Here is a 72,089-nt window from a genome sequence, read left to right as displayed (position 1 = left end):
GTTGATTAATTTTTTTAAAACAGACCTATAACAACGGTTGGGCTAAAAGACTGATGTTTATAACTACAAAAGACATTGGTTGCCCAAAACCGATGTAAAAAACACCTTTTACATCGGTCAAAAAAACAACCGATGTCTAAGAGGCGATGTCTATTCTACTTTTTCTAGTAGTGTAACTTTTGAAATTCATTTTAAAGACTTGAAAACACTTTAAAGAGTGTTTGGAATAATGCTGATTTAATAAAGTAAATCAGTCTCAATATAAAGAAATATCTGAATATTATTATTTAAATAATATTCCAATAAAGAGTAATTGAGGTAGAAGTTGGAAAACTTATACTTGAAATGAATAGTAAATAATCAAATATATACTTATACGAAAGTAATATCTTTATTTGAATATCAAAAGTAAGTTTGATTATTGAACATTATTCTTTAATAAATAAAGAATATTAATAAATAATAAGCGGAGTCATAATACCTCGAATGATTATTATAAATAATATTCATTAAATAAAATAAAGGAGTCATACATCCTCAAATGAATATCCAAGTAATATTCAATATATAATATAAAGGAGTCATAAGTCCTCGAATGAATATTCAAGATAATATTCATTAATAAAATAAAGTTATCGAATAAACCTTATTCGATTAATAGCTTTGAAAACTATAACCATATATATATATAAAATATATATATATATATATATATAAAATCTACTCGGGATCCTCGACTCCCGGTTTTAGAAAATGTTTTCACCTTTGGGTCCCTATACTAAGGGTATATGCAAATTACCGCTATTCTCTAGCATATGTATTATCAACTGAACCAACAGATATATATGGCAAGAATACGAAACAGGCATGCATATGTACCATGTCACATGCTAAAATATATCGCAAGAATTTGCTAATATAACCATCATGCATCTATTACAAGATAATGCATATACATATATACATCATAACAACAGTATAACGGGTAGAAAACTTGCCTGAGCGACTGAGGGTTACGAATGGCTCGGGACGAGTCTGGTAACCTATAAACAACAAGTAAGTTGGAATTAAACCAAAGTCACTTGTAAATCTATACTCTAACCAACTCAGACTCTAACGCTCATTTTGCGCTTACTGATTCTCTTAAGTCACTCGAGTACCCTCGGCTCCACCATTTTTAATAATTTAAGCATTACGAGTTTTAAGGCGATTCCTTCGCGAGTGCCTTACCAACTGCCTAACATACTTAACATAATTGTTTCATACATTAATTAACCCTTTAAGGTCTTTAACCTATGTTTCAAAGTAAGGCGAGGGGAAATGTTTTGTTCGCAAAACGCCGTTACTTAAAACGGTCGTTTCTCCTAAACCGTACATCAGAATCAAACGAACTACATATCAAAACGAAGCTCGTAACATGAACTATCTAAAAATGGCAATGGTAAAAATCTAGCAGGGAGTTCTCGGGTCCTAATGTTATGAACAAAAGCAGTCTAAAGTAAATTGGACATTATGACGGCTATGTTTACGCGATTTCCCAAATTTAAACCATTCCAAATCCACCACAATTCAACCCCAATTCACAACCCAATCAAAACTCCATCCAAACTACATTACAACAGCCCCAAATCAACTCATTATAATCAATTTACTTAGTCTTAAAACTTGAATTTAAACTATACTACATTCTTTAACCAAATCATAAGATTTCAACAATCCATTCACCACCATTCCAACCCAACTCTAAACCAACAATCACTAAGCTACTCTAATACCATATCAACCAAAATCATCCTAATATACAAAGTAAAGCTAGGGTTTGGAGATGATATACCTTCCTTGAAGTGGTGTGAGTAGCTAGGAAGCCTTAGGAAGCCTTGAGGAGTCTTAGGAATGCTTGGATCTTAAAGGAAAAGCAAGAAAATAAAGTTAAAAACCTTGAAATCACTATTCATTGTCTTCTTCATTGATTTATTGGAGAAGATAGAGAATGAATGGGATGCTTAAACTCATAATATAGCCATAACTATGCATAAGGAACACTGGGGAATTATCTTACCAAATTAGGAAGCTTGGATCTTGGATTTTGAAAATTTTCCCTTTAAAAACTAGGAAAAGCCGAGAGCAATGTTCTTGGTGATGAAAATAAAATTTTGTTTTGATGAAAAATGATTTGCTTGGCTTGGTGGATGTAGTTTTGGTTTTTTTTTGTTTTAGTTAATTACCTTTTTAGCCTTAAACTTTGTGTGGTTCTAATTCAACCACATTTCCTTCCTTCCTTTGTCATGCTTATGTCATCATGTGGTGTCATCCTTCCCTCTTTGTCCTCTTCTCATTGGTTGGATGACATCATCCCCTCTAATCTCTTTGATTAAATTCCTAATTGTTTGCCTAATGACCGCTGATCTGTTATACGGTTCGCTTAACTTTCGTTTTCGTTTATCGTTTGAGGGATCATACCCGGGATCTTATTACTTAGGTTCCCTTAACCTTTCTCAATACATTATATTCCTTTTTATGATCCTCTCTTATAATCCTTTAATTTAAATCCTTTTTATCCTGTTACCTTATACTCAATTCTTTCCGTATCTAGTGGATTTTCCGGGAAAAATCAAAGTATTCGGAATTGGATTCTGACGATCTTTACATACACTTATATACCATATAGAGTACTAATAAAATCTCAGAATATCCATAACAGAATCCCTACATAGTGGGGCATGAAAAGTTTTCTCATTCAGCAAAAACACTATTCATAAGGGTTTCAAAAATTTCCAAAAATTGGGGTTATTACACTTTTAATCTCATAGTTATTGCATGTTAGTTAATATCTTAGTTATAAACAATCTCAACTTGTTATCATCTTAGCATTAAATAATAACAATACCATTATTGCATAAGTACATTAATTGAAATTAACCTAAACCAGTCTCTGTGGGAACAAACTAGAATTAATTCTATATTACTTGCGATCGCGTATATTTGCATGTATATTAGTGCTTGTTTTCGTCCTAATACTTGAATGATGATGAGCAGAAGAAAGATGAACATAAATCTTCTGGCTCAAATCCAATTCAATCAAGCAAAGGCAGTGGTAGTCATGTGGATGACAAGAAGAAAAGGGAAGGATGAAGAGAAAGGAAAAGATGACAACAAGAATGGAAGAAAGATGGAGGAGATTTGAGAGATACAAAAAAGACACCATTAACCGAAACAACCAAAAACTTGCCAATCCAAACACAAACACCTAGCTAAACATTATCTCAAAATATACAAACCTCTAAGCCCAAATACATGTATAAACCAACTACAAATTATCACTCAAAATACATATCAAAGCAAACCAAACCTTCTTGAAGAAACTCTCCAAACCACCTTCATTCAAACCTCCAACCAAAATTCACTTTAAGTTAGCAGGAAGAAATCTTAAAGTGATTTAAGTTGAAGCTGGTGCACTTTGGGATTGCTTTAATTAAAATGACTTTCTACCAAATTTCAGAGAATATATCATATGATGACTACCATAAATATCTAGATGAAGAAATATTCAAAGTTTGTGTTGTTTCTTTAGGAGAAGTCGGGATCTACTTCAAGGATGGCACCTTCAATTTGTTGAATGGAGAAGTTACCGAGAACTACTCAACTGCAAAACTTGAGAGGGTGATAAGTTTGATGAATGCAAGGGATTCTTTTACAAGGATGAGGAAGACTGAGTTGGCTGAGAGGGTGAGAGAGATATGTAAGACATGCAAGGGAAAGAGCTGAAAAGGAAGAAAATTAAAGAAAATATGCTCAAAAAATGAGATGTTTGAGGAAAGGTAAATGATTTAAAAGCCAAGGGATTGAGCAGGGTGTCTCCAAATGGTGTGTTTCTGCATATAAAGACTCACAAGTTATCAAGGTACAAAATCAAATATCTTGACAGTTACTTATTGGATGAATGGCTCAAGCTGGTAGAAACTCTAAGAGGAACAGAAATCATTGAAGAACTTGAGGTCCTAGTCAGACTCAAAGATCTAATTAGAAAATAGCCAGTTTATGAGAAGTTCAGATGGTCATGTAATTCAATTCTGAATGTAACTATAAGAATGTATAAAAGTTGTACTTTTTAAATTTTCTAGTCTCATTTTATTTAATTTTAGCTTGGGGTTAGTCTTGTTATCATGCATAAATTTGTGGCAAGTAATCTTCTCACAAATTAGGGGAGATTGTTGTGCAAGACATTCCTGTACATAACAAGACTAAGTCATCTTGACAACCCTAATGATTAGTTATTTGATAATCTAATTGTATTTTGTAATTGTATTTCTTGAGTCTGTAAGAATGTTAAGTAGATTAGACTAGAGAATTTTTCTATGAACAACCATCAAGCTAATGAATAAACTCTGGAAGAAGATCAATCCTGATCATGCCTCAGAGAGAATTATAGAAGTTTGGAGTTGAATAATGTTGTTCTAGGAAAAATGTTCTAAGTCAGATATCGACAAGTCCTAGAAGTATGTCGAGAAGTCTAAAATAACTTGTAGAGAAGTCCCAAGATATATCGACAAGTCAATTCTTCATGTAGAGAATAAGAGATATCAAAAAATCAATTCTTCATGTAGAGAACTAGAGATATCGACAAGTCAATTCTTCATGTAGAGAACTAGAGATATCGACAAGTCAATACTTCTTGTAGAGAACTAGAGATATCGACAAGTCAATTATTCATGTAGAGAACTAGAGATATCGACAAGTAAAAAACTTATGTAGAGAACTTGAGATATCGACAAGTCATTCTACTTGTAGAGAACTGGAGACCTCGACAAATCAAAAACACATTTAGAGAACTCAAAATATCGATAAGTCATTTTACTTATCGATATGTGACATCTCTACAGAATAAAAGAGATCTTGATAAGCAACTCCATAATTCAGAATATAGACAACTTGAAGATTCAAGATTATCAGTCAACAAATAATTTTATCACTGAAATGGAAAGCCTACAAATGCAGCTTATATGAAAAAATTCTTTCACTAAACAATTTACATAACTACTAATAGAAACATACAGTTTCCATAAATGTAAATAAGAGTTTGTTATAATTTGGTTTCTTCAATTGCCTAAGCAGTAGATTGTGTATAACCTCAATCTGAATCATGAAACTAAGCACTTTCAAAAAATGCCCAAAGAAATTATCTCAATAGCAAATATCGAATATCACTCACGCATTAATCTCAATAATAAAAAAGATTATAAAAAGAAAAGGGCAATTCAAACATGCAACCTATTAGACAAATAAATCTTAAAATCACCTCATTAAAGTAAATAAACAATATACATAAGCAACTAATAATAAAATCTGAGGTTCATATATGAACTTATATGGGTGTAAGTATTCAATAATTCTATAAATTAACTTAATAATGATTACTAAGATTCCAAGACATACCTCTAAAATTTGTAATGGATACAAAAAATTGATGCCACGAGATCGAAAAGATGATGATTCACTAATGTGAGAGAGAGTATTTGAAGAGAGAGAGAGATGGAACTATTTTGAGTAATGAAAACTATACTACCATCACCGTAAATTTCAATTTTTTTTAAAAAAAAAGAAACATGAAAGTGCAAGAATTTTAAGAAAGGGTTATTTTTGTAATTAAATGTTAAAAAGTGTTATATTTGCCAAATTCCCTTTAAAGAATTATACTCCCTGGATTAAGGAGGAATAACTTTTTACAATACAAACATGTGACTGGAAAAGAATTATAATTATATCTTATACTTAATACTATGAAACAAACATGACCCTATTATATGGATTAATTTAAAACCAGCATGTCACCCAGACAAATTGAAGCGGTTTACGATGAGAGTTGTTTTATTAGACCATGTCTGTTTTATTAGAGCATGTCAATGGTGTGCTAAATGATGTTTTAAATCTGTAATATGACACAAAAATGAAAATGTGTTATTTTAACTCTATGCTAAATGATGTAGCATGATAAGATAATTTATGCTATTTGTACTTTTATATTGAAGACGAAACATTAAAAGTTTTGTTTGTATTCGTCGTCTGGTCACGATATTATATTTTGTATAGAAAATAATTATATATATTTTATTATAAAAAAAATAAAAATTTTATAAGACGAAGAGATGGGCAGATAAAAACACTGAGATTGACACATAACATTCAAGACTAACAATATTTTACTTAAACTTCACAATCCTTACCGTCAAAGTATCCTACATATAATATATTTCAACTCGATTGCTTTCACGAACTTTTAAATGGACCCGACCAATCCTGCAATTGTGTAACTATTTTGTTTAAAAGTATATCTTAAAAAGTTTGATTAATAAAATAGTAAAATAAAATAATAAAATAATTATTGTTTAAAAAATCTTGCATCGCACGTGTTATAGGCTATTATATATAAAACGCATGTCAAAACATGTTTTCATGGCTTTAAAAATTGCTTGGACAACTTTGACCATCTACATTAAAACATTATTCCACGCGATAGGCACTTTTTGAAGAGAATTTTATTACAAGACACACATGTTTCATTGAGGTTTCTACTTAATTTTTTTACTTTTCTTTAACATTGTTACTTTGATAGTGATAAACATGTCTGAAGGGTTTTACAAAAAGGGGAAAATCTGTTAGAAACATTAGTAATGTCAAGTAAATAGTTGCTCTAAAATCTCATAAATATATTAGAAGACTGCATTTTCCAGTATCTTAAATAGATATTCCACATTCCCCTTCACTCGAAAGATAGGTCGAAAAGTTGATCACGGGCATCCATCTTTGGGGATAATTTGCATTTTACGTCTAGAATAAATTGTGAGAATGTTGGGGTGCCGGGAAGTTAAAAATGAGTATTCCGTCATAATGAGCTCTGATACCATGTTGTTATGCAAGACATGCATGTACATAACAAGACTAAGTCATCTTGACAACCCTAAGGATTAGTTGTTTGATAATCTAATTGTATTCTGTAATTATATTTCTTGAGTCTGTAAAAATGTTAAGTAGATTAGATGTAATAACCCCATTTTTTTTTGGAATTTTTGAAACCCTTATGAATAGTGTTTTGCTGATTATGCTGAATAAGAAAACTTTTTAGGCCACACTATGTAGGGGTTCTTTTATTGATCTTCCGGGATATTATTAGTACTCTATGTGGTATATAAGTGTATGTAAAGATCGTCAGAATCCAAATCCGAACACTTTGATTTTTCCCGAAAATCCACCAGATATCGAAAGAATTGAGTATAAGGTAACAGGATAAAAAGGATTTAAATTCAAGGATTTTAATAGAGGATCATAAAAGGAATATAATGTATTAAGAAAGGTTAAGGGAACCTAAGTAATAAGATCCCGGGTATGATCCCTCAAACGATAAACGAAAACGAAAGTTAAGCGAACCGTATAATAGATCAGCGGTCATTAGCCAAATAATTAAAAGCTAATCAAAGAGATTAGTGGGGATGATGTCATCAAACCAATGAGAAGAGGACAAAGGAGGGAGGGTGACATCACATAGTGACATAAGCATGACCAAGCAAGTGTGTTGTTGGTTGAATTAGAACCACACAAAAATTATCATGGTAAAAAGGTAACAAAACAAATCAAAAGGTCAACCAACCAAGCCAACACTTCATTTTCACCAAAACACAAATTTTTTCACCATTCTTCATCTTTGCTCACGGCTTTTCTTCTTTTCCAAAGAAAGAAAAATCAAAAACCTAGTTCCAAGCTTTGTTAAATTGCAAGGTATTTATCTAAGACTCCTTATGCATAGTTATGGATATCCTATAAGTTTGAGCTCCTAAATCCTTCACAATCTCTTCCTAAAAATCATGGAAGAAGATGGTGAATAGTGTTTTTCAAGAACTAAAATTTTTGTTCTTGAAGTTTTGTTTAGTTTAAGCTTGGATAAGGACTTTAAGGGTGATTCCAAGCCATTCTCTTGATTCTCCACTCTCCAAGGAAGGTATAACCCCTCCAAACCCTAACTTTATTTGAGTAATTAGGTTTAGTTTTGTTGATTTTAATTCATGGGAGGCTTGCTTGTTGTGAATGTAGAGATTAGTTAGTTTTGTGAAGTTTTGGAGTGGTAATTCTTGGATTGTTGATTAATGAACTTAAGTGTAGTTAAATTCAAGTTTAAGAATAAGTATAAATTGTTAATGTTGAGTTTTTGGGGCTGTTATGATGTAGTATGGATGGAGATTTGATTGGGTTGTGATTGTGGATTGATTGTGGGTTGAATTGGAGTGTTTTAAATTTGGGTAATCGCGTAAACATAGCCGTCGTAATGTCCGATTTACTTTAGGCTGTTTTTGTTCTTAACATTAGGACCCGTGAACTCACTGCTAGGTTTTGACCATTGCCATGATTAGATAGTTCATGTTACGAGCTTCGTTTTGATATGTAGTTCGTTTGATTCCGATGTACGGTTTAGGAGAAACGACCGTTTTAAGTAACGGCGTTTCGCGACCGAACCATTAACCCTCGCCTTACTTTGAAACCTTGGTGAAGGACCTTAAATGACTAATTGGGGTATGAAACATTTATGTAAAGTGGATTAGGCAGTTGGTAAGGTACTCGCGAAAGAATCTCCTTAAAACCCTTAATGTTTATTTATTAAAAATGGTGGAGCCGAGGGTACTCGAGCGACTTAAGTGAATCTTTAAGCGCGAAAGCGAGCGTTAGGACTCTAAATGGTTAAAGTCTAGTTTCTTAAGCGATCGGGGTTTAATTCCGACTTATGTTGTTGTTCATAGGTTATCAGACCCACTCTAAGCTTAAGTCTATCCGGGAGCACTCAGGCAAGTTTTATACCCGTTATACTGTTGTTGTGATGTATATATGTATATGCATTATCTTGTGATAGATGCATGATTGTTACTAGCAAAATCTTGCGATATATTGGAGCATGCTGATATGGTTTATATGCATGACTGTTTCATAATATTGATATCTAATTGTTGATTCATGCTTATAATTGCATAATACATATGCTAGAGATAAGCAGTAGTTGCGTATACCCTTAGTATAGGGGACCCAAAGGCGAATATTTTCTAAAACCGGGAGTCGATGTTCCCGAGTATATTATATATATATTATATATATAGATATAGTTTTCAAAACTATTAATCGAATAACGTTTATTCGATAACTTTATTTTTATTAATGAATATTACTTTGAATATTCATTCGAGGATTTATGACTCTGTTTATTCTATTTAATGAATATTACTTTGAATATTCATTCGAGGACTTATGACTCTGTTTATTCTATTTAATGAATATTATTTTGAATATTCATTCGAGGACTTATGACTCCGCTTATTTACTAAATAATATTCTTTATTTTATTAAAGAATAATGTTTCGATAATCAAACTTATTTTCGATTATTCAAATAAAGATCGTACTTTCGTATAAGTATATCTTTGGTCATTTATTATTCATTTCAAGTATGAGTTTTAAAACTTCTACTTCAATTATTTTTATAAAGATTATTCTTTATGGGAATATTATTTAAATAATAATATTCAGATATTTTCTAATATATTGGGACTGATTTATTTTATTAAATCAGTATTACTCCAAACATTCTTAAAAATGTTTTCGAGTCTTCAAAATGATTTTTAAAAGTTAGGGCGGATCCCAAAACTCATTTTTTTATATTTAAGATCCTCCTTTCGAAGGGGATTTAAATACTCGCTCAAAACCTGAGGGATCCAGCTCTGTGGTCTATTTTATATTCGCAACAAGGTTGCTGTTTTGATAAATGAATTGATTACTTACCCAACGTTCGGGAAGTAAGTCCATCAAATTGAGTCGGCATAAGCGACAGGTCGGGGTACGGTATATCAAAGTGTAAGTGGCTGGGTGGCAGCCCATCAACGCGTAAGAGGCCGGGTGGCGGTCCAGCACAAGGTCCTAATGAGGCCAGGGTGATGACTGGTGGGGGATTCATCCATCTACTAGTAGAAAAGGTTACTTATTGGTATCTTTGCCTGATCAGCAAGATATCGGGTTTATGCCAAGGTTTTCTCCTTTCCAAATTCATTGGATATTGCAACTCTGTTTATAATTTTCATAACAGAGGTTTTCAAGGAGTGTATGAAATGTATATATATAGGTGTATATATATATCGGGACTTAATAAAGTATCTCGTAACTTCATTATTTATAATGATATTCAAAGATTGAATCTATTCAAATCTTGTCTTGTAGTCTCATCTATGTGATGAACTTTTGAAACTAATTATAACTTGAACGGTGGTAGTTCAAGTAGTATTCGGAAAAGATATAAGTATATTGGAGTATCTTGTAACTTCATCTTTTCAACTTATATCTGGTTAATGATTATCTTATGCATGACAAAGATTTTCACAAAAATGTTGAGACAAGGTTAGATATATGAGATCACCTTGCAACGATATTTTTATACAATTATAAACTGGAACTCTGTGTATATTATACATGTCAGAGGATTTCAAAGATTGTGAAAAGTATATATACTTATGTACTGAATATTTTGCGACTTCGTGGCGTTAAGATATCAACTTGGTTCATTTCTTCTTGACCAAGACTTTCATTAGTACTATGAGAATGCTCATATATTGTAAATCATTATACATATTATTTTGGTGGGCTTGTTGCTCACCCTTGCTTTCTTCTTTCATCACACAACATCAGATAGACAAGATGTACAGGACCAAGCTCCCAATTCGTGAGTGGATAGGAAACGTTCCGCAGTTTCCTATAGGCGTTGATGTCGCTGTAGCTGAGGTAGGAACTACCAATAGGCTAGGCTTTCAACTTTTGATGTACCAGATTATGTATATTTATGAATTGTAATAATGGCAAAGAAATGTAAATTTATTCAGAAACCCTTTTGAGGTGTAATGGCTTATAATTGTGGAATAAAATGACTTGTGTTATTTTTTTGGGTATTCATCTCTGAGACTATAACTTGCGGTGTGTGTGTTTATTGTGGGGTCACAGTACAGAGTAGTTGATTATTTATTAAGATTGGGTGTTATTAAGGGAAATGGAACTCGTGACAACCCGGATCCCCGACCCCGGATTTGGGGGTGTTACAGAAGTGGTATCAGAGCCAAGCGTTATAAACCTCAGAGATGATGTGATGTTAAGATAATAAGTTCACAAAGATAATAAGAACTCTTGCCAAGTTCATAGTCGGGCTACCTAACATAGTACTGACAGTTAAAACCCTTATGGGAACCCTTATAAATATCGTGATAGAAGCATAGTTCGTTATCGTATATAGTAGTGGGACTCCGAACCCTGAGGGTGAGGAGCAACAGCGCGATGATGTTTTATTACTGATTGGGGATCGGATTGTGGATCCAATGGAACACCCTAATGAGGGACCAGATGATATTCATATTAAGGATGTAGCGGTTGAGGATGTTGTTCCAGAAGGGATTGTTGTTGAGAAGGATCTCGTGGAGGATCCTAACAAGACTGAAGAGATGACCGCTGAGGAATTGATAACCATGGTTAGGGCGACTACCAGAGGTAGGATTGGCCGGTCACTTCCGGAGGTTCGTTCAAGTTTGTAAAGATAGTAGCCCTTTAACGCGGCTTACTCGTAAGACTGAGAAGTTTGAATGGACAGAGAAATGCAAGAAAAGCTTTTAAGAACTGAAGTAAAGGTTGGTGACGGCCCCTATGTTGGCGTTGCCGGATGGAAAATGAGATTTTGTGAAGTGTAGTGACGCTTCGCATAAGGAATTAGGGTGCTTCTTATACAGCACAACAAGGTAATCGCGTACGCGTCAAGACAATTAAGGGAATATAAAATTCGATATCCCCACCCATGAGCTTGGGCTCGTGGAAATAGTTTTGCCCTAAAGATTGGAGGCACTACTTGTATGGAGAGAAGTGCGAGATTTACACAAGCCATAAGTGCTCTAGTACATTTTCACGCAGAAAGAGCTCAACATGCGCCAAATGAGGTGGTTAGAGCTAATTAAGGATTACGATTATGAGATTCTTTATCATCCAGGGAAAGCCAAAATGGTGGCTAATGCCCTTAGTAGAAAGGAGAAACTCAAGATGATATTGTCTCTAAGAGAGTTGATAAGAGATTTTGAGAAAATGGAAATAGAAGTGAACGTAACCGGAGCCGGTACCGAAAAGCTGTTTGAGATTGCAATACAACCCAAAATATTGGAAAAGAACATATTGTGCCAGAAAAAGTGATGAATGAAGGCAGAGAGCCAACAAATAGATAAGAGATTAATACCGAGAAAGATGATAAGGGAATAATGAGGTATTCCTACAGAATTTGGGTTCCAAATGTTTAAGAGCTTAAAGATGAGATCTTAGATGAAAGCTAGTTTGAGGAATAAGATTTAGAGCAAACCCTGAACGTGATAGTCAGGGAGGTCGCCATCAAGATAGAAGGAACCCATAACATAATGGAGTGGAAAATGAGGATTTAAAACATGTAGGATGACCCCGATTATGGGGAGAAGGAGGGAACGTTCAGACTAAGGAAACGGAAGTCGAGTAAGGAAAGGAGACCCGAGACGGTACTCCTATACGATAATTTATGGACCTTTTTAGACAGAACTTAGATTATTATCCCCAACCACCACCCTGAGGAAATAATGCGGTGAGAAATTCTTTCAGGTTCTTTAAGTCGCTAAGCTCTCAGAGTTCCAAGGAACAAGCTGACCCAGTGGAGGCAAGAGCCTGGCTAAAGGAAATATAGGAATCATTTGAGATTCTAAAGGATTGACGAATCACAAAAGACTGTTTTGTCACTTACCCTCCTAAGAGAGAGACCACCCACTGGTGAAAGACCAAGAAATGCACGGAGCAAGAGGTTATGATAAACTGATTAAAGTTCAGTCAATTGTTTTCGAGAAAGTAAATCCCAAGGTTATGGAGATAGTATAAAAGCTTTAGAGCCCGAATAAAGGCAGACGAGTATGATGAATTATGAATCTAAGTTATAAAAGTTGTCAAGATTCATTCTGAGGACACGAATCCAGAATGACGGGATGTTTGAAATCAATGTTTATGTTGTGTTGGTTCATGTAATGGTTGTAATAGAAATGAAAATAAAAGACTAAAAAGGGAAGGAGTATAAAGGGATATAAAGGCAATAGAGTTTGAGGAATGATAAGGGAGTTGGGTATGAGGAAACCCTAAAGACTCATAGTAATAGAAATAGAAAAGTATATGATCGTCAGGATGAGGGTGATTCACCATGAGTTAAAGTTGACGGTTGAAGGCATAAGAGATACATGTATTTTATCCCCTTTAAGTTGGGAGGATTCGAGGAAACCTTGAGATAGTTCGAAGGATAAATAATGAGACGCGGATAGACTGAGGAGACAAGAAAGTAAGAAATTAGGAAAATTGGATGAAGGAAGTGACCTTCAAGAATGTGAAGTGTAAGACCGGTGGCATGATACCCAGAAAGGGAGATGCCAGGTATGAGAGATATCCCAACATTGAAATGACTGTTGAGATAAACAACAAGAGTAAATAAGGAATTATTAAGAAGAAGTTCACGTTGAACACGACCAATATCTTCCAGGACATCCCTGTTGTCATTACCAAATTAGGAAAGAAAAGCGGATAACCGTTGTTATCTTTTGGAGGCCATATTGGTTGACCTCATTTTGAATACAGATGTTATTGTAAAATTAGGCATATACTATCGAGGTGGGAATGATTGAATAAGACACCCTCATTAGGGATATATGACTTGATTTATCCATGGAAGGATGCATGTACTTTTTCTAAAGGTGGAATTAAGGATAGAACATCGGTAACTTAAAATGAATCCTAGGGGAATGCATAAAGGTTGGCATTTCACCCTTAATAGGGATAGTATGAGTTTAACAGTATGAATTGGAAAGGATTAAGGTAACAACAACCTTTAAGGATCAGTGGAGAAATTTTTCAGAAGTATATAGACAATGATTCTGGTATTAGTAAATGGTATTTTGATATGCCCTGAATCTAGGGAATACAAGAGGAGCGATTCAAGAATAACCTAAGAGGTTTTACAAGGAAAAAAAAAGTAATATTCAAAGTTCTCAAGAATAGAAATTTTGATAAAGGAAATATGACATAATTATAATGATGCCAGATGGGCACGTGTTGAACCACAAGAAAGTATAGATCGACCCAATGAAGGTCGAGATTGGTGAAAACTTGTAGGACCCAAGATAAGAGACGTCCTAAGTATGATCGAGAGTCAGTTGTGATAATGTTAACCTCTAAAAGACCGAGGCAATAACTTATGGAAAAATGGTGATATATTTTTTCACCAAAGCGTAAGGAAGAGCATTTTCACGCAAGTAGTGATTGGAAATGAGGTAGAAAATTTAGTTGAAGATCATTTAAAAGACATTGATTGTAAGGAAATTTTACTATCAGGAAAGGCCAAAGAAGTGGCCGACACTTTAAGTGTAAAAGGACAATCATAGGCGCTCGTGCCAGAGGAATATAGTGATGATGGTTGAAGCCGGGAAGGTTGTATTATGGTTCGGAAGATTGACATTCCTTCTGATGACTGTGCAATACTCAACCGTAATAGTAGTTGGGTAAAGGTTTAATTCGTGTAATCGCCATTAGCGGGCTATCTATCTTAGAAGGTCCTATCTTGAGAATAAGCCAGGACCATATTTTAAAAAGGACCAAACAAACCTTTGAGTTAAGTCTTCTATTGAAGGCATATGATTAAGAATGGTATTAACCTGCTATCGTTGCTTTGATTGAAACTCTTCTGAAATTTTATCTGCTTCATGTCATGAAAGTACGTCAGAATTTGGAGTGTTCTTCATGAATTATGAATGGTGATTATGTTAACTCCTTAGAAGAATTCTATATGACATGTATGGACTCCGTATGGTTAGATATTAAGATTTCATGGAAAGTGAATGAAGACAGTAGGTCAATGGTGGACCATAGTAATGCAGGAATGATTCTACGAGTAATGAGTCGATTACTTGCAACCGTGAGAGTTGTATTGTAATGGATGTTGAGATTGGGTACCACTAATCGGGTTGTGGTGATGTATAAGTTATTATTGGTAGACCTTTTTAAGTCGATTATCTACCTATTGAATATTTATTCCTTCTTATCAATAGAGAGTCGTATTACTATACGAGGAAGGTTGCAGTGCAAGTATAGTATCCTAGTAACGATGATGTCTAGAATGAGATCCCAGATTTGATTTTCGATGTCGAGGGAGTTTCAAAGGTGATTGTGTATAAGCTCGAGGAAGAGCATGGGTCCATAGAATGATGGACGGAATAGCAAAAATATTTAGGCATCTGAAATACGATGCTATAATACATGATGTTGATATAAATACGTATATGTTTTGCTCTCCTATGACAAACCTCTATAGTTCAGAGGTAGATTCCAAGCCAGATATTTTGCGGCAGTATATTTTATATATATACAATTCTCTTCAATTCGTTCTTTTCTCTCCTTTTCATTTCATATAAGCTGAGAAGAACAACCCTTCCAGAAGGGGAGGTATTGCCGAATGACTATCTATCTGTGTGATAGAATCCTAGTAGGATACCACATGTTGTTTAATTGCTTGTCAAGTACTAAAGGCTGACCACCTTCTGTACTAACTATGCGATGTAACAAGTGTTCATGATCATAGTGATCTCTCAATAAATTCTTTTACTTCTATATGATTGATCAAACTTTGGAAAATAGAAACAGCTAAAAAAGGAGTAGTATGAATATGGTGGTATTCGGAATGAAAACACATTCGTGATACTAAGGTTGACGCGTGTATTAAAAGGTTATAGAATGCTAACGAGCAAAGGTGTAACGAGTATAATATTAGGAACGGAAGATAGTAGCGATTACGAACTGGAAAAGAATGGGTATTGAGAAGCAAAAGCTCTAATGCTAAAAGCTATAATGAGAGTCTGTGCAATAGACTTGAAAGAATTTGGAATGATCACTTAACGCGGATTGAGTTTTCTCACGATAATAGATCGTATGTCAGGTATCGAGATGTCGTCTTATGAGATCTTTGAGGGAAGACAATGTCGATCTCCCTTATGTTAGGATGAAGTTGTAGAGCGCAAGATGCTCAGACCAGCAGTGGTCCAAAGGACCAAGAATATAATAGATCTAATCAGAGGACGGCTGGGAGTAGCCCAAGATGGACATAAGAAGTATGCTGATTTGACAATGAAAGGACAAAGAGTATGAAGGAGGGAACCTTGTATTGTTAAAAGTATTTCCTTAAAAAGGAATTGATGAGGTTCGGAAAGAAAGGAAAGCTAAGTCCACAAATTGTTGGACCCTTGGATATATTAAGACGTATTGGGAAGTTAGCATATGAGCTAGCCCTACCCCCGAACATGTAGCAAGTCATAACGTGTTTCACGTATCAATGTTAAAGAAGTGTAATTCGGATGACAATAAATAGGGGCATATGAGCGCATAGACATGCAACCAGACGTAACCTATATGGAGCAACCAGAAAGGGTTATAAACTGAAAAAGGGACAAGTGCTTAGGAGAAGAGTTATCAAACTAGTCAGAATTTGATGGTAGAACCACAATGTGGGAAAATTATGTAAGAGTTAGAAAGTGCAATGCTAAGAAAGTATCCCTACTCATTTTCTATCTGATTCCGGGACGGAATCCTTTTAAGGAGGGGAGACTGTAATAACCCCAATTTTTTTTGGAATTTTTGAAACCCTTATGAATAGTGTTTTGCTGATTATGCTGAATAAGAAAACTTTTCAGGCCACACTATGTAGGGGTTCTTTTATTGATCTTCCGGGATATTATTAGTACTCTATGTGGTATATAAGTGCATGTAAAGATCGTCAGAATCCAAATCCGAACACTTTGATTTTTCCCGAAAACCCACCAGATATCGAAAGAATTGAGTATAAGGTAACAGGATAAAAAGGATTTAAATTCAAGGATTTTAATAGAGGATCATAAAAGGAATATAATGTATTGAGAAAGGTTAAGGGAACCTAAGTAATAAGATCCCGGGTATGATCCCTCAAACGATAAACGAAAACGAAAGTTAAGCGAACCGTATAACAGATCAGCGGTCATTAGCCAAATAATTAAAAGCTAATCAAAGAGATTAGTGGGGATGATGTCATCAAACCAATGAGAAGAGAACAAAGGAGGGAGGGTGACATCACATGGTGACATAAGCATGACCAAGCAAGTATGTTGTTGGTTGAATTAGAACCACACAAAAATTACCATGGTAAAAAGGTAACAAAACAAATCAAAAGGTCAACCAACCAAGCCAACACTTCATTTTCACCAAAACATAAATTTTTTCACCATTCTTCATCTTTGCTCACGGCTTTTCTTCTTTTCCAAAGAAAGAAAAATCAAAAACCTAGTTCCAAGCTTTGTTAAATTGCAAGGTATTTATCTAAGACTCCTTATGCATAGTTATGGATATCCTATAAGTTTGAGCTCCTAAATCCTTCACAATCTCTTCCTAAAAATCATGGAAGAAGATGGTGAATAGTGTTTTTCAAGAACTAAAATTTTTGTTCTTGAAGTTTTGTTTAGTTTAAGCTTGGATAAGGACTTTAAGGGTGATTCCAAGTCATTCTCTTGATTCTCCACTCTCCAAGGAAGGTATAACCCCTCCAAACCCTAACTTTATTTGATTAATTAGGTTTATTTTTGTTGATTTTAATTCATGGGAGGCTTTCTTGTTGTGAATGTAGAGATTAGTTAGTTTTGTGAAGTTTTGGAGTGGTAATTCTTGGATTGTTGATTAATGAACTTAAGTGTAGTTAAATTCAAGTTTAAGAATAAGTATAAATTTTTAATTTTGAGTTGTTGGGGCTGTTATGATGTAGTATGGATGGAGTTTTGATTGGGTTGTGATTTTGGATTGATTGTGGGTTGAATTGGAGTGTTTTAAATTTGGGTAATCGCGTAAACATAGCCGTCGTAATGTCCGATTTACTTTAGGCTGTTTTTGTTCTTAACATTAGGACCCGTGAACTCACTGCTAGGTTTTGACCATTGCCATGATTAGATATTTCATGTTATGAGATTCGTTTTGATATGTAGTTCGTTTGATTCCGATGTACGGTTTAGGAAAAACGACCGTTTTAAGTAACGGCGTTTCGCGACCGAACCATTACCCCTCGCCTTATTTTGAAACCTTGGTTAAGGACCTTAAATGACTAATTGGGGTATGAAACATTTATGTAAATTGGATTAGGCAGTTGTTAAGGTACTCGCGAAAGAATCGCCTTAAAACCCTTAATGGTTAATTTATTAAAAATGGTGGAGCCGAGGGTACTCGAGCGACTTAAGTGAATCGTTAAGCGCGAAAGCGAGCGTTAGGACTCTAAATGGTTAAAGTCTAGTTGCTTAAGAGATTGGGGTTTAATTCCGACTTATGTTGTTGTTCATAGGTTATCGGACCCACTCTAAGCTTAAGTCTATCCGGGAGCACTCAGGCAAGTTTTCTACCCGTTATACTGTTGTTGTGATGTATATATGTATATGCATTATCTTGTGATAGATGCATGATTGTTATTAGCAAAATCTTGCGATATATTGGAGCATGCTGATATGGTTTATATGCATTCCTGTTTCATAATATTGATATCTAATTGTTGATTCATGCTTATAATTGCATAATACTTATGCTAGAGATAAGCAGTAGTTGCGTATACCCTTAGTATAGGGGACCCAAAGGCGAACATTTTCTAAAACCGGGAGTCGATGTTCCCGTGTATATTATATATATATTATATATATAGATATAGTTTTCAAAACTATTAATCGAATAAGGTTTATTCGATAACTTTATTTTTATTAATGAATATTACTTTGAATATTCATTTGAGGACTTATGGCTCTGTTTATTCTATTTAATGAATATTACTTTGAATATTCATTCGAGGACTTATGACTCTGTTTATTCTATTTAATGACTATTATTTTGAATATTAATTCGAGGACTTATGACTCCGCTTATTTACTAAATAATATTCTTTATTTTATTAAAGAATAGTGTTTCGATAATCAAACTTATTTTCGATTATTCAAATAAAGATCGTACTTTCGTATAAGTATATCTTTGGTCATTTATTATTCATTTCAAGTATGAGTTTTAAAACTTCTACTTCAATTATTTTTATAAAGATTATTCTTTATGGGAATATTATTTAAATAATAATATTCAGATATTTTCTAATATATTGGGACTGGTTTATTTTATTAAATCAGTATTACTCCAAACATTCTTAAAAATGTTTTCGAGTCTTCAAAATGATTTTTAAAAGTTAGGGCGGATCCCAAAACTCATTTTTTTTATATTTAAGATCCTCCTTTCGAAGGGGATTTAAATACTCGCTCAAAACTTGAGGGATCCGGCTCTGTGGTGTATTTTATATTCGCAACAAGGTTGTTGTTTTGATAAATGAATTGATTACTTACCCAACGTTCGGGAAGTAAGTCCATCAAATTGAGTCGGCATAAGCGACAGGCCGGGGTACGGTCTATCAAAGTGTAAGTGGCTGGGTGGCAGCCCATCAACGCGTAAGAGGCCGGGTGGCGGTCCAGCACAAGTTCCTAATGAGGCCAGGGTGATGACCGGTGGGGGATTCATCCATCTACTAGTAGAAAAGATTACTTATTGGTATCTTTGCCTGTTCAGCAAGATATCAGGTTTATGCCAAGGTTTTCTCCTTTCCAAATTCATTGGATATTGCAACTCTGTTTATAATTTTCATAACAGAGGTTTTCAAGGAGTGTATGAAATGTATATATATAGGTGTATATATATATCGGGACATAATGAAGTATCTCGTAACTTCATTATTTATAATGATATTCAAAGATTGAATCTATTCAAATCTTGTCTTGTAGTCTCATCTATGTGATGAACTTTTGAAACTAATTATAGTAGTTCAAGTAGTATTCGGAAAAGATATAAGTATATCGGAGTATCTTGTAACTTCATCTTTTCAACTTATATCTGGTTAATGATTATCTTATGCATGACAAAGATTTTCACAAAAACGTTGAGACAAGGTTAGATATATGAGATCACCTTGCAACGATATTTTTATACAGTTATAAACTGGAACTCTGTGTATATTATACATGTCAGAGGATTTCAAAGATTGTGAAAAGTATATATACTTATGTACTGAATATTTTAAGTTATGTATAACATATTGTAAATCGTGTGCACATACATGAAAGGTAATCATACATCTATAAATGAAAGTACGTTATGTTGTAATAACATATAATTTTATATAACATATATATATATTTAAATTATCAAACAAAATTATAAGTTAAATCAGATTGGGTTAGGTTAGTCAAAAAAATAAAAAACTTGTGCCCAACCCATTTAATTCAGTTTGAAATTTTGCAACTCAATCAATTATCAGGGTTTTTTTACTTAGTTTGATCGACCGAAAAAAGTGGTGAGTTTGGTCGATTTGGGCGGGTTGGGAGACCCATGAACACCCCTAGTTTCGTGTCAAAATCTTTTTAGTTTAAGGAACTCATAATAATTATTCATCACACATTTTACGCTAAGGAGATTTTAGAAACTTGACATGGATGACAGATGTCACCCTAATATTTCTTAAAAATATTTTTTTTAATATACCTTTATTTTTTAATTTATCCTTAATTATTGGTGATAAATCTGATAGAGTAATAAGTTACTTAGTTTACCTGTGCAACCAATGAACACTAGAAATGTGGTAGTCAATACTAACCACTGGATACACACCAAAAATCCTAAAAATAGCCAACTGTGTCTTTTTGCAGGTCTCTACCTTTTGCTATAAAGGTTAGAGGTACTCTCACTCTATCATAAATTATAATATTTTACTCCTCTCTGGATTTGGTAGTTCCTTCATCTTAAAAAGTATTGACACTTTCATTTTTTAGCTTTGAAAAATGTCAAGAACTGTGTGTACATATAATAGCACAAACATAAGTTACTTAATGATTGTCTAGTTGGTTTTATCAAAACAGACATAACTTCTAATACTAGTAATGATGTTATAATGAAATTTAGATTAAATTTTATTTGCGTGAATATTTTTAACAACTTAAACCCCTATTTTTAAAATAATGGAATCGCCACTGATTATACGCATCACATTTGCACGTACGGTGTATCTATATATTTTAATATTAAATTAGTGTTTTGTGTATAAAAAGAATTTAAAGTAATCTAGGCTTATCCATTCTTCACTCAGTCTCTTTTCGTAAATTCAAAGCACACTTCTATCCCTTTAATTGGTAGAGTCCATATGTCATTACTAAAAAAACGACAATAAACATCAGTTCTAGACCAATGTAAAAAACTCTGAAAACCGATGTTTAGGTGAGTGTAGTTAAAAGTCTCTCTTTTTAACATCGGTTTTGGACTGATGTGAAAGACAACATAACACATCGTTTCTAATTAAATAATTGATGTCTTAGACGTACTAAGATATCAATTAGTAATGATATGTTAGACATATACTAAGACATCATTTGTTAACCGATGTAAAAAATAAGAAACGTTGTCAATTGACATATAATACAATGTTTTTCTAAATATAAATGATGTATTAGACATACTAAGAAATCAATCAATAATCGATGTTTGTGGTTACATATTTAACTATTATATTAATATGTTATTTATTATTTATATATATTATATATACGCACCAAAATTACCGAAAATAAAACAAGTAGAATCAATCACTTATAAATAACCTAAACTTTGATAATCACTATTAAAATGGTACAAAACATTCCAATATACAACACTGACGAAATCAAAAATATAATTCTAAAAATACAATATTTTTAAGTCAAAATAAAATTCTAGTACAAGTCTTTGTGCATGAAAAATTTGATATGATAAAATTTGCATATGCAACACATCAACAAGCCCCTCCAATGCTATCAGTTCTTCTTGCTCATCAGTTCATGGCCAACACTAAGTTGTATCAACTATATTGATTAAACCGGTTTCGTAGAAAAAGCATAATCCACCAACAAATTTAAGCTAAAATAGGAAAAACCACAACAATATATAGTCACTTGAGACGATTGATCAAGGCATGAAAGCTTGTGGACGGCTAGCACGTCGAATACCAAGAAATAACTGATTCTTCTCATTCCTGATGCACAAAACATAGAGTTCGATATCTATAATATGATATGAGTTACGAGTTAGAATACAGTTAAATTCTGGGGGCATTTGAAAAATAACTAGTATTATCACTTTAAGAGGAAAAAAAGTTAAATATATTCACCATTATTTAGCTCCTAATAATTAATTAATTTTGTTAAAAAAAATTATGATTGAGAGACATGTAAATGAAAAAAATGCCAACATTTCATTATAAAACCGATCTACCAGAATCAGCACCAAGTTATTCTGCTTTTATTAGGGCTCGGGTAATCTCAACATAGGTAAACTTGCATGGTAAGAATCATTGATAGAACTAGAACAAAGCAGAGTGACTTCTGAACTTGTATCTTGGCTCAACTTTTCGCTCTTCCCATTTCCAAGGCATTACAAAATCACTTGGTTTCCGCTATGCATAGCCTGCAACAAAAATTTTACAGGCATGGGCCATGAAATTAGGTGAACAATTTCCTTGCAGATCAGATATTAATAATAGCTTCCATGGAAAATGATTTCGTTGTAGATCAGATACCAATAATAGCTTTCATGGCACAATGAGTAAATGTTTAATCAGAAAATCATATTACCGAGCATCGGTCATCATATTTCCATAGAGAGATAGGAAAGCAGCTCAAGTAATAGCAAAAAGAACAACAGTCATTAGCATTCACACCTTTAACTTTAGGGAGTGAAACTAGTTTGGTCATAAATCTATTTCAGAAATATTACTAGTTAGGAATATACCGGTAGAGGCTAAAAAATAAGATTTTCCATCTGTAGAGTGGCCGAATCAAAATTACGTACCCAAGAAAAAACCTTGTATGGAAACCTCGTAGATGTGCAAAGTTGTCTACATGAGGAAGAATTCCCACAGCGGTATTGTTCCAGATGATAGAAACAAGACTAAATAATGCTCCACACTGATTAAGAAATGCAAATCACATAAATAAATGATTAAATAAAGAAAAAAATTATTAGCGGCAATAAAGGCAATTGGACAAAACGTTTCCAAGTACCTTGTTGACAAATAGGATTTATGTTATGAATTAAATATAATACTTATACTTCATTACATAATTAGCAATAAAAAAACTTATTATGCTAGTTACATAATAAAAACGGGTTATCAAAACGGGCATCAGTTCACATAAGATATAAATTACAGAAGTAGTTGCTCACATTTAGATTAGGGTAAAAGTTAAAATATTTTGATTTAGATGTATATTGTATATTTTAAAATAGTTCTTAGAAATTAAAAAATATTTATTATTTTAAATCTAGAATCTGACAAGGCTGAGTATTATAAGCTCCAGGATATCATTTTAAACCCCTTCAATAATTTGTCTGTTAAAGCCATCTTGATCTCTTAGGATGAGTAGACAGTAAATAATAAGTACTAAACCCTTTGCTCACAGAAATAAGGGAATTAGAGCTCTACTAGCAAATAAGTTTACAATGGTTTACTAAAACAGAAAGAATTCCCTGAAAAACTCACTTTTAAATTTCTAACTTGAAAAGGACAACTAGTAGAACTAAAAACTCCATCTCCTAAATTTTGCACCATGGTCCATGATTCAATTCCTATTAGAAGAAAAGAAATGATTAAGAGCAATTTTATTTGAAGTAATTATATAATACAATGTACCAATAAGTATACTCAATAAATAAAATTTTGCCATATTTCTTCTTAATTCTCCTTTTATGCTCTGAATCCAAGTAAAATACTCCATCATGAATAGGGTAAAAAACCTGACATAAACGAAAGATTAGAATCTCACTTCATTTTGATCAGTAAAAACAAATCACAACAACATTATTCATCCACCTTCAGGAAATAATGGTAAAAGGGTAAAAGAAAAGCAAGAGAAAGCTTTTTGCACCACATCTCCTGCTATATATAATTCATCTTTTCTCCTTCACAAACAGCTTTGTCCTTGCTAACAAATAATTCTGTCCTTCATAATGAATAAATATATGCTCTATGATACACAAATTTTGTATCAAAACAAGTTTAAAATTAAAACTTAACATATACAAACAAATTTACAAACTTTCATAAACTTTCACAAAAAAACACTAATAAAATTTTAGACTTACAAGAATAAAAAAATGAGCCAAGCAACCAAGAGTGATCAGAGGGATCGAAAGCAAGCGCCCAAGCAAAAATTACAAACAGGGCCCTACAAACAAGAGAATAAACAAGAATCACTTAACATATACAAACAAAAATAACATTAAAATCGAAGAATAACTTACTTTGTAGATGACTCAATATAAAGAATCAACCAAAATGCTTAAGAAAAAGTTTTTTAAAAATTAAAATTTGAATTTTGAAATGAAAATCAGAAAAATACTTACTAATTTGAGCAAATTTAGATTAAATAACAACACAATTGACCAATCTAAAGCCCAGTTAACAAAAAATTATAGTTATATCGAAAAAATTCTAGGGTTCGAGCTAACTAGGATTCGATATTGGGGTTTGAAAACCAGGGTTTCAGTTAGGAGTTTGTAAGCTACGGTTCAAATTAGAATGCAAATTAGGGGTTTCGATATAGGTTTGAATTAGAGTTCTTGAGTGAGAGTATTGAGAGGTGAGATCGAAAGAAGAGTGATTTTGTGAGGAAAAAAAGGAAAGTCAATATAAGTTTGTGAAAAAGCGGAGGAAATGAAAAAGGGCTAGAGGGAATGTTTTTAAGTCAAGGGGGAAATGTTTTTAAGTAAATGGGAATATGTATACCACGTTTTTTTTAGTTTTTTACAAGATAGTTTAGACATCAATTTTAACTATAATTAATGTCTAAATATTACTTTAACATCGTTTTCAAACATAGTGATGCAAAAAAATCCTTTAACATCGGTTTTCGATGCAACCGATGCTAGATTGGTGATATCTATTGATAATTTTCTTGTACAGTGTAAAAAAATTTGATAAAGTCTGAGTTGAAAACCAACATTTAGGTCTGAATTTGAAAGGGAAAATTCAAAATTTTAGCGTTACAGTTAAGGTACTAAACAATCGGAACAACAATTTCCGTTAACTGGTAGATTTTGCCGTCACCTTGGCAAATCTCTAGAAGCTTATTCCCGATTTCGTTCGAATTTCATTAAGGTCATCAGGGCTCATAAAATGATAGAAAAGTATTAAAAGGAGGATACAATTTTGCCGATAAAATCCCAGATTATCCAAATTTCTTGTAATCTCTCTATATAATTTGGGTAATATAAGTGTCATAGTCTATGAATCAATTCTTATAATATATCATATCATACTTTGACATGTAAACATTATGATTTTTAGTATATAATGTATATGTGTTAGACCTATCTTTATATGTAGCATGGTAGTAAATAACGAGATATAATACGCCGCTTTAATTTATTAAGTGTATATAGTTTTTAATATTTTTTTATTTTTCCTTAATATGTATATATGAAATTATAGTACATTAGAATTTTTTATTTTGTGGTGCGTTTTAAATCTTTCCTACGTGTTATACGAGAGCAGATGTGCATACGCTCGACCATTTTCCCATATTAGTTAAAAAATTGATTGTGGTGTTTATATATCAAAGTCTATATTTCACGATATTATTTATCAAATTCACTATATGGTGTCTTCATGACATAGTTTTATTCACTTTTCCAATATGGTGACTAGAAGATGCAGTATTGAGAATTTACAATACAATCTTCAGTTGTTCTCGATATATTTTTATAAAATTCTTGATAAATGCATTTTTTTGGACTTCTTTTACAGGCTTATTTATACATAAAAATTACAAAAATGATGTGAGCTACTATGTACAAAAATGATTATACATAACAATAAAGGATTCCCCGACTAAACCCCACATAAGCAAAACTTGTAATTAATACTAATTTTTCAAACCATATCAAAATAAATAAATATCAAAGAACTAAATAATAAAATAATTATTATATTTTGGTTTTGAACATTGTGTAGTTTTGTTCTTTATTTAGGTTTTGTTCACTTAACATATCACAAAAGGAAAATGCTAGACTCATGCCTTTGTCTATATTACTGCAAAACATACAACACAACATAGCTAAGGGTTGCATTTCATTGAAATAAAAAGGCCATAATACATCAATATTCTAGAAACTAGAACATCATGCTAGGTAATAATCACGTTCGAAGCTACACCATCATAGTACATAATTACAGCAATCCAAGAAGGAAATACATCATCCTTTATAACAGAGTTAAACCAAGTTTGAATATCATATAACAACAACAAAATAGATAGGCATTTTAATTTTTAAACTTCATTATACAAAAATTTTAACTTGTCTGTGTACTAATTTTGAACTGCAACCAACTCCATGATATAATCACCATCTTGCGTCCAATGCGCCTCTTCAAACCTTTAACACATGCTTCGAGTATCAAACTGGTTCAGCCCATGAAAGAAGATGCAGCCACCATTAACACAAGTATAAAACTTGCGACATGGATTGTAATCAGTCACGATGTCTTCTCCACATGCTAGTTTTTCAAAAATATTGATGGGTCATCTTTCTTGCATAATAAAAAGTGATTATCGAGTTTAATTGATAGAGAGGTTTGTGTTTTAGGTCAGATTAATTTGGGTGAGATGATAGAGTACATATAGGCAAAATAGCAACGTTGAAATATTGGATGGACAAAAATAATATGATTGTCGTTAACTCCGTCTACATCAATTTGACGGAGTTCTTTAAGTAAGAAAAGGTAATTTTAGCCACTGATTTGGTAACTTTTAAGTTTAGGCCACTAAAATGCAAAAGTAATAATTTTCGGGGTATGAATAGTGTAATATATTATATTATATTATAGTATTATATTAATTGTATTGTGCCAATATACTCCGACATGTATACATTAAGTTTTTTAGTATGCATATGTGTTAGTCCTATCTTTATACATATCCGGCTCGGTATTACTGTCGAGATATGATAAGCTGCTTTCAATTATTAATTGTACACGATTTTTAATAATTTTTTGTTGTTTTTACCTGATACATATATACGAACTTAACATTTCTTACCTTAGAAATATATTAGAAATTTATTTTTGTGGTGCGTTTCAAACATTTTTACGAGTTATATGAGTAGAATATGTATACAGTTGATCTGCTTTCCATAATAGTTCAAAAATTTGATCGTATGATGCGCATATATCAAATTGTAGATTGACTTTACGAGATAGGCATTATTGCAACTTAGTGATTTAATCTTTGATTAAACTTATTAACTAATTTTACAGACTTTTTGATACATGCATATTTGGATTTCTGATATATGCATTTTTACATATAAAAGTTATAAAACCGATTTAAACTAATAACCACGAATATACATAGAAATAAAGGATTCGTCATGATGTCATATTCATTATTTCTAAAATATATAAACCTTATTATTAAAAAATGAAATATGGAATTAAGCAAAAACTTGTAAAGGATTCGTCATGTCATGTTTATTATTTCTAAGATATATAAACCATATTAATAAAAAAGAAATCTAGAATTAAGCAAAAACTTGTACAGTAGAACTTTGATAAATAAAATATTTGATAAATAAATAATCTCGTCAAATAAATACCTTTTCGGTCCCTACATAATAGACACAATAACAATACATTTTTGACCTCGATAAATAAATGATCACGATTATTGACAATAGTTTGATCCCGATGAGATTCATTTATCGAAGTTTGACCGTAATAAATAATATTTTAAACACAACCAAAATTAATAAATATTAAACAACTAAATTGAAGAAGAAAATTATTACAAGGAAAAAGGAAAAAGGAAAAGGAAAGTAAATTGACGGAGGGACAAAGCTGAAAAGGCCTTGTAAACTCATTCCGCCCCCAAACCCCAACCATCTCCGGCAGGCTACAATTAGTTTCTCCTATCTTCTCTCCCAAGCTCTCCTATCCTATCTTGTAAGCACTCCTCTTCTTGCCTATATATATACATATACATATACATATACATATATGTGTTATTAGTGTTTTTAATGGCAGTAAATTAAATAGTAATTAAATATATATGTGTTAATAGTACTATTTATATATATCAATAGTGTTAATAGTGTTTCTAATTGCAGTTTTAATGGCCGGAGGTGGTGCTAATGGAGGCTTTAAAGCTGTTCGTATTGTTGTCGCTGGAGACAAAGGCACTGGAAAATCCAGCTTGATTCTCACTGCTGTGGCCGATACTTTTCCTTCTAATGTTCCCCCGGTGTTGCCTCCCACTAATTTGCGCCCTGATATTTATCCCGACAAAGTCCCCGTTACCATTATCGATACGGCTTCTAGGTTTTCTTTTTCTTTTCTATATTTAACTGTTCCCTTCCACTTTTGTCTTTTTAATAAAGTATCTGTATGAAAGTACGGTTCGGATAGTTTGGTTCATAATACAACAAGTGTTGATTTTAAATTAATTGAATGAAAGAATAAAATAATGTGCTGAGGAGGAACAACTTATTTTTTTTTGATTCTGTGGTGGTTGATCCAATAAACATGGCTTTGGCATATGCTAAGAGTGCATTAGTTAGCCTTTGTCGTGTAGCCATTCGTTTTTACAAAAAAATATACAACCTTTTTTAGAACAATGTGTCCGTCTTAGTTGGAGTTAGATTAGATGGGGTCTGTGGCATAGGTAGGGGTGGCCGCCACGTAAAGTACGGAAGTTATATAAATCTAGTAAAGAATATTGCTTGTATAGTAATATATGTATTTTTTGCAGTTAAAGGGTAAAATAACGTAGCTCTTAAACTTTGACTCCGCTCCCAAATTTCTATAATTCTATGTATATAAATAATTTATGACTGTCTTCATATAATTGATGGTATGTTTTTTGTGGAAAAATATACCAATTTAGATAAGAAACTAAACTCTAGTTATAGGTTTCCATGCTATATATATTATTTATGTATAACTACACTGTGATTTTTTTAATAACCTTAGCCACAAAAGGGCTCCATTTAGTAGTTGATGGCGTTGGCATGTAAACTTTAGTTATAGTGTGATTTTTTTAATAACCTTAGCCAAAAGGGCTCCATTTAGTAGTTGATGGCGTTAGCATGTAAACTTTAGTTATAGTATGATTTTTTTAATAACCTTAGCCAAAAGGGCTCCATTTAGTAGTTGATGGCGTTAGCATGTAAATAGTACAATCATTTCCATATATATATTTAATTACAGTAAATTTTGTTCTAGAGTGCAGTGTACTCATTCAAACACCATTCCATTTTTTCACCAACTATAGTGCATGTTATTTTTTTACCAACTATAGTGCATGTTTGGCGACGTCCCTGTTGAGCATAAACGGGCCCAAATGCCATTTTCAATTTGTAAAGACTGTTTGGCAACAGTAAGATGGGTCTCATTTCTTCCGTCCCGTAAATGATGAAAAATAGAAAGTTGGTTGAACGATACATTACCGTTTCCATTCAACGTTTCTCGGGCTGTTTGAGTTGTCACTCTATTCTTCAAAGGCTTCATTAAAAACACTCCACCTTTAATTTAACTTTACTTAATATGATTTCAATTCTATGGAGTCCGCTATTTTCTTGAAGTCCATATATGTTCTGCAAATAAATATTGCTTAAATTATTGCAGAACATATTATTTTTCGAATGATATTCCACAAACATTATTATTTTACTAAAAATCTTGCAAATTGCATACATTTTACAAGTAAAACATTGCAAAATATATTATTCTACAAAATATGCTTAGTTTACAGAAATAAATGTTCATGTCGTAGAACATACGTATTGTACTTGTAAATATATATGAGATTTGCATGATTTTATTGAAGGAATGATATCCGTGAAACATGTGTAGTAAGATAACACGTTTTAGAAGATGTTTTATTTGCAAAACATAGATGGACTCCGAGGAATCTAATAAAAAGGTGCACTTCATAGAACTTTACTCTACTTAATATTATTATTACGTAAATACAGTTTTATAAAATATTATTTAATGTATTATATTAGTTAATTATTAACATATATATTTATATATGATAAACTTTATAATTACTCATATTTAAATATTTAATATTTTAATTTTAACAAATTACTATATATACTCAGATAAAAAACTTATAAAGATTAATTGGATTTTGAAAATCAAATTTGTTGGGCATCTTGTAGATGATTAATCGGTTAAATTGAGAAATTTTAAAACACTGCTTAAATGTTTGCGTAAATGTTGTATTTTCTTAAATTTACCTTTTTAGTAATTTGTATTTCAATATATATATATATATATATTATATTTTGTATTTCAATATATATATATATATATATTATATTTTGTATTTTCGAATTTTCTTCATATATTTAATTATTATATTAAAATTTTGATTTCTTTCAAATAAGTATAACTTTTTTTTTGAAATCAAAAGGAGAAATTGCATTAATTCAAATCATGCGAAAGTACACCAGATAGAAAATGAGGAACCGAAGTCCACTCAACACAATCAGACACAGAACTAGCCTCTCTAGCAATAGTGTGAGCCGCTATGTTCGCTGATCGTCTAACAAAACGAATACTATAGGACCTTAAGTCCTTAATAATAGAAGAGCACTCCTCAATGATATCACCAAAGTACGAGTTAACCTTACTTTTAAGCTTCATGGCGTTAACTACTAATTGTGAATCGAGCTGAAACACAATGTTAGTAGCTCTCCTCTCCTTTACCCAGGATAAAGCTTCTCGAAAGGCCATGGCCTCTGCAACTTTCGGCTCAAAAGCACCCATCCAAACACCACCAATAGCAGCTATGAACGACCCATGTTCATCTCGAAGTAAACAACCAAAAGAGCTCAGACTGTTGTCCTTAAAAACGGCAGCGTCAACATTACAAGACAACCATCCTGCATGAGGCCTTCTCTATCTTGAAATACCAGCCGGTTTAGTACATGAAACCTTAGACTTAACCTCTTGAGCTTTCTGCCACTATTCCAACAAATCACAGGCCACTTGGATAATCCTTCCTGGGACTGAAACAAACCTTTCCAAACAACTCCATTTCGGTGAGACCACAAGTTCCAAGCCACCATACAGAATTTCTCAATCTCCTTGATACTCCTGGTGTCAAAAATTGACGCGAGTAACTGCAGAATGTTACCACTTCCATCAGCATGAAAATGTATACTAAGCTCTTCCCAGCATCTGGTAGCTACAGGACAATACCACACCACATGTTGTATAGTTTCCTCCGCCATCCGACACATCGGGCACAAAGGATTAACCATTACCTTTCGCCTTTGTAAGTTCACCAGAGTTGGCACGCAATTATGCCATAAACGCCAAATAAAATTTTTAACCTTAGGAGGTATCAACAGAAGCCACAATCGTTGCCAATTAAAGTTCTCCTGGTTAGGGACCGACACTTGGAACTCCCTCATTAATCGACGATATCCTGTTTTGACTGTGTACAAACCTTTTTCATCATCAATCCACATCCAGCTGTCATCGTTTGATCCTGAACTACGAGGAATTCTCAATATTCGTTGTATATCCCTCTCAGCAAAAATGTCTTGTAACACATCCATATCCCACCTGTTCTCCGGACATAAAAGGCTACTAACCGTGATATTTTGCAACTCAGAATGAGCAGGAGCCAATAATAATGGGCCTTCATCGTCAGGAAGCCAAGGATCCGTCCAAACCTTTATAGATTCTCCAGAGCCCACCTTATAAGTTATGATTTACCAAACAGTTTAACTTATAAGTAACTTATACATAAAATTATCCAAACGCGTAAATAACTTATAAGTTACGTTGTTCATATCACTTATATGACATTTTTCAACTTTAAGTCATAAGTTACATTTTTTAAGAAACCCCAAACGAGCCCATAGTGTAATAACATAAGAAGTAATTTAATATGCACGTGTGACTTTACAATATATGCTATATGCAATGCAGTAGTTCTTATTTGGCCATATTTTCTTAAAAATTAGGATTCATGGATATGGAGCCGAAATTGGACATGGATACGATGATTCGGAATATAACCTTTACAAATGTGATATATCCGCACTTTATATGTTTTAAATTTGTAGACTAGGGTCTTTTACTAATATAAGACATATACTAATTGTTTATTTCAAAATTAGAGCATAAATCAAAAGAATAGCATGGAAATAGTAATTTATAACATCCCTTGCTAAAAACAAGTTGCTGTGAGGCTTTGAAAATTATTTTGAACTATGTTGTTGGAAATAGAAGTGTCCAGTTTTTAATTGAAGGACCCGACTCAGATCCCATACCCACACCCATGTCATGTGATGTCCGATCGACACGGTAAGAGGGAAAAATTGAAGATTCTTGGTAACATAGATCATAATTAAGCAAACACATAAGGACACCTAAAAGGAAAGCTAATAAAACTAAATTCAGCCCAAGTCCCAAACTAGCTGTGGTTGACTTTGTGGTCTCTTGATGTCTCCGCGAAACCCTAACACAATGGAAATTTTATTGTGGTAAATTTTGGTCCAAGTCATCTTGTTTGTTTTGTTCGATGATGTAGCAATTAATACATTTGTCAATTTTGGAAACATGTCTAATTATTAAGAGCAATTCCAACAAATTAGCTATTTGTCTTTCTAAATTTTAACCTAAGGAATGAGGTTAGAAATTTTGCTCCAATAATATCATAGTGGTTCTTTGTATCACTAAGATCCTTCATTACTTATAAACATGTAACCTTTTTTTTGCTAAGTTATAAATAGGTAACCTCCCCCTTTTCTCACCATGTCCTAACTTTTATTTTATAATAAATGTTAAAGCACTATCTTTCTCTCTCTATTGCATAGTGTATCTTTAATAATGAAAAAGTACTTTTAATAATATAATATAAAATAAGTAATGGGTATAATTAACATTGTTGGAGTTCAAAATATTTACCTATATTTTAAGTCATTAAGATTTAATATTTTATATTAAAAATAAGGAATGAACGAAAAATTTCTTGGAATTTCTATAAGTTCTCTTTTTATATTATATTCATTGTTGATATTAGCTAAATGCATGAATGCCGTTCTGTAGATCCTTTTCTCTAAGGTTGCACATTCATCTTTGTTAGAAGGCGATACAAAAACTATCAATCACACGCCTGCATACTACTGTTATGTTCTTATGCTATGGATCTTGCTCCTTTGGTTAATAGTATGTGCTTATACTACGTATCTATTGAAGGAACTATATATCACTAAATGTAAATGTGTAAAAATGGAACAACTTGTGTCTGTACTTCTGGATGCGTTTAGTTATATATATATATATGGGTCATGTTCCTCTGAGAACCCTTAGCCTAAGAACTCTTAGAACTTATACCTCTTAGGTAAGTTAAGATTCTCCAGCAGAACTTGCCTTATTTTGTAGTTTTGTATTCTTCAGCTGAACTTTGTATTTTGAATTCAAATTATAAGATATTTTAACAAATGTATTCTAAGAGTCTATTCAAAATTTTGGGTTCTGCAACTGCATTCAAAATGTTGTGTTCATATATTATATTTTGAAATTATTTTTAAACACACACAACGATGCAAAAAACACGTATTTAGATTTAGATCTTGAAAGTATATTTAAAATTTAGGGTTCTGCAGCAGAATTCGCCTTATATTTTAATAGTTCTAAGGTTCTATTTTAAGGATTGGTTCTAAGTTTAGCACACCCCTATGTATATATATGTATAAATATATATATACAGACACATGCACACACACTGTTCATTATGTAAACACAATTTTATGCATATCTTTAAACGCTGCAATTACTGTATCACAGTGCAGAGACTAGAGGTAAACTCGCAGAGGAATTGAAGCGGGCTGATGCAGTGGTTCTAACCTATGCTTGTGATAAGCCTTCAACTCTTGATCGCCTGAGTACTTTTTGGCTTCCCGAGTTGCAACGGTTAGAGGTTTGTACAAAGCTAGTATATAATAGTAAAGTAGGTATGCTCCATAGATAAGAACATTTTTTAGGTGTAGCTTAGAAACATAAAATCACTAGAAACAGAATAGAGAGCATTGCGATATTTGTCAGTGGATAATATGTGAATGTAATGGTGGATATGTATACATTTGTGAGCAGGTAAAGGTGCCGGTAATAGTGGTGGGTTGTAAGCTGGATTTGCGTGATGAACATTCAGTCAGTCTAGAGCAGGTGATGTCACCTATTATGCATCAATTTCGGGAGATTGAGACTTGCATTGAGTGTTCAGCACTGAACCATATTCAGGTACATACACGAACTACTTTGCTTAATGGAGATTGAACTTATATTGGTCTTTCCTTGTACTTCCATTAGATGTTGCACCATTATGACATATCTGAAATACTATAAAATTGACGGTGTATTGTGATTGTCTCTAATGTAAATATTTGTGTGGTCAACGGAGACCTAGATTGCACCCCAGCCTATACCAGAACAATTACTTCTACCGCGGTTCACATTTTAGTGTCAAGTTAATTGTTATGATGTCTTTGCCTCATTATTTATCTATTGTTTATTTTGTAAAACAATGTCATGGTGTCATAACTGTTAACATGAATTGTAATGAAATGCAATTTCTTTTTGCAGATCCCTGAGGTTTTCTACTACTCTCAAAAAGCAGTTCTTCATCCCACAGCTCCATTGTTTGATCAGGAAGCACAAACACTCAAACCAAGATGCATTAGGGCTCTAAAAAGGATTTTCATAATATGTGACCAGGACAGAGATGGCGCCCTTAGTAACGCAGAGTTGAATGATTTTCAGGTCTATTTTCTTCAAAAATGTGCGTTATTGTAGCCTTTATAAAATGTGGTACAGTTCAAACCAGATAATTAATTTTTTTTGCTGATAATGGTAATAGGTTAAGTGTTTTAATGCCCCTTTGCAACCATCTGAAATAGTCGGTGTCAAGAGGGTTGTGCAAGAAAAATTGCCAGAAGGCGTCAATGATCGTGGTCTTACTTTAACAGGATTTCTATTTCTCCATGCACTATTCATAGAGAAGGGTCGATTGGAGACAACATGGACTGTCCTGAGGAAATTTGGTTACAATAATGATATCAGACTTGACGTGGATCAACTTCCACCTCCCATAAAAAGGACTCCTGATCAGGTAAAATTTAAGTTTATGCTTTGCACATGTTTGAATGCGACGATTAACTGATATATATCCCCTCTGAATTTGTTTATATGTGCATTTACTCTCTCTCTCTCTCTCTGTCTCTCTCTCTCTCTCCCTCTCCTATACAGGTAATGATTTGTTCAAATACTAATTCCTTTTTGTCTTTCCATAGACCGTGGAACTTACAAATGAAGCTGTTGACTTTCTGAAAGAGACCTTTTCAACATTCGACATCGATGGTGTAAGTTCTTGTTTCTCTGCTAATTGTCAGCACTTCCAATTTATGCACTGCTTATCTCTGTGAAGCGTGAACCTCATTAACCTGCTGGATCTTAAGATAATTATAGATAATTTAGACCTATATATTAGTACTGACCATAAATCCATTATGAACTCATTTTTTTCTAATGTTGAGTGTTAAATTTTATCCAAAAAGTGAAAGCATTCATGATTCTTATGGATGCTATTGTCTTGATACATTTCTCTGGATCTTGGTTTAATCGTGTTAAATTTGAGTGTGAATTTGAGTGGAAGAATTGGACAGAGGACAGGCTTCCAGTTTTTAAAACTTCCCAGCATTACTTTTTCCCCAAATTTGAGTAACATAGTTTCCTCGCAACAAGCTTGCTGGTAATACTCTACGTATCTTGATTTGATTTCTTTAAGTATGATAGAGTCAGTTACTATAATATGTGTGAATATGGATTGCATAAGCTGCGTTTAGTTTTCTCAGACCAGCAACCACAGTTTCTTGTGAAAGAACCTAGATTTTTTCAGATGATCTTGCCTCGACGTATCTTGATTTGATTTCTCAAAGTATGATAGAGTCAGTTACTATAATATGTGTGAATATGGATTGCATAAGCTGCGTTTAGTTTTCTCAGACCAGCAACCACAGTTTCTTGTGAAAGAACCTAGAATTTTTCAGATGATCTTGCCTCGTGGCCTCGTGGGGTTATTAGTTACCTTAAAAGATGTTGCTTTAAATTACTTAGTTAATTAAAGTAAAAGAATTTTTACTTGATACAAGTTAATGTCTGTTTAGATAGTGCAATTAATTGTGTGTAACTTCAAAGTTATTACAAAAAAATGACAAAATGTACTCACAAGCAGGAGGTAGTACTGATTTATCAAGTCAAACTGCAAACTAGAATAAGTGATAAATCCTCTCTCCATATTACTTGTTGAAATTTAATCTGCAAGTCTGTTTAAGTAAAAAATTATCAATCAAACAGTCCTGTTTAGTTTTTGTGACATGCAAAGAAGAAAAGGCAGACGTGACGGGTTTTATCACTTGCAAATTGTGTCCTTTAGGCAAACTAAAGTTTTCATTAGTTAATCAAGGGTTCTCTGAATTTTTCCCAGGATGGGTCCCTTCGAACAGGTGAAGTTGAAGATCTTTTTTCTACTGCTCCTGAAAGGTAATATGTCTGACCTACGTGGTAGTAGTTTCTTATCCTTATGAACACAATTTTGAATAGATTGCTTTCGTGTTTGCAAAATTTGTGTGTCTGGAAGAGAAGTTGAAGTTCCATCTCTCTAGTTTTTTAAAGATGCTGCCCCTCGAGAGCTTATAGTGAGAGAGTTTTGTGGTTTAGGAAATTTACATTGTGTTTGTGGGTATACTAGAACAAAGAACTAGGTGTTGTGATAATGGAAGAAATTTTGTTGGGCCATTTAATATGAACTAGTAGCTTTTGATATCAAATTATGGGAGTAGAACATCTCAGATGAAATTGTGCTGGGTCTGTTGACTATAAATGCTAGCCATATCTCAAAGTTGGTGGATGCCACTTCCTTGTGTAAGTTTCCTCGATTTGAAAGTTGCATATTCTGAATATGCCACTGTCAATAGCTGCCTCAGTGCTGCTAAACATTTTCATGAGCGAGAGAGAAACTGATCTTTAAGATATTGATTTCTCTACTTGTTGAGTTGTAAGATACTTGAGGCCATTTTGATCAAAAGGAAAAGCATATGCTTTCTGTCTGCTGATAGTAAATACTAGTAATATATATTGAAGTTGCATGACGTCCAGAGTTAGGTCCCGTAGCCAAAGCCATTAAATATCTGATGGATGGTTGATGTCTTGTTACTTGAGTTATGATCTATTAGCAATCACAATTTTGATTTGTAGCTACTAAACTGAAACTGTGAAGATATTCATCAAGTTCAGAATGTAAATTGTAACTTTTAAAGAGGTATTATTAGTTACACGTGTAGTTTATGTAGTTATTTACAATCCTTAACAAGGCAATAACATTTCTCAAAATATGAACATTATTGAAATTCTTTTATACAAAACCTTGGACTGACAGTCTATAATGATGTGGCAGAAAAGGCTTCTGATTATATATGTCTTGTATTTTGTTGCATCTATCATGTACATTAACAGTGCTTACTGACATAGTGTCCTCGATGACATCTTGAATTTACAGTCCCTGGAGTGAAGCTCCCTACGAAGATGCCGCAGAGAGAACTGCCCTAGGAGGGCTTTCACTTGATGGGTTTTTATCTGAGGTAGGTGGAAAAAAATGTTATTGGGTTAAATTCCTGTATCCTGAGGCTTAAATTCTCGATCCAAGTCTCGGCTAGTCAATTTCTATTTGCTCATATTTTGATGAAATGCATTTGAATAGGATTGTCAAAATTTTAAATGGACTGCAGAAAAACTATTATTACCCTTCCCACATTTAACTGCAAATGTTATTTTGGCATTTTTTTCGTTTATTTTATAATTCTAAGTTATTTTTTTATCGCTTTAGGTATTGTAACAGAAAATAACTTTTTCTTGTACTTCAAGGAAACACATAAATTCTCAGCAAACAATATGAGTTATACAAAAATGCATAAAATACAAATCTATATTTTAACGAGGGTATGTTGAAAACATGAGTTTTTTCTCAAAAACTCTAAAGTATATAATTTAGAGTATTGGACAGTAGCACAAGACAGTGGGAATATGCTTGAATCTCGACTATTCCTGCATATAAATAGAGGACTGTTTCTGTTGAGTTTCATTCCACTGGCATGCCAGCATGGCCTATCAGATGTATACAATAAAATGCAGGGGAAATTATATGCGTGTATCTACACATGCCTTTTAAGGAAAGTGAAACCATGTTGGTCAATCATGCTTTCGTCTGAAATATGTATTAATGCTTTGGGTTATTACTATTGCACGTTCTCAAAATTCACAAATATATTTTGGTGTGTAGTGGGCCCTTATGACAGCACGAGACCCAATGTATAGTATTGAGAACCTGATATATATTGGCTATTCTGGTGATCCTTCTTCTGCCATTCATATCACTCGAAGAAGACGCATAGACCGTAAAAAGAAACAAACAGATCGAAATGTCTTTCAGTGCTTTGTGTTTGGTCCAAAAGAGGCCGGAAAGTCTGCACTATTAAATTCTTTTATTGGACGGTAACTTTTGTAATCCTTATACTGTCTGTATCTATATATTGCAATGTGAAATCTTTAAATGGCAAGTAGATCCCATGTGATACTCGAGATGATAATTTCAGCGCTATTGTCACTTAACTTTACGACACCTGTTGCCAAATTTTAATTGCAGGCCATTCTCGGATAATTATTTTCCAACAAAAGAGGAAAGTTATGCAGCTAATACACTCGATCAACTAGAGGTATTTTCTATTGTTATGCTACGTTTTTATGTTAAAAGATAGACAGTTTTTATTGCTTCCTTTGAAAATGAGTTGTAGTTGTGCCTGTTAGTGCTGATTGCTTGACATTACCTGTTCAAGTTCTTGTATTTTCAAGTATTAAAATATTTTATTGGGGTACCTACACTTAATTTGTCCAGACAGGAATGGAAACATCAGTGCGATGGCTATTGAAGAATAAGTCGTGTAGTTGTTGCTAAATACTTCTTATGGTGTGCTAAAGTACTAGATTGGAGTGCGAAGAATGATATTCGTGATTTTTTATCTACACACACACACATATATATATATGTATATATAGATATACATAAACATGATAACAAAATAATTTGATGCTGATTAGGATGAAGATATAGTACTGTGTTCTTGTTGAAAAGCCCTAAACAAGCACAAACTGCAAAGGTATCGCAGGCCATCAGCTCAATGCGCTATGTATTCACACATTTAGATGCTAAAATTAACGAAAATAGTAACAATAAATTATAAAGTAACATTAAAGTTAAATAGTGAACCAGAGTTGAGATAGAACTTGGGTCGGAATAACAAAAGAGATCAACTGGTGACTGAAGCATGTTCAATTATTACGACTTTGTATTATGATCCTCAGAACCTTCAAATCTTTCCGCTTCTTGCTCATGGATTGCCTCCACATGTACGAAGCGCTGGCTTGCTTCCCTTCGTTTTTGACATTTGAGTGTGATTGTGAAGTAGACTAATATTCCATTATCACACCATTTCCTTTTAATTTCGTCTTAATCCTTTCTGTTTATTTTTCTTTTTATGGCGATAAAGTTTTGTTTGGGCTGCTCCAATTTATTTTGGGTACTAAGACTGCCATATCTTATTTGTTATTTTTATGATTTCCCCAATATTTTTTTTTGATTTTTTTTCTTTCAAAAATCTGAAAATATTCAATCTAGTGTACTGTGCGTCTTACCTAGAATTGCCCTTATGCTCTTGATGCTCTCTCACTTGAGGGAAGTCACATTTCACCACACACTTGAGGGAAGTCAGATTTAACCACCTACGCGATGTTATTAACGCCTGCTTCACATCACTTTTCGCTTACTCGCGTTTTGGATGACTATGGCCTAAAATATAGGATTATAATAAATGGAAAAAGGGGAGAAGGGGGTATTACTTCCAGCTGTGATGCAATCCGGGATATTGAAGTAGTAGTTACCTTCCAACCATACTTTTCTTTATCAATTTTTTGGGCCATGCTTCAGTTCTTTTGACTTAAATATTCAAGCGCCTTCCGCTAAAATCTAGATATCGTAAATGATTGATCAGTGCTTTCAATGTTAAAAATTAAGTTTTTCCCTATGTACCATGAACTTTGCAGGAAGGTGTGATAGAGTTCGCCCAATTTACTACATGGTGTGATGAAAATGCCTTACAAATGTTCTATCTTTCTGCAAACATATCACTATGTAATATCATCACCTAATTTCGTCGGACTCATCTAGATTATTTAGTTCATAGTAGTCCCAACAAATAGAAATATAGTGGAATCAGTCAACCTACTATCATTGAGCTCCATTTAGGATTTACAAGAAACCCCTATATTCTACAAGCTACCTTACATCTAATGCTAATACTGTGTTTTTTTTAATTTTGTAATTGTATGCTAGAGTTTCTACAAATGAATATAAATGATATTGTTTTTTTTAACAGGGAAAGAAAACTCTAATTCTGCGAGAAATTCCTGATGAGGTAGTTGGGGGATTACTTTCTAACAAAGATGCCTTGGCAGCTTGTGATGTAGCTGTCTTTGTTTACGATAGGTACCGAACGCTTTGGTCACGTCTTTTTAAATAAGATTGTAATTATCTGAACTTTTACTAGGACACTGCCTAGAGGTCTTTACTAAAGACTGAGTTATAATCTTTGGTCTGATTTATCTATATGTAGCCACAACTTCCCATTTAGTGCATTGAATGTTAGTAATTCCAAGCTGAGTAAAGACATAGATAAATTAACTTATTTTGAATTAAATGACATCACTGATATTTGAGAATAACAATGGATCTGATCGGCTGGTATCAAATTTTGATCTGATATGAAAGAATGGATTGTCGACATTCTCCAAACCGGATACTTAGTTTTACTTATTTGCCATTTCGGTTGTAAAGGTCATTGTATAGGATAATGAATATAAGTTTGTGTGGGTAATTAATATAGAGAAATATATATTCTTGATATTGTACTTGCGAAAATGGAAATATATTTTGGAATAGAAGTATTATATAATTTAGAAGTACCTAGCGAGATGTAATTTAGATGTGTCACAGTCTTAGAATCTTTAGGTTCAATATCTGCATGCTTAGTGGGAGATGGTTCTCTTTCGTATTTTGTTTTGCACTTAGACTAGTGGGATTAGCTTTAGAGGCCGCTTAAGAAATTTAAGCACAGGCACTTAGCGGCTCTGCGTTGGAATTTTTTTATATCATTAGCAATCTACAAGGGTCAGAAATTCAACAGGAATCAGTCAACTTACTGCTGTTGGCGAAAGATACAAATTCAACAAAGATGTGTCCAAAAATCCAACAAGGGTAACCCCAAAGTTTAACAGAACATATTCACACATGAACTAAATCCATGAACTGGTATTTTAGGAGCTGGTAAGTTAGGCATAAAATGATACAATACTTTCTAAATTAATATCAATCACCCGATTTTACGCTAAAGTTCAAAAATATACTATTCATATGAAATTTGGAAGCAGCATGAGATTGATAATTTTATCCTATATTAATTGGTTGTGTAACAGTAATTTTGGTGGTATAACAATAACAGTAATTTAAATATGAATGAGCCAATATCAGATGAAGTTTTGGTTTGGTTTTCTTATTGTCGTGCGTGAGATCGAGGAAAATTATATGTAGTTTGCTAACTACCTGTGATTAATTTGCAAAAGTTCTTAGTTGCCTCGATCTTATTTCCCACTCGAATAAGTTCTTTGTGCAAAAAATAGTGATTTAAAATTTGGTTTTCATTTACTATGAACCTTATGATATGTTTAAATGGTGTGTGCTACTGTTAAATTGCATGGAACCTCTCTCTACCTTTACCCACATTTTCTGAAGAATCATTATAGTCAAATAGCCTGGGATAACCTGAACAGCAGACAATCTACCATTTGACTCTCTGTAATTGTTGAGGCCCCTGCATAAAGGACGTTCATGGTGTTATAATCAAACTAAATGAACTATGTACTTGTAATTTTAAAATGCGAACTCCCAAGATACACCTTATAACAGCATCGGTAAAGGGCCTGCTGCTAACTCCTCTATTGAATAAAGTGATCTACAACTTTAAGTTTCTCACCTGCAATGATTAATAAAGTTTTTATGATAACTCGATGCCTGGAAAACTTTTTCATGAAAACTCCTATACACCAATATAACTTCCTGTAACAATCTTAAGTTGCCTCAGACTTTACATGTGATGGATGTACTGAGTTGCTTCTTATATTACCTATGTAGAATTATAGTGATTATTATGCAAACTTATTTTTTTTTACTTCTCGTTTAGTTCTTATGAGGAGTCATGGAAGAAGACAACTGAATTGCTTTTAAAAGTAGCCAGTCATGGAGAAGCTACCGGTTATGAGGTGCCTTGCCTAATCGTTGCCGCTAAAGATGATCTGAATCCTCATATGGCAGCATTACAAGATTCAACTAGGGTATTATTCTTGACCACTGTTCGATTTGTTTGGGTACCAGATGCAGTAAATTGATTATTGGCTCACATCTATCATTCTTTCCACAACCTAGGGTTTTCCATCATCTATCCCTGAATCCAATCTATAATTCCTTAACTATTGTAGTTTCATCTTCTTGCACACAAAAACCCATATACCATTTGAGACTTTGAATGTGGTCTGATGTGTTGATGTGGTATTACAACAGTAGTTTACGTGGGTATAACATAGCGTACTTTCTAAGCCAACATGTATTCCACTAGTAGTAGTAACTTGTTCTTTTTAAAAAAAAAAAAAAGGAATAAGGAGTACAAGCTATCAGTACTGTTTCAGTCAATAGAGAGTAGTTTTTAGGGCTTGTGATCGAGTACCAGACTAGTATGATGGGCAAGAAAGTGTTCTGCGACGCTGAATAATATGAGATGAAATGACAATTTTGTTGATTTTGAAAGAACAATTTAAATTTAACCTTCAGGAGCAAAATGGGTATTTAATTCTGTTAGTCAATGAGCCATTAGATCTGCCCACTGAGAGCAACTCCAACCCAATACGATAAGTCTGTAACCCTATGATAGTGCAAAGTTTTAGCATAAAACCAATCCCAATTCAACACTATAATAGTGTGAAAATAACACCAAATGAATAGTATGACACCAAATTTGATGTAATTTTTTACACCAATTTGGCTTCTTTCATAATTTCTACCATGCCCTTGTATTTGTTAACAAAATCAAATTTATTTCCTAAATACTTGCTTCTCGAAAAGTGAGAATATCATGTCTTTTTTTAGACATTTAGCTCAATATATAGTTTAAATGGGTTGGAGTTGGTTTTGTAAAAGTGTAATTTTGACACTAAAATAGTGTAAAAGTTACACTATTTTAGTGTTATGTGTTGGAGATGGTCTGACTGAGTTATAATTTTAAGTTATTTGTCTAATCTAAGTTGTAGGATGCACCTGCATCAGTGATATTATATGACCTGTTAAACATCTTTCCATTCAACTATAATAATGTGAGTTTAAAATGTGAAGTTTAATTTGTGGTCAGAATTGACATCTAGACTTTCTTCTCTTGGTTTCTGCAGGTCAGTCAGAATATGGGGATAGATGCACCGATACCAATCAGCACAAAGTTGGGTGATTTTAATAATGTATTCAGGAGAATCATTGTTGCTGCAGAGCATCCTCATCTAAGCATTCCTGAAACTGAGGCTGGAAAGAGCCGCAAGCAGTACCATCGGCTTATTAATCGCTCAGTCATGTTTGTATCAGGTATATGTTACTACTGTTATTCTGTATTTTCCCCAGAAGTTTATGTTTACTTGTTCTGGATTATTACATGGCCTTGTGTACATAGCAGCATAGCTAAGCCAGCGATCATTTTTTGTTTAGAGTCATATTGACCCATCTTAAGCGGAAATAATAAATTTTAGCCCCTATTCCTAACAAGGGGAAAAGTTGAAAAACTTTGAGGGAGGGGGATGAGCATTTTGCGAGTGAGTCAGAGATTTAGCACATTTTCATTGCGGTCCTTTCTGCTGTATTAGTTTTGTTTCATAGATGCTTTAGTTAGTCCTGTATCTTGTAGTGATTACTTAATCTGCATAATAGATTTTCATATATATATATATATATATATATATATATATATTACGGAATTGAAGAAATATATTTTCGATTTCAGTCGGAGCTGCAGTGACCCTTGCTGGGCTGGCTGCTTACCGGGTATATGCTGCAAAGAGAAGTTCCTCAGGTTAAAGAGGACGTAGTATAGTTAGTGTATACATCTCTGCAAAAAAAGAAAGAAAATTTGATGTGGTACTGCCTTCATCTACAGGTTTATTGTGCGGCTGCTCGAGTATAACACAGAGATATTGTCTCGGTTTAATGCAGTGCACATATGTAATTTTAACTCTGTCTGAGTCTGATTCCTGTAGCAATTTTATAAAAAATAATTATATTGTGATAAGTTAAAGGGCTATCCTAGTTTTTCTAATGCCTTTAAATTTTCGTTGTAGGCAGTAAATTTTTTTAGGGTTCATCATCACCCAACTCATTTAAGTGCTTGAGCAATTTCTCTTCTTTATCGATCATCCTGAGGTTGTGAATAAATGAACTCTAACGATTGTTACTTTCAGTTTCTATTTTATAAGAAAATTTTAATTTTAAAAAACCACAATACTCTATTTCAAATTATATTATATTGTGAAAATTTTTAAGTTTTCTCATATTCAAATAAGTAGTACTAGTTTAGTTTAGTGCACAAGTGTTCTGTACTTGTACTGGGTTATTCATTTTAAAATGAAAATATTTCGGAGCGAGGTTTTATCATATGTTTGTTGAATGTTTGTCAAATAGCTTCCACCTCATTTCTGTCATTTTTGGTGCAGAATTTCAAATTCAGGCTCAAAATTTCCTCCGGCATACATATGTATATAGAGGCATTTGTTTAAATCTATATTATATTATAATAAGGAACGGGGTATAATTTGTTATGCCTTTTTTTGGTTGTTATGCCTTTTTTGGTTAGTTGGGTTATCCTCATTTATGAACGTCAGATCTTTTATATTAAGTGATCAGGACCGTTAGATTCAAATATTAAAAGAGTATACACTACTCAAGCTCTCAGGTTTGAACCTCGCCAACAACAAATATTTATATTATTATTTATATACTACTAAAATTCTCAGGTTCGAACCTCACCAACATCAAATATTTATATTATTATTTATATACTACCCAAAATTCAGGTTTAAATCCTGCAAATAACAAACATTTATATTATTATTTATAAATATCCTCATAACGTAATGATCCAAAAAGAAATTTATTATAAATATAAAAGAAATTTTTTATAAATTTAAATAATATAAAAATATAATGAAGACCCGTGTATCACACGGATTGTAAAGCTAGTAGAAATAAAACTTAAAATGAAAATTAGAAATTAATCTACACCCTTATATCAATCTAATCACAACGCACAGGATTAAACAATATCCTTCAACAGAATCTCAGTTTTCCCCTCTGTTCGTAATTTGATTTTTCTCGTCAGACGGTAAGTTTTTTTAAAATCCGACTTCACTTTTTTTTCATCTCCCAACAATCGATTTGCATAACATATGTGTTATATTTCGACCTAATTTAAAAATTTTGTATTTTAGTTTCTAGTTTTCATTATAAAAATATTTTTAGTGAAATAGCACTCTGTATATACATATATATATAGGGTGCCCTTCCACAGCCACAGGTGGTTCTAATAACCACCTGCCGCATTGTTATATTGCGGGAGTATTACAGCTTTGCTTCAATGCGGGCATCACAATGTTACATTGCGGGAGTACTACCGCTTTGACTCAATGCGCCTTAAGCAATGTTTCATTGCTGCAAATAATTTAGTTTTATTTTTAAATAATTGTAAAATAATTGATAATAAAGATATAAATAATTTTAATTGATCTATAAATTCCTAATAGATTTATTATTTGGTTGTTATATTTTTATTTTATATTTATATATTTCTATTAATAAATTCTTTATTTTAACAAACTATTACTTAAGATTCGCGAAATTACAGAACAGCCCCCGCTGCCGCAATGAGCCATTGCGGCAGACGAGACCCGGGTTTAACTAATTTCTTCCTGAAATCCCTAATTTCATAATATCAAAAACCTAATTCTCCCACTCTAGGCGATTTCAGGCGATTTCAAAGCATTTCTCAGGCGATTCAGCTACTCAGGTATGATACACGCTTATACACACACATATACACACACACGGTCACATACTACTCCAATGGGTCATTGCTGCTTCCGCAATTACAGACACAGCCCTTGTATCGTTACTGTTTATAGTGTTGCGTGATTTTGTGGTCTTGCTTGTTCATAAGCCCCTTTTATCTGATTTTGTGATCTTGCTTGTGTATCTATTTCAGAGATTGTGTTATTGATTGTGTATCTATTTTAAGGATCAGTTATTTTGTTCAAGAATCAAGAATGGTGATTTGTTGTTTCTAAGTTTTTGTGATTGTAAGTGTTGACTTTTGTTGACTTTGATCATTTGTTCTTGATTAGATGTTTTTTGTGGTTTATAAGGATCATTTGTGCTATATTTGTGCTATCATTTGTGCTATATTGATTGATTGGTTGTGGCTAGCTTATAAACGAATGAGTCATGCCGAATTTTCGATAGGACTTAAAATAGAAAATAACGGTTCTATAAATGTTTCGTGTTTAAGTTGGGTATAAGTAACTTCCCGATTATATAGTATTTTTTATTGTGCACTTTGCAGTTACTATGGAGAATGAGTGTGGGCCTATTGTTAAATCACTCCTGACGATGCAGGATGATCATATTAGTACTGCCATATGGGCGGGAGGTGTACGGGATAAGCTGGATGTACGGCAGTACACAACTAATCATCAGCAGTGGATACTTTCGGATCTCCAGCGTGAGTTGCTGAGCCAATGGGGTTTCTCGGCTTTCACGAACAATCGTTCAGTTCCTCAGAATGATATTCATTTGATAACGGCCTTAGTGGAAAGGTACTAATTTGTAATCAATTTTCTCATTTATTTGAATCGTCATTGGCAATGTTTGTGATGTTTGTGTATGAATGCAATTGCAGGTGGAGGCCAGAGACTAACACCTTTCACTTTCCATTTGGTGAGTTGACCATCACCCTTGAGGATGTATACATGATTATGGGCCTCCATGTTAAGGGTCGTCCAGTTACTCTAGGGAGCTTGACGCTCCGAAGGCGTATTGGATGAGGGAATGACAGGATGCAAGATTGGATGAGGTGGGGCGTAAAGATATGTATAGGGACGGGGTCAAGCTTTACAAATTAAGGGAACGATATGCAGAGCTACCAGAGGGGGGGCTAGAATAGGATCTTGTGGTTTACACACGAGCTTATCTTTTATACATCATTGGGGGCATATTATTTCCTTCATCGAGTCGATATACCGTGCATCCGAGGTATTTACTTGTATTTGTTGCATTTCAGTTTTTAAATTGTAGTTTATAGCATCTTAGTCCTTCACTTGTCCTTTTTTCTTGATTTTGCATATGAAGCCCTATATTCTCATTTATTTTCAATTTGACACTATAATTCTTGTAATTGGTGCATTTTAGTTCTTAAATTGTAGTTTATAACATCTTAGTTCTAATTTGACATTAATGTCGCATTGTTTTTGCATATCATGCCCATATTTTGTCCTGTATTCTTACTTAATCTGTATTTCCTTTGTCACAGGTACTTACAGCTCATCCAGGATTCACCTCGGATTAAATCGTATGCATGGGGAGCTGCTGTATTGAGCTATTTGTTTAGAGGTTTGACCAAGGCTGCTCATAAGAGTGCAACATCACTTAATGGATGCATGATGCTACTGATGTTGTGGGCACACGAGAGGTTGTTACCTGGTGCTCCTAAGATTGCACCTGGGGTGGAGCTTGTTTGGCCGAGGGCTTTGGCATGGGCTGAGCCGAACCCTGATCGGAGGGAGAACCCTCACCACCATACAGGTACTATTCTTTTTTGCATATTTACTATTTGAACTCTCCTTCGACCAAACATTTGCATGTTTTTGAACTATCCAGTTTCATATGTTCCCTTATTGTTTTGCTTATAGGTCAGTACCGAGGGGATTTTGACCGATTTGAGATGAGTTGGCTGACATGGGAGCCTTATCGGTTATTCTTTGATGCGGTGGACTATTCTGAGGAGTAGTATGATGTCGAGCTGATGGATGCTTAGTATATGAGTCTCGGCCGTATTCCACTTATTTGCTTCGAGATTGTCGAGTATGTCATGTCGGACAGAGTCTTGAGACAGTTCGGTATGCTGCAGCATATTTCAGATGATCCTATTGATATGTCTGCTCTGCGGAGGGACATGTTATCTCGTTGGCAGAGGGACCAGCATATGACTACTCTGAGACAGTATCGGGATGAGTGGTATGCTTATCTTGATGGCCAGATAGAGCCCCTTGGAGAGGGGCAGTACGTGAGCATTGACCAGTATATGTACTGGTATAGGACCCATAGTAAGTTGAGGATTGCTCATTTTGTGGGTATTGATCCACGCAAGATAGTGCCGCATGACTGGTACTCTCAGCAGGACATGGTTGATGAGGTATATTTTAGAGTTTAGTTTAATATTTGAATCCTGTATTCATTTATTTCATTGTTGCATTTTTATAGGGTGTTCAGGTAGATGATTAATAGTTAATGATTTGTGTAGCTTGACTGAGGGATGAGGACATTGCATGCTATTCACAGCCATGATCCCCCAGACTGGTTCTATGAGTGCATTCCTGAGTTTTTGATTCGTTATGATCTAGTCAACACTGAGTGGAGGGGTCCTGCATTCAGTAGACCCAGTTTTGATAGACCCTCACGTGCACAGAATATGCATATTGATCCAAGTGCTCCTCCTTCACCTGAGAAACGTACACGTGAGGTGCGTTTCATTTATGTCATTCCAAAATCCAGTCTATTATATTGAATATGAATGTGTGTATGATCGTTATCTTATCGTGTTATTGCATGAGTTTGCTTTTGATTCTCATGATTCACCTACACAGGCAGCCAGTAAACGTCCTCGTCAGGTACTTACTCGAGTAAGTTATTCGGGTAGTCTACTACACCGAATTATATGTAGTTTGATCGAGTTATTGACATCTAATATAGGATGAGACTGTAGTCCCTAACGCTGCGGCTATCCCTGTACATGTCTCTCATCCTGTTCAGATTGAGGTACTTATTCATATTCGAGCATGTTATTCGCGTAGTCTAACTCTTTAGTTTTAAGATGTATATAATGTTTGATACTCAATACATTTGTAAGTTGTTGCTACTGCTCCCCCTGCTTCACAGTCGACCTCCCTATCTGCCCCCCTGTTGTTCAGTCTGATGCTGTTCAGTCTGAGGTACTACTCTTTAGTTTTAGAACTTTACTTTTTTTTACTATTGTGTGTCTTATACATATTCGAGTATGTTATTCGAGTAGTCTAACTCTTTAGTTTTAGAGGTGTATATAATGTTTGATACTCAATGCATTTGTAGGTTGCTGCTACTGCTCCCCCTGTTCCACAGTCGACCCCCCTATCCGCCCCCCTGTTGTTCAGTCTGATGTTGTTCAGTCTGAGGTACTACTTTTTAGTTTTAGAACTTTACTTTTTATTACTATTGTGTGTCTTATACATATTCGAGTATGTTATTCGAGTAGTCTTACTCTTTAGTTTTAGAGGTGTATATAATGTTTGATACTCAATGCATTTGTAGGTTGTTTCTACTGCTACCCCTGTTCCACAGTCGACCCCCCTATCTGCCCCCTGTTGTTCAGTCTGAGGTACTACTCTTTAGTTTTAGAACTTTACTTTTTTTTACTATTGTGTGTCTTATACATATTCGAGTAGTCTAACTCTTTAGTTTTAGAGGTGTATATTATTGGATTTTAATCGCAGCGGGGGCATGGTAAAATACTTTTACACATATAAAATCCAAATAAAAGCATATAAATCGTGAATAAAAATTCGAGGGATCGAATCTAACCTTTTAAAATAATTCGGAGACAACGATCAGAGATCCATAGCAGTTGTTCCTCAAGTGTGAAGCACTCCACCGGTATCCACCAAGAAAACGATGTTAAGGAGGAGGAAGGAGGTGGAGAGAATTGGGTTTTCCAAACTTTTTGAGTTTTCGGGTTTAATGTGGGTTAGAATAAAATAGGGTCTATAATAGTGTATTTATAGGCAAAATTTTCAGCTGAAATTTTCCCATAAATAATATTATTATTATCCCATTTATTATTCTCATTATTAATTAAAACACCTTTTAATTATTAATCTTTTTTCTAAACACTTTAGAAATAATTCTCTCTCTTGATTTAATTTCCAAAAATTAAATCCTTAATTTATAATATTAAGAACTTTTCTTAATTAATTTATAATCAATTAAATCTCATTTAATCAATTATTAAATTTGCCAATTAATTATTTATTTCATAAATAAATAATTATTAGCCATTATTAATTAATTCCTCCACCATTAAATCATTCTCTTTTTATAGTGTGACCCTGTAGGTTCAATATTAAGCCGGTAGTAGAAATAAATAATAATAAAACTATTTTATCATTATTTATATAAATTCTCTAATTTATTAAATATGATTAATTAATTAATCACATTTATTCTACATCGTGAGGGATACTTCTCAGCATATCGCGACTATCCGGATAATATGAATTCACTGCTTAGAATACCAAGAACCTATTCAGTGAATAGTTACCGTACAATAAACTCCTTCTACCCTACAATGTCCCGATTAAATACAAGGCATGGATCTCGTGTCAAGCCTATCTAATTCAATCACTTTGCTTACCATTTACTATGCGTAGTTCTATGCAAATTAGAAACTCCTTTCTAATTTCATTTACTCTGGCCAGCGATTCCTGAACTAGCATAAGTGGATCAGCCTTGAACATTCGCTTCCTTCACTGGAAGGGGTAGATCCTTTATTGATCATACACTATCTTCGTGTACAAATTCCTATACCCAGAAGAGCCCTAATAATTATCCCCGAAGACTAAGAACTAAACCAAATCATAGTTCAGTGTACACAAGATGACTATGATGACCTCAAGTCTAAGGATACTTGTACAACTATCACTATGTGAACAACTATTGACACGTGAGTGAACTCCATCAGTTGTTCAACTGTGCGAGTCATGTTCAGTGAACTTATTCCATAATAAGCACCTACATACTAGCTATAGTGTCACCACACAAATGTCTATGAGAACAGACATCCTTCATAATGAAGCAAACATAGTATGTACCGATCTTTGCGGATTATTAATTACCAGTTAGTATTCCTATGACCAGGAACTATTTAAGTTTAGAGTTATCATCTTTTTAGGTCTCACTATTATGATCTCATCATAATCCATAAAAAGCTTTACTCTAAACTATGGTATATCTTATTTAAACACTTAAATAGATAGAGCCCGTAATAAAAACAAAACAAGTCTTTTATTAATATCAATGAAATCAAAACAGATTACATAAAAGTTATTCCTAAATCCTAATACCTCATTGGACTTAGGACATATTCCTTTCAATCTCCCACTTGTACTAAAGCCAATCACTCTGGTATCTAATACCCATCATAGTCTTTATGACGATCAAAGTGACTTTCAGAAAGTAGCTTTGTGAGTGGGTCTGCTATGTTGTTATGTGTGTCAACTCTATTTCAATTCAATACAAGAAATGTTACCGCGCTCCCACTAACCCTTTTGTAGACGCATGGTTCATCTACGTTTTTGATAAAATCAAACTCTTTGATTGTCTCATCAAAACGAATGTTCCATCTTTCGAGAAGCTTGCCTTAAACCACATATGGTTCACAGTAGCTTACACGCTAGGTTTTCATTTCTCTTGGAAAGAAAACCATCTGGCTATTTGCCAGATCTCATAGTCGTAGTAAGCAGCAATCGCAAGCAAAATCCGAACTGATTATAACAGGGCTACAGGTAAAAAGTTTCATCAAAGTCAATCCATTGCCTTTGTTTGAATTCTTTTTCCACAAGCCTGACCTTATAGGTCTCCACCTGGCCATCTGCTTCAATCATTCTTTCGTATACCGTATACATAGATTCTATTCCGGATTTCATGGCACTATGCCATTTCTCTGAGTCAACACTACTCATAGCCTCATTATAGGTTACAGGGTCGTCATCATCAATGATCGACAACTCATTGTCATTCTCAATGACAAGGCCATAATACCTCTCAGGTTGGCGAGACACTCTCCCTGATCTATGAATGGGCTGTTCCACAAAAGGTTGTTCAGTCAGAACACCTACAGGTGTTTCCACTTGATCCGTAGTAGTTTGTGCTTCTTGAACTTCATCAAGTTCAATTTTGCTCCCACTGTTTCCTTCAAGGATAAACTCCTTTTCCAAGAAGGTAGCATGTCTGGAGACAAACACCCGATGATCGGTGTAAAAGTAATACCCTAAAGTCTCTTTAGGATATCCCACAAAACTACATTTTACGGATCGATATTCCAGCTTATCTGGGTCAACTTTCTTGACATAAGCTGGACATCCCCAAATCTTAACGTGTTTAAGACTCGGTTTCCTTTCTTTCCATATCTCATACGGAGTTTGAGGAACAGATTTGGAAAGCACCTTATTCAGCAAATATGCTGAGGTTTCCAATGCATAACCCCATAGGAATACTGGAAGATCTGCATAGCTCATCATGGACCGAACTATGTCTAACAAAGTTCGATTTCTCCTTTCAGATACCAATCTGGAGGCGTCCACTGGGAGACTATACCATTTACTTTGAGATAATCTAGAAACACTCCATTAAAGTATTCACCACCTCGATCTGATCGAAGAGTTATAATACTATGTTTGGTTGTTTCTCCACTTCATACTTATATTCTTTGAACTTTTCAAAGGCCTCAGACTTGTGTTTCATCAAACACATATCCGAATCCAGATCTATCATCTATGAAAGTAATGAAGTATGAAAATCCACCCATGGCTTGTGTAGACATTGGTCCACATACATCTGTGTGTACCATTCCTAGCAAATTTACAGTCCTCTCTCCATGTCTACTAAATGGAGACTTCAGTGCCACTATGAAGTGAGATTTTCATCATCCCTTTTCTTTTATTAGTTTGTTCAATCTGAAGTAAATTATGTCACATATATACAGACCATTATTTAAAGCACCACGTCCATAAAGAATATTATCTCTAAGAATAGAACATTCATTATTCTCAATAATAAATGAAAATCCAGCCAAGTCTAACATGGGAATAATATTCCTCACAATCGAGGGAACAAAATAACAATTATTTTAAACAATAGTCTTGCCCGTAGGCATATGTAAATGAAATGATTCTACATCTTCAGCAGCAACTCTTGCTCCATTTCCCATCAGTAAAATCACCTCTTTTTCCTCAAGAGTCCTACTTCTCCTTGGTCCCTGCAACAAATTGCAGATTTGAGAACCACAGGCGGTATCTAATACCCAAGTAGAAATTTAATTTAATGGCATATTCACTTCTATCATGAACATACCTGAATCAGAAGCGGTAGTCTCACTACCCTTCTTCTTCTTCAATTCTGCAAGGTAAACCTTGCAGTTCCTCTTCCAGTGCCCCACCTTGTTACAGTGAAAGCAAACAACTTTGCTCTTGGGGTCTTCAGCTTTTGGTGGAACCGGCATTTTCTCACTTACTTTCTTTTTCTTGGAAGGGTTCCTCTTCCTTTTCTTAGGATTGGAACCTTCACCAATTAGAAGAACAGAACTCTTCTTAGGGGGGAAATTTGATTCCACAGTCTTCAACATGTTGTGGAGTTCAGGCAGGCTGACATCCAACTTATTCATGTGAAAGTTCACAACAAACTGCGAGAACGAACTCGGAAGCGATTGCAAGACCAAGTCTTGGCTCAGCTCCCCATCCATGGCAAAACCAAGTTGTCCAAGACGTTCAATCAAATTGATCATCTTAAGTACATGGTCATTCACAGATGATCCCTCAGACATCCTACAACCGAACAGCTCCTTCGATATCTCATATCGAGCTGTCCTCCCCGCCACATCATACAACTCTTGTAGATGCATGAGGATAGTGTGAGCATCCATACGCTCATGTTGCTTCTGTAGCTCAATGTTCATGGAAGCTAGCATGATGCATTGAGCAACATCTGCATCATCTATCCACCTACGATATACAACATGTTCATCATTATGTGCATCACTAGCAGGTTCAGTAGGCTTAGGTGAGTCAATCACGTATTCCAGCTTCTCAATCCTGAGAACAATTCTCAATTTTCGAAGCCAGTCAGCATAATTAGGACCAGTCAATTTGTGAGCATCTAGTATGCTCCTGAGTGATAGTGCAGAAGACATAATGTATATTGTAAATCTGTAAATGATAAACACATAACAACACTTAGCAAATATTCGATTTCATTTTAAAACACTATATGAATCGGGTCTTTATTCATAAGTGGCTCCCACTAGTTTTCCTAATTTATTCAACCCCCTACGTGAAAAATTAAGCATTCATAATGCTAGTGGGAATAGGGATCCTATATTCCATTACACGACCCCGACTGTAGCACGAACCACCATGTAATGTTCAATAGGCAGACAACTTTTGTCAATTACATCTAATGTTATTCCCTAATCAAACTTTAGCCTCTTGAATAATTGAGTCACGGCTGTGGCACGACAAACTCAATATTCTAAGTCAAGTCTAACCCAACATTCCGTACAATTGAATCAGTCCCCAAAGGCCCACGGCTGTGGCACGTAACGACCTTTAGATTCTTATTCAATGTACACATCTCTATGTAATAGACAAGTATTTCTTACTTCGAAATCAAAGCCCTCGGTTGTGGCACGAAATGATAATGATTCAAAAATAAGAAGTACTTTTCTATCATGTTGGAAGGCTATGACCGACACAAGCCCGTTGTATCATTGGCCAATTACTACTTGATATTATTTAATTTTAGAGGGATTATATTATGTTACAATCATAATCATATTATAAAGAGATTCTTCCTTTTAAATTAAATATTTCAAATCAATAATCAATAATCAGATGATTCCCAGATCGGGTGGAGCATTGTCAAGAGGCGTCACTTAATAACCCTTTTTTACAGATAGAAATCTGTTGTTGACAGAATCATCCTTTCTCTCATATCGAAAATTCATATTCAATTACGTGTTTTACAAACACAAGAATCTCATGATTGTATTCATAATATTGTTATTAAGGTTATGAAACAATTTCACTATACTAGGTTGTCTAACAAACGCCTTATGTTCATTTAAGTTCACCTAAATCTATCATCGCATGATAAACTAAGCATATATCACATATATCTACATGAATAAACATCAAGGTAGGCATGTTCTATCATCTAGCACATTAGTCTAAGCATTATACATCTCTATGTATCACATGAAGCATTTAAAAGCAATTAAAAATAGTCAAAAATAGCTTTAAAACACTTCATGGAAATATAAACAGTTCAAAACTTTTATATAAACTAAAATTGATCACTCCATTAGATCCGTCTCGGAAAAACGAATCCAACGGTATATTGCACGCGCAAAACGGAGTTACGAAACTCCCAGAAAATCAATTTTAAAATCAACAGACGGGCTGTAACGCATTACAGGAACGCGTTACAAGCCCTGTAACGCATTCCGGTGATGCGTTACACCCCTTTTAAGCCATTAAAGGGTGTAACGCATTCCGTGAATGCGCCACAGGTGTGTAACGCATTCCCGGAATGCGTGACACCCCTATTTTTTTTTTGCAGCCGCCTGACAGTTTTCTTTCTCGGTTGCCGTGTCGCACCAGACTTCTCTTTATCTTTGTCAGCATCAATACAGCAGTCCCAACACAGCAGATGCATAGACAATACAAACATATATATATACTATATATACATATATTTATACTTATTTAATTACGAATTTAATTACAAGAACTTCAAAAATTCATAATAAAAAATCTATACATCATAAAATTATGAAAAAAATACCCAGACGATCTACAACACTTGTAGAACCCAGATCAAAATTCAAAATTATTCTGAGAAACGATTTCTCATCAGACAAAATTAATCCATGATATAACTTGTAAAAATCATAATTAAATCATACAAGCACATAAAATTCTGAAATTTTTACCACAGATCTATATGCATACAACCTATGCTCTGATACCATTGTTGGATTTTAATCGCAGCGGGGGCATGGTAAAACACTTTTGCACATATAAAATCCAAATAAAAGCATATAAATCGTGAATAAAAATTCGAGGGATCGAATCTAACCTTTTAAAATAATTCGGAGACAACGATCAGAGATCCATAGCAGTTGCTCCTCAAGTGTGAAGCACTCCACCGGTATCCACCAAGAAAACGATGTTAAGGAGGAGGAAGGAGGTGGAGAGAATTGGGTTTTCCAAACTTTTTGGGTTTTCGGGTTTGATGTGGGTTAGAATAAAATAGGGTCTATAATAGTGTATTTATAGGCAAAATTTTTAGCTGAAATTTTCCCATAAATAATATTATTATTATCCCATTTATTATTCTCATTAATAATTAAAACACCTTTTAATTATTAATCCTTTTTCTAAACACTTTAGAAATAATTCTCTCTCTTGATTTAATTTCCAAAAATTAAATCCTTAATTAATAATATTAAGAACTTTTCTTAATTAATTTATAATCAATTAAATCTCATTTAATCAATTATTAAATTTGCCAATTAATTATTTATTTCATAAATAAATAATTATTAGCCATTATTAATTAATTCCTCCACCATTAAATCATTCTCTTTTTATGGTGTGACCCTGTAGGTTCAATATTAAGCCGGTAGTAGAAATAAATAATAATAAAACTATTTTATCATTATTTATATAAATTCTCTAATTTATTAAATATGATTAATTAATTAATCACATTTATTCTACATCGTGAGGGATACTTCTCAGCATATCGCGACTATCCGGATAATATGAATTCACTGCTTAGAATACCAAGAACCTATTCAGTGAATAGTTACCGTACAATAAACTCCTTCTACCCTACAATGTCCCGATTAAATACAAGGCATGGATCTCGTGTCAAGCCTATCTAATTCAATCACTTTGCTTACCATTTACTATGCGTAGTTCTATGCAAATTAGAAACTCCTTTCTAATTTCATTTACTCTGGCCAGAGATTCCTGAACTAGCATAAGTGGATCAGCCTTGAACATTCGCTTCCTTCACTGGAAGGGGTAGATCCTTTATTGATCATACACTATCTTCGTGTACAAATTCCTATACCCAGAAGAGCCCTAGTAATTGTCCCTGGAGACTAAGAACTAAACCAAAGCATAGTTCAGTGTACACAAGATGACTATGATGACCTCAAATCTAAGGATACTTGTACAACTATCACTATGTGAACAACTACTGACACGTGAGTGAACTCCATCAGTTGTTCAGTTGTGCGAGTCATGTTCAGTGAACTTATTCCATAATAAGCACCTACATACTAGCTATAGTATCACCACACAAATGTCTATGAGAACAGACATCCTTCATAATGAAGCAAGCATAGTATGTACCGATCTTTGCGGATTATTAATTACCAGTTAGTAATCCTATGACCAGGAACTATTTAAGTTTAGAGTTATCATCTTTTTAGGTCTCACTATTATGATATCATCATAATCCATAAAAAGTTTTACTCTAAACTATGGTATATCTTATTTAAACACTTAAATAGATAGAGCCCGTAATAAAAACAAAACAAGTCTTTTATTAATATCAATGAAATCAAAACAGATTACATAAAAGTTATTCCTAAATCCTAATACCTGATTGGACTTAGGACATATTCCTTTCATATATAATGTTTGATACTCAATGCATTTGTAGGTTGCTGCTACTGCTCCCCCTGTTCCACAGTCGACCCCCCTATCCGCCCCCTGTTGTTTAGTCTGATGTTGTTCAGTCTGAGGTACTACTCTTTAGTTTTAGAACTTCACTTTTTTTTACTATTGTGTGTCTTATACATATTCGAGTATGTTATTCGAGTAGTCTAACTCTTTAGTTTTAGATGTGTATATAATATTTGATACTCAATGTATTTGTAGGTTGCTGCTACTGCTATCCCTGTTACTCCTACTACCGAGCACACTTTTAGGAGTTCTCCTGTTACTTCTGCTACTGAGTTGACTCCACTTGCAGGTGGCATGGTGAAATTCGGTAGTCGTAGTGGTGTTATTCCTGATAGTTTGAGGATGATTCTTGATGTACGTATGTTGAATCATTCCATTTTTTATGTTTGATTCATGCAGTACGTATTTTGATGCATTTCTATATGCTTAATATTTTTTGTCATGAATATGTGTTTGATTTGATGCTCTTGAAATGTATTTGCAGATGGACACTGATGAAGACAAGTTGAAGGATAAACTGAGGCGGGGTGGTCTTGGGCGGCGTGCTGATATGATGAGGCCATTGAAAAACAGGAAGGTTTTTTAGCTATACAAGCACTAGTGGGGTAACAAGAATGATTTTATTTGGAGAGATCATAGAGGCACTGTTGAGCTTACTTGGGATTTTGTCCAGACCTTAAAGCCGGAATGTGATTTAGACAGCAATGTCGTGGATGCCTATATAGAGTTGTTGAAGGTTAGGGAGTCCATCTCGGGTCTGGAGCCCACGGCTAAGAAGTTCTTCTTTAACTTCACCTTTTTCGTGCAACTGTTGTTAAAAGATTATTGCAAGAACTTGAAGGTAAAACAAAAAGTACTTTTTAGTTCATGCGTTACTAAGTTAATGATAATTGATAACTCTTTGGTTTTGTAGTTCATTTTATCTTTTATAATTATTTCAATGTTGCAGGCCCATCCCGAAGCTGAACTCTCAGATGTGCAGTTGGTCGTTCTGCATAGTTTATATGATTCATATGCAGTCCAGCGCATTGGGCCACCATTATTGGATTGTGACTTTGCTTTCTACCCTTGCTACAACGATGCTCACTGGTTTTTGTTCATTCTGGACATTAAACAACAGAAGCTCCTTTTAATTGATCCTCTAGCTGAATGGGGGGATAGTCTTAAGAGTATTTACTCTCGATATATATATGCCATGGTATTCTATGTTCTTCGTAATTACTTTACTAGTCAATTTACATACACTTGTCATTGTTGGTTACTAATTATATGAAACCAAACCTTTCTAGGAGTGCATAGTGCCAGCTATGTTGCATTACTTGGATCCTTCCAGATTTGATGGACATAAGATGAAGGTTCATTTCGTACAGGAACGACCGATGCAGCCCAATACCCATGATTGTGGCGTGTACGTGTGCAAGTACATGGATACTATACTTAATGGCATATCGTTGAGAGATGCTGTTTGGGAGCCTGTATTGGGTATTTGGACATTCCGGTATTGCATAGCTTGGGAGCTTTCAAAAGGGCTCGTTAGACGGATAAGTGACTATGGGATCCAACAGAGGAACAGGGGACTATAGTTTATATTTTGGATTTGTTTCGGTGTTTTCTTTGTTATTGATTATGATTGTGTTTATTGGATTGATGTTGCGTTTAGATTTGATGTTGATTTGTTGAGTTTAATTTAGATCATGATTGTGGTTGCTTTGATTGGTTGTTGGTTGGTTGATTTAGATTTAGTTGAAACAGGTTGGTAAGTTATAAAAATAAACGGAATCATGTCATTTTTTTCTTGAACTATGTAAATCACCCGCAATGTTGATGTTAGCAGTATAAAGGTCTGTGACCAGTTTTCTGCAGAAAATTGGCAAGCACTAGTTTGCTTGTCAGTTTTCTGCAGAAAACTGGTCACAGATCTCAGAATTGAATCATTGCGGGAGATATCATATTTTACACATTTTACAGTTTAATCACCCCGCAATGAATCATTGCTGCAGTGACCATACCCAACAATGAGGCATTGCACTAGGTCCTGTTGACTGTTTTAAGGTCTAGTTGACTTTGTTTATTAAATCAATTTTTTCAAATTTTACCACTAATACTGCATTTTTTAATTATTTTAAGAGTTTTGGTGTTGAAAAATATTTAAAAAATATTAATATTACTAAAAACCAAGTTTTGTAAACAAAAAGAGACAGTGAGTTTTGGGTGAAACAGAGCTCCCAGCAATGACTCATTGCTGCAGTAAGTACCTCCAGCAATGTCTCATTGCTAGGTCCTCTGTCACTAGTTCGCATTGACTATTTTAATGTCTAGTTGACTTTGATTATTAAATCACTTTTTTCAAATTTTTACATTAATACTGCATATTTTAATTATTTTAAGAGTTTTGGTGTTGAAAAATATTTTAAAAATATTAATATTACTAAACTCACTTTTGTTAACAAAAAGAGGCAGTGAGTTTTGGGTGGAGCAGAGTACCCCGCAATGAGTCATTGTTGCAGTGGGTCTCATTATTGGGCGCTCTGTCACTATTCTCTTACAATATTTTAAGTTGGATAATAAGAGTTTTGGTGTTGAAAATTATTTAAACAATATTAATATTACTAAACTTAGTTTTGTTAAAAAATAACATTAATATGCAACATTATGTGTAAATTTAAATAAAGTTAATATTATGTAATTTAAATAGAAAAGTTAAAAGAACTAATGTACTACTTGTCAACAATTGTTAGTCCCTTAACAATATAGCAAGAATTACAGAAGGGGGGTTGAATGGAATTCTTGAACCTTTTTCTTGAAATAAAAATGTTCAACTCGATTATAGATATATTTGTTTTGATTAGCACAATGCGGAATGTAAACTTAATTGAATCAAAACATAAGTAATTAAAAACAAGAGTCTTTAAAAAAATTCTGGTAGATTTAAACAATTCCACCAGAGATATATATAATATATCGAGAGGACTCTGTGTGCAGAAATGCTCACAGCTGCTTACAAATGGAACTACTGAGAATACAGGAAATGCTAATGATTCTGCTTACAAAGATTTCTCTGTTTTTGTGTTTCTCAACTATCTCAGTTATTTTTCTATTTGCTACTCTCTTGGTTTATATAATACCAAGATTACAAAGTCAAAAAGACTGAACAAATATAAAATCTAACAGTCTTAAGCTTTGCTGCTTTGCATCCTCTATTACCCAGTTAATGGGCTTCCACAGTGTGTTTGTATACATCTCGACGGCTGTGTGTCAGCTTTCACTGTTCAACTGTTGTTTGAATTCTTCATATGATCATCCGTCAACTTTTAGAACATCCATTGATGATTTAATTGATCATCCATCGACTGCTATATTAAACATCTGTTGATAGTCATTTGATCATCCGTCAATGCTTTGTTAATCATCCGTCGGTAGCTATTTTGGCACTTGACTCTATATCACTTATACAGAATTACAAGACATCATTTATGTACAATTAATCAACCTATTCTGCATATCTGGTTAAAGTCAACAAGACTTATATGCTACTACAGATTCTACACAAAGGTGCATACATAACTGTGCTACAAACTTATTATTACATAAGCTACTCACTCGATAGATAATAAGTTAATCATCCGTCAGGACTATAATAAGTTATCCGTCGGGACTATAATTCTTATCCGTCGAGTGCTACATAATTTCACTAAGTAAAATCTACTTAGATATTTTGTTTATGAAATCATCAAGTACACAACATATGCACAACAACAATTTTTAGGTTAAAACCTAAAAATTTCTTGATCATGCTCCTTCTTAGGGGACAGTTTCTTGCATCATGTTCTCCTCCGATCTCCCCACAATAATTGCACTTGCGAGGCTTGATCTTGATCTTTGAAGTTGCCGTCTCAATTCCGCTTTTAAATCTTTTTATTTTTTTCCTTCCTTTAGTTTTCGATGTTGGAGGATCGAATATTGGATCATGTTGGTAGTCCTCTTGAGTTTTCGCCTCATGGGTTCTTTCTCTACGCTCTTCATCCGCAAAAGCATCTTTCAAGTATTTCTTCTCTCTATCAATTACACCCATTAAGTATTTATACCGTGAAACAGAACAACTACCGGAAGCAGCTAAATCTCGAAAAGATTTGCACAATACACCATACCTTAATGGTTGTGACGCACCATCATTACCAATAGCGGGAGGAGCATATGGAAGAGGCCCCATAATTTTGTTGTCGTTCATTGTCCACCTACCCATGATGAGACTTTCCGGTATCTTGATTTTTTGTTTTTTTGTCAAGATAACGGATTATGTGTTTGCAAATCATCCCGGAATGTTCAAACTTCTTACACGAGCATTCAATTTTTTCGTACATGAAAACCGTCACTCGATATTTTCTTCTGCAATTCTCCGGCAGGGTAGCCTTCTCAACCAAATACAGTTTCGACATATAAGTTCCATTGTTTTTGACACTGTTCACGATGTAACATGTACTTTTCATAAGCTCCTTTTGAAAATGTTTGAACATTTCTTTCGTGTAGATTTCGGATGCATGCATTTCCAAGGATGAGTGCAAAACTAATCTCCTTTCCGATTGTTCGCTGTCATAATCGGTTTTAACCTCCTTCAGATATTGTGTCTCCAAAGCCTTTTGGGATTTCTCAATGAATTCCTTCAAACCGGTAGATGATTGCACATATTCATCAAAAAAAGAATTTGTAGACTCGCTTCTTGAAGTTGTAGTCATACCGGCGGAAAACTGTTGCTTCGTGTAAGCACCAATCCATTGAGTTCTAATAGCATACATGTCATTTAACCAAGCATGATCCTCAAGATCGTACTTCTCGACTAATTGCTCCCATCTACCTTCAAATTCTGTAGGTGTCAACGACTTGTACACACATGCATTAAACTCTGTCTTGAACTCCGGATAATTTGTGTACAAATAAGACAACTTCTCGAGAAACTTACTACTTATATGCCATGTACAATATGTATGCTTTGTTTGCGGCATAGGCATGACCTCGGCAATGGCATTTCCCAATGCAATGTCTTGATCAGTAATAATTGTTCGAGGCGGTTTATTGTCGACGGCTTCCAACCAAGTCCTCAAAACCCACTTAGACGATGCCTCAGTCTCATCCCTTACAAGTGCAAATCCAAAGAGTATATTTTGATAATGGTGGTTTACGCCCGTAATAAGTATGAAAGGCATAAAATACCTATTTGTCCGGTAAGTAGAATCGAACGTAACCACATCACCAAAATTCTTGTACGTGTTCATGGACCGAGGATCAACCCACACCAAACCCCGTACACGATTCTCATTATCTACATCCACCCGATAAAAGAAATTACCAAAACTATTTTCTTGTAGTTCTCGTAGCAAAAGTAATCCACACTCCGCATCACCCGAATCAAACACTCGGTGCCGAATATCACGTATGACATTACGTACGTCTTGATTAGAAAAACCAAGATTTTCAACACCCCCCTTTGTCTCGCTAAGAAACTTCATTACTTTGTTCGTCTCAATTCCCGATTCGTTAAACAACTCAATCAATGATCGCGTCATAGGATCTATGTTGAGTGATCTTTGAAAAAATTGAACTTTTTTCGGCGACACCAATTTATGATTGTGTTCTAAATCCACCGAACTAATTTGCCATTTGTCCATCTTCACTTTGTGAACGACACACATTCGAGCACCATAATTCGTTCGTGGAATTACCTCTCTAACTCGTTTTCCTTTACCAAAATCCAACGACGGCGCTCCTACCCTTCCACCCTTTCGACAAATAAACAAACGGTATGATGGTTCATTTGTGTTTGTTCGCTTATGAGTATTCCTAATTATTATCTCGAATCCCTATTTTTGACCATAATTCCTATAAAATGCTTCCGCATCATCCAATGTATCGAAACTCTTACCGACATAAGGCACACCATCGTGACTATTCTTAAATCCATGATTCTTTTTCTCAACATTTTTCTCATCTTTTACGTCATCAACATTTTCACCGTCAAAATTATCACCCCCAACGTTATCATCAACATTATGACCGCCAACATTATCACCACCAACATTATCAAAATGAACATTATCACCACCAACATTATCAATATTATGACCACTAACATTATCAACATCAATATTATCACCACCAACATTATTCATATTATCATCACTATCAAGATTTACAATATCTTCATCAACAAATAACTTACGACGAGCTACGGGGTTTCGTCTAACGGGGGTATAATAATCGTAATTATCATTTTCACTAGAAGAGGAACTACAAGCTTTAAATAAAAAAGAAGCCATCAACAATCGAAAACTAACCTTTTGAGATCACCTTTGATGAATCAATAACCAAAAAATTTGAAATTGTTGAAAGTAAATTATAAATTGTAAAATGAGTAATAAGAAAGTAAATGTTGAATCAAACAAACTGTCTACAGCAATGAAACATTGCTGGAGTGACCCATTAAATATAATCACCAACCAGCTTTTGGAGCCATAATGGCAGAGTTCCTCCCGCAATCACGCATTGCGGACTCCAGCAATGAGTCAATGCGGGAGTACTCTAATTAAAAATAAATTTGTAATATTTTTAAAAATGAAAAAGTTATTTTTAAATATTTTTTCAAATAGTATTTCTGAATTTTTATTATTACAAAATTTTGTGAGTTTTATGTTTTTAAAAATTATCATATGAGTTATTTTAGTTAAAAAAATAATATTATCAATTTTAATAATAAATTTATATTATTAATTTTATACTTTGTAATGAATTCAAACTTAATTTTTGTGCAAATATTAAATCAATATCAATTTTTGTGCCAATATTAAAAAAAATGACTAGTCAAATGTTGGGGGGTTTGACCGACCCACCGCGTTGACTCATTATAAATATTTTTTCGAAATTAAATTTTTTTAATTTTGATTTAATTTTTTAAACTAAAATATTTAAATTAAATATTAAATTTAAATCTTTTTTGAGTGAAAAAGTTATTTTTAATTATTTTTTTGAATAGTATTTTTGAATTTTTATTATTACGAAATTTTGGGAGTTTTAGGTTTTTAAAAATTATCATATAAGTTATTTTAGTTAAAAAATCAAATTATCAATTTTAAGAATAAAATTTATATTATTAATTTTATACTTTTTTTTGTGAATTCAAACTTATTTTTTGTGCAAATATTAAATCAATATCAATTTTTGTGTCACTATTAATAAAAATTGACTGGTCAAATGTTTGACCGACCCACCGCATTGGCTCATTACTGCAGTAAGGCTTGCCACTTTGAAGTAATGCTGCAGTTATTTTTAATTATTTTTTAGAATGGTATTTTTGAATTTTTATTATTATGAAATTTTGGGAGTTTAATGTTTTTAAAAATTATCATATGAGTTATTTTAGTTAAAAAATCAAATTATCAATTTTAATAATAAAATTTATATTATTAATTTTATACTTTTTTGTGAATTCATACTTAATTTTTGTGCAAATATTAAATCAATATCAATTTTTGTGTCAATATTAATAAAAATTGACTGGTCAAATGTTTGACCGACCCACCGCATTGGCTCATTGCTGCAGTAAGACTTGCCGCTTTGAAGCAATGCTGCAGTTATTTTTAATTATTTTTTAGAATAGTATTTTTGAATTTTTATTATTGCGAAATTTTGGGAGTTTTATGTTTTTAAAAATTATCATATGAGTTATTTTAGTTAAAAAATCAAATTATCAATTTTAATAATAAAATTTATATTATTAATTTTATACTTTTTTGTGAATTCATACTTAATTTTTGCGCAAATATTAAATCAATATCAATTTTTGTGCCAATATTAATAAAAATTGACAGGTCAAATGTTTGACCGACCCACCGCATTGGCTCATTGCTGCAGTAAGGCTTGCCGCTTTGAAGCAATGCTGCAATTGTACCTGCCGCATTGTGTCATTGCGGCAGACTAGTCAACAGTCCCACCCCTCAGCTTCCGCAATATTTTTTTCTGTGCCTAAATTTAATTTTTGGATTTTAAAATTAAGATTTTCAGCCTATAAATAGCTCTTGTAATCTCATTTCTTTTCAACATTCTCTTCTCTATTTTCATTCTACATTTTCTCTTCAACATTCTCTTCTCTATTTTCTGTAAAATGGTTTTCTACTATGATTGGGACAATAACAAGGTAATTATCGATGGACTGGCTTACGACGGGCCCGAAAGAGAAGAAGACATGACAATAGCTCTCCGTCGTATTCAAATGGCGCTTGAGCGCAAGAAAAAAAGGAAAATGAGGCGAAGGCGGAAAAGTTGAAGAGAAAGAAGGATGACGATAAGGGTAATAAAAGCGATCCTTCCAACACCGTTAAATCTTGATCATTCTCGTCGGAATAAAATATTTAAGTTATTATGTATTTTGTTTAAGAAAATATTTGAATGTACTCCATTTATATTTAAATTAAATAAATTATTTAATGTTTTATCTTTCTTGTACTTGTCGAATTTAATTTATCAATTTTTAATTTATAGTAAACAAATATAATTCAAAAAATTGAAAATGTGAAAAACTAAAAAAATGAAATTTTATCGAATTTTCTTTACCTATAAAAAAATATAAAACAACTTAGCCCCTGAAATGTTAAAAATTTCTTGGTAACAAACCATATAAAAATAACTCGGCCACCTGTCGCATTGTGTCATTGAGGTAGTAGCAATGACAAAATGCGGCAGGTGGCTCCTCAACCACCTGCCGACGTGTTTTAAATATGTTGTGGTTGTTGTGAACACCTCCCGCATTGACACATTGTGGGGGGCGGGGTTTATACCATTTTACTCTTATTTTTTTAAAATTGTAAAATTGTATAGATTTTTTTTAATTCAATATAACTTCATTATACAGTACAAATGTGTTATTATACATAATTTTGAAATATTTAAAATTTAAACTAAAATAGTTTGATTATAATTCACTCAAAAAAGTTTAAGACAAATAAGTATGATTGTTTATTGATCGGAAGGAAGACGACACTTTTCGATCAATAAACAATCATAGCAATACTACATTCATACATTTCAGTTATCTTCTGCGGTTTTTTATGTTTTTCATTAAAACTAATATTTTAATTATTTTTCCGATTATATATATAATTTAATTTTAAATTCTTAACTCATTATACAATTGATAATATGAATGGGAAGTAGTAATAAAATTAGTAAATATAGAACAAGTGGTTGTTAAAATTAATTATATACTTTTTAACTCCGTTATTATCGAAAACAAATTAATTCATTAAAATATGATTTTTTGTTATTTAAGAAATTAAATTACTGCTTCATTGTTTCATTGCGGGTTTGCAATGAAACAATGCGGCAGTACTGTTGCAATGAAACAATGCGGAAGTACCTGCAGCATTGTTTCATTGCGTTTGGTGCAATGAAACATTGCTGGTTGTACTGCCGCAATGCCTTAATGCGGAAGGTGGTTACTACAACCACCCAGGGTTGTGGACCAAAACGCATACATATATATATATATACTAGCATAATAACACGTGGTTTTTTTTGTACATCATACAATTATATTAGTAAAATTCGTGATCGTTTTCTTATTGATAAATATTGTGTAACGTGTAAAACATATCAAATACAAATTGAGTATCTATCAATCTGTATGATTTTTATGTAAAACATTAATAACGTTCATAACGTTTTTAATATATCTCATTAATCATAATACATATTTTCTTATTTGTGTCGTGTAATTTGTATTTACTAAATAAATAGAAGCAGGGTAGTACGTGTAAAAGGAAAATATTGAAGTTAATCCATCAAATATTGTCAATATGTTTATAAAAAGAAAATAAAAAATAGCATATATGTATATTGCAGAGTCGGGTAAATTTTTTGAGTTTCGGTCAAATAAATCCGGAGTAATGAGATATTTTATTACTAAATCATTACTAATTAACACTTACCTTACTTAATTTAAAAAGATTAGTAATTCATTAATTAAAGTAGTCAAGACCTGCAATCTTAATATACAACAAAGTAGAAATTACACTCAATTAATATCAGTTTATTTTTTAAGAAAAATGTTATTTTTTAATTCAACGTTTATGTTAGTTTAATATCATTGCTAATGTCTTAATTCATTAACTAAAGTTGATCTCGACCGTGTACTTAGCTTTTAATCATCTCTATTATACAAAGTTAATTTTATAAGATCTCAGATAATTGAAAATTCATAAATTAAAATTGACATAATCTATTTAGTTTTTAACACACTGAAAAAAACTTAAATTTAATTGATCATTCTTATTTTCAGAACATAAAAGACTTTTGTTATATATCAATAACTCTGAAATACACCATTAAAATTGAATTTTTTAATATTGGTAAAGATAAAGTCACATGTGTGTGTATGTATGTAAATTATTATTTAATATATTTTCGAGTAAATTATGCTGGTCTCGTTTATTTATATCTTGGTCATGTATATATCTAATTGTTATTCAGTAAATTATTCAAATGACATGTATTTATGATTATTTAAAAATTATAATTATCTAATAAATAAATTACAATTATATATATATATATCATAGTCGTAGTAGCACTGACAATCAAATAATATCTATTTTTACTCAATAGAGCATCTGTCATGGATGTGACATAAAAATAATTCATATATCGTGAAGACTAACTGCTAATATTCAGAAGTTTTTTTCAAAAATGTGAAGAAAAAATATGTACTAATATCATCATTCAAATCATTTTGAAGTTTCTTTCATTTATGATTCTAAAATTTCTTTTTATAGTAACTTGATAATATTGTATATTATTTTTCTAAAATTAAATATTTTCAATTTGATATTTTTTTAAATATTAGTTAAACTTGTTAATCCTTTCAAAATATCGATTAATATTAATTTTTTTACTTATAGAGTATAACATAGATTAAATTAAATACTACAATACATTATAGTTTTAACCTTTTTTCAAATAATTCAAAATAGCTGTACAATATTTTCCAACACTAAATATATTTTTTTTGTAAATTTATTATTGCTAATTTTAAATATATTTTTTTTCAAAATATTGAATTCTATAATTTTCCAAGTTTCATATATATAAGTTAAGTTCTATTGAGTCCTTATTTTTAGTTGAGTACGGGAGTCCATATATGTACTGCAACTAAAATAATATAATTTTTTTTGTAAAAAGTATTATAATGTGAATCATGTTCTACAAATATCATTATTTTAATAAATATCTAGCAAATCGCATACATTTGACAAGTTGAACATTGTTGAACATATGATTTTATAGAACCTGATCAGTTTGAAAAATATACGTATTCGCCTTGTAAAACACGTAAATATTTAACTTGCTGAACATTAATGATATAACACCATAACACACGTTTATATCATGTATTTTATTATTTTAATTTTTAAATTATTAGAAACATAAAATCTGAACCATTAGATTGGATTGTAGTATAAAATTAGGATTTTGAACTGCAGAACTCCACAAAAAATAGGGACTTTATGTATATGATTACTTATAATAACCATATCAAATTGAATAATATAAAAATTAGGATTTGTCTCACAAATATTTGAATATAAATATATTCTTAATTATATAATTCAATAAATAAACTATTTTTTAATGAAGAAGCATTAAATGTCTTACCATTTTTCAAACAACATGTTAATGAAAATTATTAATTTTAGTTTGTAGTTGTAGTTTAATTTTTTTATAAATCGATTTAGTATATTTTCGTAGTTTAAACGGAGTTTGTGACATCTTATGTCAAATTTTGAATATATTTAAATATTGGGTCAAGTTCCAGATATAATAATGTAAAACCAGTCAGTTAGTAATTTTGATACATAATATCAATTGACTTGATCGTATAAAGACCTCAAAAATATTAATTTTTATTAATATAAGATATTATAAAATTTATCCTTATTGGTAAGAAAATTCTCATCGGGCTCGTAATTTAAATTTATTAAACCTAGATAATGTATTTTCGGCAAATTTCGAGTATTTTTTCAAAATGAGTAAAATTGTGATTATGAAGCTAGTAATTTTGCTACAAATTATCAATTGACTTGATTTTATAAATAACTCAAAGATATTAATTTTTACCAACATAAGATATCACAAAAACTTTTCTTTGTTGGTAAAATTTTCTAGTCGAACTCGTAATTTAAATTAAACCTAGGTAGTGACGTGGTATTTACGGGCATGTCATTTAGTCAAATTTCGAGTATTTTTTGAAAAATGGGTCAAGTTCTAATTTTGAATTTGAAATAAATCGAAATCCGCTAATTATAACTTATCTAAATATGTAGTACACATATATATTTTTTATATAAGTGTATCTCTTTTAAATATATAAAAAAATTAATTATAGGTACAATTTATTTTTTATTAAAAAATATATATTAAAAATTTATGAGACGTACTTTTCAAATAAAAATTGTTTAATAAATCAGAGAATGATCCGTTTATGTTCTATGCTTAACTTTATATCTCAAATTTAGTTGTTCAGAACTAATTCTACACATATTTTAGTAATCATGTTTAAAGTTAAATATTCTACATATATTTTTTATATAAATTTAAAGTACAGGGTAAATTAGTCATTTTAATAAGATTTTTTAATCTTATGAATATTATCATCATGTTCTCTTATTATATATAGAAGATATATATACATATATATATAGTACTATTCTACAAGAATTATCCTTATAATGAAAACTAAAAATTAAAATAAAAATATCTAAATCACGTCGAAATATAGCACATATGGTATGCAAATCGATCGTTGGAGAAAAATACCGTAAAGTCGGATTTTAAAAAAAATTATCGTTTGACGTGAAAAATCAAATTAAGAACGGAGGGGAAAAGATTTAAAGTAAAAGGGTAAACTAGTCATTTTAATGAGACTTTATAATCTCATGAATATTATCATCATGTATATAGAAGATATATATATATATATATATATATATATATATATATATATATAGTGCTATTTCAATATAATTATCCTTATAATGAAAAGTAAAAATTAAAATAAAAAAGTTAAGATTCTGTGTGGGAGGGTGTAGTTTAATTCTGTGTAGTAAGAGGGTCATTAGATTAGATTGATTTAAGGGTGTAGATTAGTTTATAGTTTTAATTTTAAATTTTATTATCATTTGAACAATATCTATATATATACCTGAAATAAAACAAATCAAATCAAACATATCCAATATATCCCGCTTAACACATGATTTATGGAAGGTAAAATGTACACAGTCTTCCACTCATTCCGAAGAAAGAAGATTCTATTTCTCGAAAGCATTAATCTACAGGTTTATTGTGCGGCTGCTCGAGTATAACACAGAGATATTGTCTGGGTTTAATGCAGTGCACATATGTAATTTTAACTCTGTCTGAGTCTGATTCCTGTAGCAATTTTATAAAAAATAATTATATTGTGATAAGTTAAAGGGCTATCCTAGTTTTTCTTATGCCTTTAAATTTTCGTTGTAGACAGTAGATTTTTTTAGGGTTCATCATCACCCAACTCATTTAAGTGCTTGAGCAATTTCTCTTCTTTATCGATCATCCCGAGGTTGTGAATAAATGAACTCTAACGATTGTTACTTTCAGTTTTTATTTTATAAGAAAATTTTAATTTTAAAAAACCACAATACTCTATTTCAAATTATATTATATTGTGAAAATTTTTAAGTTTTCTCATATTCAAATAAGTAGTACTAGTTTAGTTTAGTTTAGTGCACAAGTCTTCTGTACTGGGTCATTCA

At 33.0% G+C, this 72,089-nt stretch overlaps 3 protein-coding genes and 2 long non-coding RNA genes across 5 annotated transcripts; 3 read left to right on the top strand and 2 right to left on the bottom strand.

Moving 5' to 3' along the window:
• Nucleotides 1-21,912: 21,912 nt before the first annotated feature.
• On the bottom strand, nucleotides 21,913-23,810 carry LOC141676721 (uncharacterized). Its single transcript, XR_012557118.1, has 3 exons — nucleotides 23,695-23,810; nucleotides 23,004-23,119; nucleotides 21,913-22,619 (listed from the first exon to the last, which is right to left on the bottom strand). It is a non-coding gene; the product is annotated as an uncharacterized LOC141676721 (long non-coding RNA).
• Nucleotides 23,811-28,007: 4,197 nt separating this feature from the next.
• LOC141677530 (mitochondrial Rho GTPase 1-like) lies at nucleotides 28,008-44,741 on the top strand. Its single transcript, XM_074483509.1, has 15 exons — nucleotides 28,008-28,152; nucleotides 28,317-28,527; nucleotides 34,021-34,153; nucleotides 34,327-34,473; nucleotides 34,816-34,992; nucleotides 35,090-35,341; nucleotides 35,523-35,591; nucleotides 36,716-36,771; nucleotides 37,787-37,868; nucleotides 38,567-38,778; nucleotides 38,930-38,999; nucleotides 40,716-40,825; nucleotides 42,576-42,726; nucleotides 43,831-44,017; nucleotides 44,430-44,741. Exons 2-15 carry the CDS (start codon nucleotides 28,322-28,324, stop codon nucleotides 44,501-44,503), a joined length of 1,926 nt encoding a protein of 641 aa, XP_074339610.1. The 5' UTR covers nucleotides 28,008-28,152; nucleotides 28,317-28,321; the 3' UTR covers nucleotides 44,504-44,741.
• A 4,263-nt stretch (nucleotides 44,742-49,004) lies between these two features.
• LOC141679936 (uncharacterized) lies at nucleotides 49,005-58,297 on the top strand. The gene is made up of 6 exons (XM_074486294.1): nucleotides 49,005-49,211; nucleotides 49,336-49,359; nucleotides 49,442-49,507; nucleotides 49,817-49,899; nucleotides 50,036-50,102; nucleotides 58,232-58,297. The coding sequence occupies exons 1-6, from the start codon at nucleotides 49,005-49,007 to the stop codon at nucleotides 58,295-58,297; spliced, it is 513 nt and encodes a 170-aa protein (XP_074342395.1).
• A 188-nt stretch (nucleotides 58,298-58,485) lies between these two features.
• Nucleotides 58,486-59,437, top strand: LOC141677141 (uncharacterized). The gene is made up of 3 exons (XR_012557343.1): nucleotides 58,486-58,608; nucleotides 58,739-59,095; nucleotides 59,204-59,437. It is a non-coding gene; the product is annotated as an uncharacterized LOC141677141 (long non-coding RNA).
• Nucleotides 59,438-62,489: 3,052 nt separating this feature from the next.
• Nucleotides 62,490-63,917, bottom strand: LOC141679935 (protein FAR1-RELATED SEQUENCE 5-like). Its single transcript, XM_074486293.1, has one exon. The coding sequence runs from the start codon at nucleotides 63,915-63,917 to the stop codon at nucleotides 62,490-62,492; it is 1,428 nt and encodes a 475-aa protein (XP_074342394.1).
• Between the last annotated feature and the right edge of the window lie 8,172 nt (nucleotides 63,918-72,089).

Source organism: Apium graveolens, chromosome 8, assembly GCF_009905375.1.
Source record: "Apium graveolens cultivar Ventura chromosome 8, ASM990537v1, whole genome shotgun sequence".
NCBI classification, from domain to species: domain Eukaryota; kingdom Viridiplantae; phylum Streptophyta; class Magnoliopsida; order Apiales; family Apiaceae; genus Apium; species Apium graveolens.
This window is presented reverse-complemented; position numbering and strand designations above follow the sequence as displayed.

What these genes read in the sequence shown, in the direction of transcription:
- LOC141677530 (XM_074483509.1), top strand. Translation starts at nt 28,322, where the DNA reads ATGGCCGGAGGTGGTGCTAATGGAGGCTTTAAAGCTGTTCGTATTGTT. An exon ending in ATTATCGATACGGCTTCTAG is followed by an intron (nt 28,528 to 34,020) that starts GTTTTCTTTTTC and finishes ACTGTATCACAG; the next exon opens with TGCAGAGACTAGAGGTAAAC. An exon ending in CAACATTCGACATCGATGGT is followed by an intron (nt 35,592 to 36,715) that starts GTAAGTTCTTGT and finishes AATTTTTCCCAG; the next exon opens with GATGGGTCCCTTCGAACAGG.
- LOC141679936 (XM_074486294.1), top strand. Translation starts at nt 49,005, where the DNA reads ATGAGGACATTGCATGCTATTCACAGCCATGATCCCCCAGACTGGTTC. An exon ending in CTGAGAAACGTACACGTGAG is followed by an intron (nt 49,212 to 49,335) that starts GTGCGTTTCATT and finishes TCACCTACACAG; the next exon opens with GCAGCCAGTAAACGTCCTCG. An exon ending in CTCATCCTGTTCAGATTGAG is followed by an intron (nt 49,508 to 49,816) that starts GTACTTATTCAT and finishes ATGCATTTGTAG; the next exon opens with GTTGCTGCTACTGCTCCCCC.
- LOC141679935 (XM_074486293.1), bottom strand. Translation starts at nt 63,917, where the DNA reads ATGGACAAATGGCAAATTAGTTCGGTGGATTTAGAACACAATCATAAA.